The sequence below is a fragment of the Desmodus rotundus genome, chromosome 1 (genome assembly GCF_022682495.2).
Source record: "Desmodus rotundus isolate HL8 chromosome 1, HLdesRot8A.1, whole genome shotgun sequence".
Lineage (NCBI taxonomy): Eukaryota > Metazoa > Chordata > Mammalia > Chiroptera > Phyllostomidae > Desmodus > Desmodus rotundus.
This window is the reverse complement of record NC_071387.1, coordinates 16,389,904-16,461,992: the sequence shown is the minus strand read 5'-3', so window position 1 is coordinate 16,461,992 and position 72,089 is coordinate 16,389,904. Positions and strand designations below refer to the sequence as shown.

Here is a 72,089-nt window from a genome sequence, read left to right as displayed (position 1 = left end):
AGCAACGCTAATGATACTTTGATCTCAGAGTTCTAGCCTCCAAAATTATGAGAAAACAAATATCTAGCATCTTCTGACACCTCTTGAACTTTTTCTACTTGGATCTGCTGCTGTCAGGGCTGGGCATCCTTTCCTCTCTCACAGACCAGAAAACTCACACCACCCCTCCTGACTTCCCTGTTTACATTCTTGGCACCACCTACCTCCTCCCCCACATGCTTACACTGCCTTGGAATAAAGCTCCAAGTCACCTTGGCCTTCCACTCCCTCCCTCTGGACCAGAGAGTGGGTGTTAGTTGCAGCCTTAAGGATTGGTTAGCAAAAAGCACAGCTCCTCTAGCCACAGGATTTGAATACCCAGCAGGAGTGGCCTCTGTGAGTCATGACAGATGAAACCACAAGGCCCCCCACCTCTTGTATTTTTCTTGGAATCGGGTGTGTGGGTGTGAGCGCCCTCTCACTAAGGCCTCTGAAGTGTTGCATCCTGAAAGGAGCCTAACAGCTGACCTGTACAGAGAGCTCTAGAGTTCACACAGCGATTTTGCATACCTTTACTCATTTCCACCTTATGACAGTGGTGAGGTCGCGATGGTTATTCCCAGCCAAGAGCTGAAGAGACTGAGTGTCCTGAGAGTGGCTTGCCCAAGGTCATTACCAATAGGAGACTCAAATCCTGGTCTTGCTGCTCACAGATAGAGGAAAGAGCATGCACTGGACCCCTCTCACTGCCAGGGCCTTGTCAGGTGTTACCTTGATATACAAGGGAAGTTGAGGCTTAGCTAAGTGGGATGATTTGTTCAGGGTCTGCAGCTGCTGAGTGCAGCTTACTGTTGCCAAGTGCGTGGCACAGAGAGCCAGCTGTGGTGTGACAGGAGGACACATTTGTGAGCTCATTGGAAGCAGGCTACGTGTCCTATAGGATGAGAGAGAGAGAGTGTTCAGGTTCAGTTTCTCCAGCTGCCTCTTGCTAGATCAAGTCTTACCTGAGGACAGTTACTCAATACCTTGAATTTCACTTTCTTCATCAATAAAATGGGGGTAATAGCAGTGTTGCCTCCTTCAGGTGATACAAGGACAAAGGACGTGCTGCCTGCCTGTGTGTGCCTGGCCCAGAGAAGGTCCTCACAAATTCTAACCATTATTGTTTCCCTGTGTTTTTAAATCCCAAGCTCTGGGCTAGGTATTGGGCAGAATCCAAACCTGGTAAATGCATTTTAGTTGGAATGAGGCTTAAAAATTAGGCAGGTGGACATTCATGTCAAAATTACAGAGAGTTCAGTTGAGATGAGTATAAAGAAGAGAACCCTTGCATTAGGCTTTGCTAGGTTACTCTATGATGACAAGCAACATCAACATCTCAGAGGCTTGCAACAATAGAAGTTTGTTTTACTCAATTTGTAGGTCCTTGTGACCTAGCTGTGGCTCTGCTTCATGCGTTTTCTTCATTCTGGATTCCAGGCAGAGAAAAGAGGCAGGGGATGGACCACAAAACTCCTTGTCACATCCTGAGGCCACATCCATCATATGGTCAAGACTGATATGTGGGGTGGGGCAGGGGGAGGGACTGTACCTCCTCCAAGGATGCACTGCAGGTCACAGAGCAATGAATTGGGAATAATAATATACTGATCACCCTCTGGTCTGAGAGCTTTAGTGATTTGGGGGCATGGTCTGATGCATCCCTTCAGCTCGCTCACTTGGATTCTCCACCCACAAGCCAGAACCATCATCCAAGGAGATTGGGGGTGACCTGTGAGGATCTCTTGTCCTGCAGATTTGGTACACAGACTTCAACGTTTGAAACTCCCATCACGGTAATGTTATTTATGGTAGTGGGAAACTGGGACCAACCTAAATATCCAGTGGTAGGGGAATGGCAGATGATCAGTGTTCATGCAATGGGATTCCATACAAAAATAACTAAAACTATAGCTAAATATTAAATTGGAGGAATCTCTCAAACAAATGGTGAGTGGGAAAAGCAGATGTGGGATGATACCAACACAAAATATGCAGCCTTGGAATTACTCAAGATGTTTCATATAGTTGTGATCTAGCAATTCCATTCTCAGTATAACCCCAAGAGGAGAGAAAACATTTGTTCATACAAAAACATGTGAATATTCATAGCTTCATTTTCATAACCAAAAGGGAGGAGCATCCTAAGTGTCCATCAGCAGATGAATGGATAAACAAATGTGATACATTCATAAAATAGAACACCGTGTGGCCATACAAAGAATGAAGTACTGATACATGGTACAACAGCAACATGGAAAAACCGTGAAAGCATCATGCTAAATGGAAGAAATCAGACACAAAAAAATATGTATTGTATGATTCTGTTTATAGGAAATGTCCAGAATAGGCTAATCTGTAGAGGTATAAATAAGATTGGTGGTTGCGCGGGGCTGGGAGAGGTTTCCTTCGGAGGTGATGGAAATGCTCTGGAACTGGGTAGTGGGTGATGATGTGAGTGTACTGAATGACACTGAATTTTACACTCTAAACCGGTTAAATTTTTATTGTATGTAATGAAAAATCGTAAGAACAACATATTTATATATAGTATTTATAAAAACTTGCACAGAGTAGTATATATCAAAATCATGATAGTGATTATCTTGGGAAGGAGAAAGGGGAATAGAAATAGTGAAGGGGTTTTAATTATATGGTAACATCATTGTTTTAAAATGACCAAAGCGTATATGTTAGAATAAAATGTCAACATTTATTAAATCTGAGTTAGTGTGTGAATATTTATTGTATGGCCCTCTGTATTTTTCTGTGTGTTTGAAATATAATTAAAAGAAAAGAAAGCCCAGCAGCTTTGAAAACTGACTCTGGGCAGAAAAATGCCAGCGTATCTTCTATCCCATTGCACTCTGGGAGCAGGTGACTTAGGGAACAGGGAACATTAGATTTCATTGTATTTTTGCTTGGCTGCATCCCATTATTTTAGATTCTATTGAAATTAATGATGCAGGGACCTTATTTTTTTCCACCCAGACCTGGAACTTTGACTCTGATCAATGAATTCCATCTTCCAGAGGCACAGTGATGGGCTAGGGGTTTTATCTCAAATAATTGCTTTTTTCCCTTTTGTTTGGCAGCAGACAATTTTCCTTTCAGGCCGAAACTATTCACAGATAAGATAGTAAACTTGTTTTCTCAGTTTGCGAGTTTTTAAATGAATTATTCCATCATCATTATAAGCAATTCTTCAATCTACGGAACCTCTCAGAGATGATGAAGTGGGAGAGAGAAGCAGCTCCAGTGCTAATTTTAGATGTTACTGATTATGTCCTGGAGCAAACAAATTCAGAGAGCATCTCTGGGGATGAGGCAGGAGACGGGTCGGGGGTTGTTTTGCCTCAAAATATTTAATACCTCTCTGGGTCCTCTTCTTTTTTCTCTGTAACATGAAGTGATTGTTCTTGTCATTTCAGAAGCACCTATGCAATAAAGTTAATAATAACATAATAATCAGCTAAAGCCATGTGTTCAACAACAAACACCATGCCACTGGGGCTGCCATTGTTCAAAACTTGCTTGGAGGTCCCTTCGAGGTCATTTGTCCAACAAATTCATTTTACAGATGAGGACTCTGAAGTCCAGTTTGGCCACAAGCCTTGCCCTATACCACAAAGTCTGTTATTCTGATTGAAGGTCTAATTTCTATGTGGTCTTCTCACAAATCTACTTTACTTGCCAGTCTTTACTTCACATGTCTATTGTATATTTCTAAAAAACCAAACTTTTCCTCCCAAGGACAGATTTCCCAATAAAAAAGAGTTTTCTTAAGGACAGTTGTGCTGTCAAAAAAACCCACGACATGTTGGATGGAGTCAGAAAACCTGGTTTAAATCCCTGCTTTGCCTGAGAATCTGTGATTTTGGGCCAGTTAGCTTCCTACCCTACAAATTGGGCTAAGGGCCCCCATAATCCAAGGGTTGCTGCAACACAGCAGATGCTCCCTTTGTTTCAGAAACTTGAAATTAAAGAGTTCCAGTTGGTAGAGATTGGGTATAAGCATGACTTCAGATGGTAACACGGACTCCGTCTTCACCCACTGATACATTAGCAGTGAAAAGCTGGCTTCTCTGGGGCCCTTACATTGTGCTTGTCAGTTTGTGGGTTTTCTTCTTTGATCCTCATACTGATGGGAAAATAAAGCACAGGTAGGCTAAGCAACTTGCTAAAGGTCACACTGCCCTTGAGGAGGAGTCAGAATTCACAACCGGGCCTGCTGGCTTCAGTGTTTCTGCATGTAGCCACCGAGCTGCCTTTCCTCTCTGCTTGCCTTTGCAGATCAGTTAGATGTCTTCAGCAGGTGAACCCCAGAACCTTCTTGTCTCAATTATAAGTCTCTGGGACATCTTCATAGGTTATGAAGAAGCAATGGGGAAGGATGCAACAGGAAGTAGTACCTAGATGACGTCAGCCAAGCCCCAAAGTTTTCTTCCTTGACAGGGACAATCTTGCTGTGTAATTTCTGGCTGTTAGCAGGGTGATTTTAACAAAAGAGCATGTACTAGCACCACAGTTTGAAAAAATTTTTATTATTTTTAATTAAATTTATTGGGGTGACATTGGTTAATAAAATTATATAATTTTCAGGTATACAATTATATAATACATCATTTGTACATTGCACTGTATCTTTATCACCCCAAATCAAATCTGTACTGTTTTTTTTTTTTTAAGATTTTAATTATTTTTAGAGAGAGGGGAAGGGAAGGAGGAAGATGGAGAGAAACATCAGTGTGTGGTTGCCCCTTGCATGCCCCCACTCGCAACCTGGTCTGTAACCCAGGTATGTGTCCTGACTGGGAATCGAACCAGCAACCCTTTGGTTCACAGGTCCACGCTCAATCTACTGAGCTACACCAGCCAGGGCTCAAATCTATACTGTTTTAATCACTAGTTATATAATAGATTTTGAAATCAAGAAGTGTGATACCTATAGCTTTGATCTTCTTTTTCAAAATTGCTTTGGCTATTCAGAGTCTTTTTGGTCCTATATGAATTTCCTGATTATTTTTCTATCACTGCAAAAATGCCATGGGCATTTTGATGGGGATAGCATTGAATCTATAGATCACTTTGGGTAGTGTGGACAACTTAACAATATTAAGTCTTCCAACCCATGAATATGGGATATCATTCATTTACTTTTATTTATTTATTTATTTATTTTTAGAGAGAGGAGAAAGGAAGAAAGAGAGGGAGAGAAACATCAATGTGTGGTTGCCTCTTGTGTACCCACTACTGGGGACCTGGCCCCCACCCAGGCATGTGCCCTAGACTGGGAATTGAACCAGTGACCCTTTGGTTTGCAGGCCGGTGCTCAATCCACTGATGAGGCACATCAGCCAGAGCTTATTCATTTACTGCTGTACAGACCAATGGAACTGACTGATCTTTGAGGTATAAAAAACACAATGGGGAAATGATAATCTTTGCAACAAACAGTTTTGAGAAAACTGGATATTTTTCTGCAAAAGGATAAAATTGGACCCTTATTTTACCCATGTACAAAAATCAACTCTAAATGGATTAAAGACTTAGCTGTAAGACCTGGAACTGTAAAACTCCTAAAAGAAAACATAGTGGAAGATTTTCTTGACTTTGGTCTTTGACTTCTTGGATATGACATGAAAAGCACAGGCAACAAAAGCAAAAATAGACAAGCAGGACTACATCAAAACTAAAAAGCTGCACAGCAAACGAAACGGCAGCTTGAAAAGGCAGCCTATAGAAGGGGAGAAAATATTTGCAAACGTTATATCTGGTAAGGGATCAGTAACTAGAATATATAAAGAACTCATACAACTCAACAGCAAGAAACAAAGGACTTGAATAGACACTTCTCCAAAGAAGACACACAAATAACCAAAGTGGATGTGAAATAGTGCTCTATATCACTAAACATCAGGGAAATGCAAGTCAACCATTATGAGATATCACCTTACCCCTCTTGGAATGACTGTTACCCAAAAGCAAAAAATAGGTGTTGGCAAGGATGTGGAAAAATGGAACCCTTGTGCATTGCTGGTGGGAATGTAAAATGGTATAGCTGGTATGGAAAAGATTACAGAAGTTCTTCAAAAATTTAAACTAGAATTGTGGTGTATGACCCTTCAATCTCACTTCTGATTTATATCCGAAGTAATTGAAATGAGGATTTGAAAGAGCTACATGCACTTCTGTGTTCATTGCAATATTATTCACAATAGCCCAGTTAAGGGAAGCAATCTAAATGTCCATTAAGAGATGAATGGATAAAGAAAATGTGGTATGTATATACAGTGGAACATTACTCAGACTTACAAAAGTAGGAAATCCTGCTCTATGTGACAACATGGATGGAGGTCGTTATGCTAATTGAAATAAGCTAGATACAGAAGGAAAAATGCATGATTTTACTTATATGAAGTATCTAAAATAGTCAAACTCATTGCAAGAGAGTAGAGTGGTGGTTTCCAGGGGCTGTGGTAAGGATTAATTGGGGAGGTGTTCTTCAACAGGTACACAATTTTAATTTTGAAAGATGAGTGAGTTCTAGAATCTGCTGTACAACATTGTGCCTATAGTTGACAATACTGCATTGTGCACTTCAATTTTTGTTAAGAGAGTAGGTCTCAAGTTAGGAGTTCTTACCAAAATAATAGAAATAAAAGAGATTGTGGAATTTCACTTTCTTAAGATAAAGAGATACTGAAGAGGGACATGGACCATGTATGTTGAGAGGATGTTTTGAAAAGGTGACCCAGGATAAATACTCTTGCCTTTCAAATTCCAGGTCAGAGCAAGTTGCTCTGTGTCACCTACTTCCACCTGCTCCATCTGCACCAGAAAAAATATCAGTGATTTGTCCACCAGGATTTCTGATGTCGTCCCCTGTGGACAGAGTTCCCTGGGGGTGCCACTGAACCACTGAGAATAGATCTGGGCTCTGGTGAGAACATTTTTTGGTGTCCCCAGCAAGGTCCTCATTAATAATCTTTGCACAGGGTTTGCAATGCATGTTGCATAGTCATGACCTGGCCCCCTTCTCTACTGCTGAATAGCATCCTGGTACTATCCCTGTTTCCCCACCTTAGGTGGACCCTGGGTCAGGAGGACAGTAAAGAAGGAAGAAGTTTTGATGGCCCTACTGTCTTTTGCCCACCCTCTCGGGCAAGAGAGAGTGGGTTGTAGTCTTTATTGTAGTCTTGTCCATAAAAGTCTTTGTTGCAGTCTTCTTGATAGTTCAGGTCCTCATCTCTTGCGTGCAGTTCTGAAATCTATGATGCTCTGTAAACCAGAAGGTTCTCAGCTGGGAAAGTTCTGTTTCCTAATGTCACCCAAACTGATATGAGGGGTTTTATATGCTTGCTTTATTCCAGTTAGGATCACTATGCATCTGTTTTGTAGCAGATATTAGTATGTTTGAGTAGGGATGCTGCCCTGGACTCTGCTGGGAATGATATGCAATGGAATAGAATCAAGCTATAGCTTTTCTAATATTGGAAGTATTTTGACTTGCAAAATGTATCAGGCCCTGAGGGTTTTGGATAAGGCAGTGTGCACCTGTATAATGTACCGAATGTTATGTTTGGCTGTTTGCTAGTTGCTGTGTGTTTATGATGCTTTTAACTCTACAGTATCAGACAGTGCCACTCAAAACCAAACTCCTCCTCCCTTCAGGATTGTTTCTTTGGGAACACACCCCAGAGTGGAGTTATTTTATCAGGAGACAGAAGACGTTTTATAGCTCTTTGGCCTGGTGCCAGGTTGGGTTCGCTAAAGTGTTAGGTTTGTGACTTTTACCCATACATGGTCACCCTCTTCACACTCTGGGGTGGGGTGGGGGGACTTGCATGAAGATCCTGTCTTACTCAGATGAGGCTGTGAGGATGAGCAAGCAGAAGGACTTATACAAATAACCACTTACCTTGGCCTCTTGGATTTCCTGGAAGCAATATGGTCTCCTCACTTCTGTTGGTGGGGTGAGGTCCAAGCTATCGGCTGGCTTTCTAGGGGGCAGAAGGTGAGAGTGTAGGGGTGGAGGTTTTTACTGCTTTATAGGACTTCAAGCATGGCAGAGGCCTTTGACAATGTGGTTCTCTGAAGGAGAGGGAAAAATATTCACCCATCCATCCGTCCATCCACTCATCCATTCATCCATCATCTGTCCTTCATGGGATACTTACTGAGGATCTAGCCCTTGTCTAGGAACTGGGAATAAAGCAGTGAGCCAGACAAACAAGGTTCTTGTTCTCATGGAGCTCACAGTATAGTGAGGGTGGGAGTGGGAAATGGGCGATAAAGAACAACTCAGTAAACAAGATGATGTCAGATAGGGTGAAATAAAATAAAAAACATCAACAACAACTAGGCAACAGGGTTGGCAGAGGCTGCTAGTTTGGATAGGGCGGTCAAGGAAGATGATGTTTGATTTGCGGCCTGGGCAAGGAGGAAGCCATCGTGCAAAGTTCAACTGCGGGAGTAAAGGCTCTGAGACGGTAAGAGCTGGTGTTTTTCAGGAAGATGTGGGCCTGCTAGTTATTCTCAAAGGAAAGCAGAGCAAATGTGTGGAACTAATTCTATGAGGATGTCAAAAAAGAATATGAATGAAGAAAGGAAAGGAACAGATAAACCTGCCCAGAGGATTCTCACATTTCTCTAGGACACTGGACCCAATGCTCTTCCTTCCTGGTGCACAGGTCTCCTCTGTGCAGGGTGGGTGGGTTGCCTGGACAGTCTCTAAAAGGTTCTGTCCTGATGCTCTCGTGACTTCTCCAGCCTGTCGACATTCCCTTTGATGTGTGCCTCTCCGTACTCATGCTTGGCCTAATCCTGAAGTTGTCTGAAGTGGTAGCCACTAGCCACAGGTGACAAAGTTAATATTGATTAAAATTTATTAAAACAAAAAATTCAGTTTCTCAGTTACAATAGCCACATTTCAAGTGCCGAATAGCTACATATGGCTGCCTTTCTGGAGAGTGCAGATAGAGCGTATTTCCATTACTAGGCAAAGCTCTCTTGGACAGCACTGGCCGTATTTCATTGATCTTCAGAAAATCCATGGTGACTGTTACGGTTTGAACTGTGCCCTCCCTGATTCATATGTCAAAGTCTCACCTCTCCCTACCTCAGGATGTGATTGTACTTGGACACAGGGTTTTTTAAAGAGGCGATTAAGCTTAAAGGAGGTTATTGAAGCAGGCCCTATTCCAATGTGACTGGTTTCCTTTTAAGAAAGAGAGATTAGGACACAGACACTCAGAGGGAAGACCATGTGAGGACACATGGTGAGGTCACCTGGTGAAGATGGCCACCTGCAAACCAAGGAGACAGGCCTTCAGGAGAAACAACTCTGCCAGCATCTTGAATTTGGACTATTAGTCTCCAGAATTGTGAGAAAATAAATTTATTTTTTTTAAGCCTCCCTGTCTGTGGTATTTTTGTTTGTTTTTGATGGCAGCCCAAGCAAACTAACTCAATGATTTTGTCTGATCTGCTTATAACACATAAGAGTGCACCGAACTATTTGGGACTTCAATTCTGTGTAGTTTTGTCCTGTGTAAATTAACTAGTCGTGACATAGATTTTAACTCAAGCCTCCTGAGTATTGATACCTCCTGCCTGATGTGCAGCATCATTACCATCTCCACCCTCTGTCACTTGACCTTTAAGGCACGGATACAGAGTTGTTTGTGGATTGCTTTCTTCCTGTGATTAAGTTTATGGCCTTAATCTTAGGTCCTTAGTACACATATTTTTAAAGCGGTAGCTGGGTTGTACATTCTACTCACAGAGTACACAGAAGAAAAAAAATCTCTAGGATATTAACAGAGCAGGGTCAGGAGCAAGGAAATCAGATTTCTCATCCAACATTGAGTAGCATGGGTTTTCAAAGTATTGTTATGTAACATTATTATAGGTAATGCTATCTATATGCATGTGTGTATCTGTAAGTACAGCTCGAGGTACAATACATTATTAAAAATCATATTCGAATAGGTGAGCCTACCACCCGGTAGGGAAGTTATCCAATGCTGTTGAATTGACCCATGTGCTGCTCTCTGATACTGTTTCCCCATCTCTCTCCCAGCAGCTGCCACTACTCTGAAATTCAAAAAAATAATTTCTTAGTTTTTTAAAAATATAGCTTCACAACCTCTCTATGTACCCCTAAACCTGATCTAATTTTGGGTTGCTTGTCTTTGAATTTTATAAAAGTGGTATCACACTTAACATGTAGTATTCCATGAGTTGGTTCTTTTCAATGTTATGCTTCTAGCATTCATCCATGTCACTTACAGCTATAGTTTCATTTTTCTTCTATGTGGTATTCCATTGTATAAATACTCCATAATTTGTTTATCCTCTGTTGAATTCTTTACAGTTCTATTTTGTGTTAGAAACAATAGGTTTTGAACATTCATGTGTAAGTCTCCTATTGCATATTATAAGAGTTTCTCTTGAGTATGTACCCATGAAGCTTTTATAATTAAAAAAATTAGAGAATGTGTAGAAATGTAAACTATACTTAAAAATAATTCTACTCTACTTGATTAAAATTAAACAAATGGATTTTTTTCTGTTCAAAACAATCTAGAAATCTTAACTATTGTACCTCCAGTCTTAGGACACCTGAGAAGGCTGATATTTTATTATATTATTGGCATTTCCTATAATGATCTCATTTCTTAACACAACTAAACATAGTTCAGAATCTAACTCAGTAACTTAGATCATTGAAGTATCTAAAAATTCTGGAGATGCTCTAATCTTCCTTTTATTTATGTCCATGTCCTGGTTTCGTAACTGGATAGTAAGTGACATGAATGTATATAATGTGTAATGAAGATATATGTCCTCTGTTTATGGGGAAGGAAACTGAGACTCAGCAAAATTAAGCAATTTACCCCAAATAACACAACTGGGAATCTGTCCAAAGCCCATGCACATCTCATTAAATGATGCTGAAGGTCACAGGCATTTGTTCCTTCCTCCCCTGATGTCCACTGTTATCTTTTGCTCTGGAGCTTGGTATAGAAGGAAAGTCTCTGCTTTGGCAGGTTATTGTCCACTAATTGCTACTTTTTCTTGAATGCTGACTGTAAGCCTGCCTGACACTGCTAGATACTCCTAGACGGGTCTGAATAAATTCTTACAATAACAGCACAATGCTGATATTTTCCACATTTGCCAAAATGGGGAGAATGAGTCCCAGAGCGAATAAATATCCAAGGTCAAACAGGTAGCAGATATGGCAGAGTTGGGTCTCAAATTCAGGTCTTCTTCCAAGGCCTTTATTCTTTCTTAAAATAGCCCACTGTATTCACAAGGAGGAAACACCAAATGTGCTCCAGTGCGGTGTCACTTTCTGACTGATGACGCATGTACACACCTATGGTGCTAGAAGGAAGCAGAGTGACTACAAAAATGCTTAAAATGAGCATGGAAATTCGATTTAGAGGGGACTTTGGGGGGACACAGGGTTCAAATCAAAACAGGCCCTTTTGTGATTTTGACCTTCAGTCCCTGATTGACGCCCCCCTCCCTGCTGGGATTTAGTTAAGGGATGCTAAAGAAGTTGGTCTGCATCCGCACAGATCATCTTCAGACTGGAGCACATTTAAGGGTATGGACTCTGAAATCGGGTGGACTTGCCTTCAAATGTGATTTTTCTACTTCCGAGCTGTTTGATCTTGGGTGGATTACTTAACTTCTCTGATCCGGCTTTTTCCTCTGTAAAATGATTAATAGCACTTTCTTCATAGAATTCTGGTCAGGATTAAGTTAACTCATGCAAACCTCTTAGAATATTGCTACTGTAAACACTCAATCTCAAATATTATTATTGTAGAGTAATTATAATAAAAAATAGAGAACTTAATCAGGTTAAGCTTTAAGGTTTTGTCAGAAAATGAGAGGAAAACCCAGGTTATTTCATGATGGGTGATTAAAATTCTGCCCATTTGCAATGTTTGTGATCCTGAGATGAGATCCACTAGATCCTCTCAGGAACACTGCAAAGCCAGCAGGACCTGCTGGATGGCTCCCTGCTACCCATGAGCTGGGGTGGGGGGACGAAAGTGATTCCCTCAGGGTCCCACCTGCTCTGAGGACAGAACATAGGTGGCTTTTTTGAGCTCTACTTTGGTAAAGTCTTCCCTGTGCCTTTTCAGGTTTCAAAGGGATTTAAAGACTAAAAGATTTCTAAGAATTTCCTTGAACAGGACATTTCCTCTCCATGGCAAAGACACAACACAACCTATTTCTTTTGGCTTTTATTAAGATGGCTAATTGGGTACCATTAGCATATTGGATTTTATGCAAGTCATGCTAGGTTGGCAGTTGTGTTGGTGTGAAGGTGATTTGCTTTTAATCCTTGGGACTGGACCATCTTTATAGATAGCCACCTGTGGGAGAGATTGGTGTCTGATAAAGGGTTTCTCTAGTTCATGGAGAAATCAGGCATTCCATTGTTGCTTTAGAATTACCCAGTTGTGACTGAGAGTGTTTTCTTTCTAAGCTTCCAAGAAGTTGCTATAGTTATAGCTGTTTGTTTCTATTAAAATCAGCATATTAACATGGTAGATTTTAAGAGAGAAGTAACATAGCTTTTTGACACTGTAACTGGGTGGGGAAATTACCTAGTCTTGAGCAGAGTTAGCTGGAGTGCTACTTGTTGACAGCATGCTCAGCTGTGCTGAGAGTTTAGGGACATGGGAACAGTGACCACAAACGATGGAGGCGTCTGTGTTCCATGTCAGAGAGAATGACCTGGGATGTGCATGGGCATTAGGGACTGGGGTCTGGCCAGGTGCTAACATTTGTTCTTGGTATGACCTCAGGCAAGTCACTCTCCCTCTTGGCCTTTTGTCATTATCCCATCTATAAATGAGGATGTTAGAGTACATGGTCTCAAAATCCCTTTCACTTCTGGAATTCCTGGATTCTGTGAGTAGCTTTGTAGCCCATTTGAAAACCACACCCTTTCCATCTAAATCCACCAGAGGGCGATATGACCCATGATTTGGCCCTTCCCCTGGCAAGAGAGACCTCTGTCACTTTAGTAACTGCCCTGAAAGAGGAAAGGGGAAAGACATGACCCAGTCCCTGCCTTCCACCGGAGGTACAAGAAAAAAGACACTTTCAAGTTGTCCCTTAGGTCTAGCATAGACTAGGGGTCTTCAGGTCTATTGTTTTTGGTCTCACATCAGAGCTCTGGGCCAGATCCTATCTTCCCATTTCACAGTCCAGGGAACTGAGGCCCAGGGTACTGAAAGGACTCGCTTGGGGCTGTGTGGGTTTCCAGTGGGGGGCTCAGGACCTCATCTCCTCATCCCCACTCATTCCTCTGGCCATTTCCCACTGGACTTCAACAGGTTGCCTCTGTTTCTAAGGGGCTTCTGTTGAGCTGAAAAGAAGACAATTTACACACCAGTTGGTTAGGAGCAAGTTTGAACCCATGTTAGATAGAGTCAAGGGCAGGAACTGAGCTGCCTGCCCTTAGCAAGCCTCTAGGAACTGGGCTTGCTAGAACTTCTTTCCAATGTAAAGAAGTTCTTTTCCTTGGGGGTTTTGACTAAATGATCAAAACAATGTGGCTGACAGGAGGTGTCATGGTTCGGGTTCTAAGTTGCAGAACACAGAACCCACTCTAGTTTATTTAAGGAGCAAAGGAATTTTTGAAAGTGTGTTAGGAAACTCTCAGAATCTCCGGGAGGGTCAGAGAGTGAGACTCTAAAAATGTGTCCGGAAACTACTTCCAATCTCACTGCAGGGGATTTTCTAGGAAAAAACCCACTGTCACAGCAGCTGGACGCTCAGGGTGTTTGGGACTGGGTACCACCATTGAACTATTGGTTGAGCCTCTTTTTTGTGCTGGGCATATATCTCACCTCAGTCGATCCTGTGGGACAGGTATCATTACCCTTCATTCACTGATCCCTGCTCAGTTAAGCCGAGGCCTCTCTGACTTCAAAGTCTGGACGCCACCGGAACACAATGATACGGTTGTTGGGCTGGAGGTGGGGTCTCACCCCTGTCCTCAGAGAGCAGTTTCAGGAGATGAGGGGCTTTTCTTTGTGTTTCTTTCTGTTGTTGTAACCCTTTTGATTTTTAGTAACGAGGGAAGGGAGGAACAAAAAGGATTAGACGTAGCTGTGTATAACAGAAAACCGAACATAAAAGTGATTTAAATGTATGAGTTCATTTTTCTTGACCTGAAGGAAACTTGGAGGTAGGCAGTTCTGGAATGGCATAGAGGAAGACAAAGATATTGGAAGCCCAGGTTTTTTTCTGTCTTTTATCACAGCCATTCTTAGTGCACAGTCAAAGGTGGTTGCTGGAGCTCCAGCCATTATGTTCACATCCCATGTGTAAGAGAGGAATGGCAGAAGTGAGCCAGAACTGAGATATATGTTTCTGCAAAGAGGCTTGGAAGAGTAGATGTGCAGCTGGGCACGTTGCCTGCAGTCCTGGTGTAAAGAATGAAAGTGTGTTGGTTAGGCCTGTCATCGTCAAACATTTCCACTCAGATATCCTTAGAAGAACTGTGAAAAATTAGCAACTACCTTGTACATTTTTATATTATCCCTGACAAAACATATATTTTAATACAGATGTATATGGATGTGAAGTACACAGTTTCTGGCCCATTGTAAATATAGATACAAAAGATATAAAACTATTATATCATCTTTTAAAATATATCCAATGGTGTATAAATGCTGTTGTGATATGACAGCACCATCCTCTGTCTAAAAAATAAACAAACAAGCTCTTAAACAGTTGGAAATTTGCTGTCATTCCTTTTATTCTCATTCTACTTCCTCTACAGATTTTTTGTAATACATATTTTTCTATTTTTTAGTTTATTATATTATTATTTTCATCATATGAACAGGTTTAATGTAGCATGAATGCAAAAGATTAGAGCCATTAATAACATCTAATATGTGCTCCACTTAAAAAAATAAATAAAAACAAGATAGTGACCAGAATAATTATACCATTATAATCACATTAAATAGAAAAGCTTCCATCAACATTTAAAAAATGTAACAAATACAGTATGATACACTTAAAAAAATATTCCTCTCAATTTCGTAATCTATTTTTTTCTTAAAAATGTTTCTTAGAAAAGAGGCTTCAGACACCCATGAAAAGGTGAGAATATAGGTTAGAAATATATAATACAGGTGGGGCAAAAGTAGGTTTATAGTTGTGAGTATGCAAAACACAGCTTATGCTTGTATTGCTATTTATTAATTATTGTATTATTTTCCATAGTAATAAGTGTAAACCTACTCTTGCCCTACCCTGTTTGCCAGGATTTGCTAATTTACTATTAAAAAGTACCTTTTACTTGCTCTTAGATATTTTAAACAAATGATTAATTATTATATTTCATACATAACAAAGGTTGTACTTCACATGCATTAGAATTACATAAACCTTTAGATGTACAGTACTTTTAAATTGTCTTACTTTGAATCTTGTCTGTTTTATAGGTAAATTTTCATTTCTACTTTAAAAGAGTTACCAAGTTATTTGCAAATACACTATTAGGATCAACATGGATGGTACTACGTTTAGTTATAATATATCTAATTTACCCTATTTCAAGTAGCATATTGGAAATGATACACCCTTAATTTGTATTTAGATGTTTCTTTGAAACAAAACATTAATTTTATGAATGTGATAAGAAACAGCCTTCTTCATATACTTTTTAAAAAATGAGCAGAACAGAGAGCAAACACGTAAGTCCTATACTCTGCCTACCAGGAAATGAAGCCAAACTTTCGAAAAATAGAATGCAAAAAAGATTCTAGTTAAAAAGGTAGTGTTTTGGCTAAAAATCATGCTCTTTATAATATTCATTGGTAATCTTAAACTCACAGCACGTCCCACCAGCCCAAAGTAATCTTCTACATGTCATTTTATTGTATCACAGTGCTTTCTAATCCAGTGTTTGTGGAGGCTGCTGGGTTGCAGCAAACTATTCCAACTCCAGGATGGGTACATAGCCTCATTGCATTAGCTCTTTTGACAAATGTCTTTCTTAAAAGATTTTTACTTTAGAAAACTCCGACATGTAGTTTCTTCAGATCCTGTATATCCAAACTTTTTACAGAAACCAACAGTTTGTGATAGACATTTAAGGGTAATCTTACAACAGTTCAGTTTCTTGGTTAGCAAAGTAAGGGTTAATAATAACCTTAGCTCAGGAATGGATGAAATTATGTTCTATTATCAGAGTTGCCGTAGCAACATTCTGTCCTAAAGTCACATCTTTCACTACTGTAACATAATAATCCCCAGATTTCTTCATGTGCTCAAAAGGTTTCATAAACTGTTCCGATTGACAACGCCAGTCTCTGTCCGTTGACCTAGTACCTTAAAAAAGCCTCTATTTAAATCAACAGTACAAAGAGGCCTTGAAAGCAAACCTATTCCAGGATGTCTTGGGGAAATGGCTGGAGAAAACGTAGCTGTATTTTGGCTCCAGTCCCCATCCTGGAGTGGACTTGGGTCAAACGTAGGCACAGGTTTTGTCTTCGCAGCAAGGTCTTGCAGAAGCTGTTCAGGGGGGCATTCCTCTCTGGACTGGGGACTCCTCACCTGTCGCCTATACAGTGAGTGGGTCTTGAGCTTTTTACATCCGGCACTTTATTTATCATGCCTCTCAGCCACAACAGTATGTATAGAAATGGAAATTTTAATTTCATGTGGCTATAAATCCACAAAATTTTTGGATTATCATTACAATTATTGCTACTATATAGTTGATAAAAATAACCTATGAAACATAAAATGAATCTCTTAATGAGAGGAATTAAGCTTTAAAAAAGCTAATTTACATGCCAGTGGATTAGTTATTAGTGCTGGGAAGCGTAGGCATAACCACCAATTACATTTCTAATTATACTTTTACAGATTGGAGTGTTGACAAACCTTGTTCCACAAAGAAATACGTGGAAATGGAAGGAATTATTTTAGAGCAATGCCACTCAATTCCCTGAGCTCTTTTGAGGTGCAGTGTGAAAATCACACTGTGGGCTACATCAAATATTATTTTTAATCAGTTATCAGTTGACAACTCACTTCCTCAGTTTTGTTGAAAACAAGGATTGGAAACCACCTGACTTGCAAAGGAATTTGTTCACCTGTCCTTCACTTCACTGATTATCTCAACATCGATACCAATGTTTGAATCATCCCTTTTGACAAGCTGCATAATAATACTAATAACAATATTCAGGCTGGATGAAGTCTGTCTTTCTGTTAGAATGGGGAAAAAGTGGCTTTGAAAGGGAAAGTGGGAATCCAGGAGGTGAGCCCAAAGCTTGGCCTTGACTGAAGGTGAATTCTCAGGCAGGCAGATCAGCTTACAAAAAGTATCAAAATGGATGTAGATGATCTAGTCATTGATTTTCTTAAGACTCTTTCTGCCCAAGCACTCCTTGGGATCATCCCTAGTGAGGCAGCTAGCAGTTTCTGCCATGTCTGTACCAGGTTATAAGATACCATTGGAGTGCGCAAGGCTGTGGTGTCCCACAGGTACGATGTTGTTGAGGGGAACCCTGTTGGTTTAGAAAATGACTACAGTATGAGCGGTATTATCCTGCTTCTGTTAGGTATGTATCTGGAAGGTTAAAACAAGTGATTTCTCTAAGTGAAGGAATTAGACACAATTTTAATCTTTCTTGTAATCCAAATCTCCTAGGCTCCAAAAACATCTTTTCTTCCTCTCTCCCTCCTTCGGACCCCTCTCCCTTGATTCCTTCCTTCCACAATTTAATATATATTTTGAGTGGATTTTCATATTTTTAAGAATTATTTATCTATATTTTAAATTTATTTATAACAGATCTTTGATTTATATATTTAATTCAGATCTTAAGTGTACCATTCAATCAATTTTAATGAATGTACATCAAGACAGCAGACATTCCCCTCATCCCAGAAAATTCCCTCATGTCCCTTCACAGTCCATTCTACTCTTATTGGTATTCCCCCAATAACCACTGATTTGACATCTATTGCCATAGGTTATTTTTGTCTATTCTAGAATGCCATGTAAACGGAATTGTGTAGTCTGTACTTTTTTTGTCTTCAGCTTCCTTCACTCAGTACAGGATCCTTAAGATACATCCATATTGTGGCATCCATTAGCAGTTGGTTCCTTTTTGTTATTGAATAGTATTCCTTCACAGGATAGCTTGTTCCTAATCCTGTTCATGGACTTAAATGCAATTTAAAAAAGATAAACTATTTGTTTCCAAATAGTTTTAGCTTTACAGAAAAGTTGCAAAGATAGTACAGTTTCCCCTGTTGTTAACCTTTTACATTGCTATGGGACATTTGTCACAACTAATGAATTGATATTGATACACTATTAAGTAAAGTCCATAATGTATTCAAATTTCTTAGCTTTTCCCTAATTTTCAATTTTTTTGTTGTACCAGGATCCCACATTACATTTAATGTTTTTTCTTTGTTCTTTTTGTTTTGATGTTAGGCTGCCCTGGGCTGTGACAGTTTTTAGACTTTCCTCGTTTTTGATGACCTAGATAGTTCAAGTATTTTGTAGAATGTCTTTCAGTCAGGGTTGGTCTGATGCTTTTCTCATGATTAGACTGGGGTTACGGATTTTAGGGAGGAAGACGATATTTTCATCACTTCTATTAAGGGTACATGCTATGAACTGGCTTATCACTGGTGATGTTAAGCTTGCTCACTTGGCTGAGATGCTGTTTGTCAGATTTCTCTACTCTGTATAACTATCCACCCCCAGTTCTGTACTCTGCTTTCTGGAAGGAAGTCACCGTGCAGCCCACACTTGAAGGGTGACGAAGTTATGCTTCACTTCCTTGAGAGCAGAATATCTACATATATTATTCAGACTTCTTTGTCTTGGGAGATTTATTTGCCTGCTTCCCCCATTTGCTTCTTTTTACTCATTTATTGATATCATATGGACCCATAAATATTTTATACTTTTCAGGTAAAATCCAATATTTATTTTGGTGCTCAAATTGTTCTGACTTTAGACATTGGGAGCTCTTTTAGTTGGCCTCTATATTCCTCTGTCCTTTTGTTTTTTGAGCATTTTCTCACTTTTGAGCACTGTAAGAAGCTCCAGGCTCATCTTCTACATTTTCTGTCCCAGCCCTAGAATTAGCCCTTTCCCCAAGGAGTCCTGGTTCTTTTTCATGGACAGTAGTGTTGCAAACCAATATCTGGGCGCTGGGTCATGCGTTTTGTTTTTATACATAACTTTTTGTCTTTCCCAGCTCAGCTCTGAGAGGCCATTTCTGAACAACCAACTTAAAATAGCACCTCATTCCCAGCCAAATATTTAAAAAATACTTTTATAGGACTAACCATGCCTTAGTAGACAGGGTGGAACAAAAGTAGGTTTACAGTTGTTTGTGTGGAAAATAATACAAAAATTAATATATAATAATACAAGAATAAACTGTGTTTCATGTACTCACACTGTAAACCTACTTTTGTACCTCCCCCCCATTTATCATGATATACTTACGAATGCCCCCCACCCCCACGAAATTGAACTATGCGGTGTGTCCTGCAAATTGCTCTCCACAATTTCACAGTTTCGTAATGTTGTTACAGATAGTTTTCCAGATCAATATATATGATGCTGACTTAATTTAAAAAATAACTATTTGGTGCTCCTCCTCCTTCTCTGACTCTCTGCACACATGTGTAGTCATTTTTACATTGTTGGAACATTAGAGAATTTCAAATTTTCTACTTATTGCAGTGTTATAAAGAATGTGTATATCTTTGTGAATTGAGTGTTTAGCAGCAGTGAATATTTTAAAAAGAATGTATTAAGAACTTTTACATGTGTTAAATCATATAATGCTTGAACAGATTTATGAGATAGCTGCTACTATAGTTCTCATTTTATAGATGAGAAAGGCTAAAATAGGATAGACAACTTATTTAATATCACACCCATGGTGGGCGGCAGGGTCTGGAATTCAGTTTCAGATATGTCTGAATCCAGCACCAAAGAGTTAACTATTAAGAGATTTTCGTATGTAAAAGGAATTTGAGGGGAAAATGGTGCGTGCATTCCTAACATTCCCAATATGTATCCAGACTGCCTTTCCCAAAGCTCCATGTAAGTCCTTCAGGCTATCACTCTGCTCTGTCTCTGCCAGAAATAAGAATTTCTGCTTTTGGCAAGTGTTAGATGGTTAATCATCTAATTAAAATGTTTTCCAAAGGAACATATATTTTTATACTTTGATATCCAGGACCCTCTCATTTTGACTGTATAGTAGCCACCAGTGCTGCTTATCAAATATTTCCAGATCGTTCCTTTCTGGGTAGATGGTAGACTTGTATTTCCTCCAACTTTGGGTTTAAAAATGTAGTGATGTTATTTTCTTTGACCCAGCAAGTACGACCAGAGGTGACATGTGTCAAACCCCTGGGAGCCCTCACTGGAATGCAGTATGAGCCAGAAACACACTCTGTGCTAAGCCACTGAGAGTAGGTTTCTGTTGGTCACCACAACGTGACTCGTCCCACAAGTTACAATTTACAGTTCTGATTTCCTCTCCTGTAGTTCTTCAGCATAGAATTTTTGCTTCATTCAGATTCCTTAAGAATATGTCCTCCTTTCTCTGCCCCTTTTTCTGTCTTTTTAAATCTTCCTTATTTGCTATAGCCATAATAAAGTTATACCTCATCAGGAACCCTCCCTAAACCTAAATTCAAATCTGTTCTCTGCCATTAACCAGTTGGTTGACTTTGTGCAAGTAATTTAATGTCTTTGAAGCCTGTTGTATTCATGAATGAATGTTAGCTACAGCAATGTATAAACTCCTAAATGTCGGTGGCTTATTACAGTAGAATTTTATTTCTCAAAGTCCAGTGAAGGGGCACTCTGCTCTCTGTAATGATTCAGGTAATTAGACCAAAACATATCTGTCATCTTCAACATAGGACTTCTAGGATGCTCCTGGGTGTGACTTAGCGAAGATGGAAAGTGAAGGATCACACAGAGCTTTTATGGGCCAGGTCTGGAAGTGGCACATGTAGCTTCTATTGGTCAGGACTCATATCCATAGCCATACCTGCAAGGGAGTTTGAATTTATTCAAGGTTTTGCCAGTCTTTGCCACATTGGGCTTCTTTTCCCCCTGTGTATTTCCCAATGTGGAAAATAATTTTCAACTCATGTTTATTGTGAAGATTGAATGAAATACCATATGGAAAGCATCAATATAGAACTGGCATATAGTAGGAACTCAAAAATGTTTAGTTTCTCCATCTTTTGAACTTATGGCTTTAGTTTGACTCTTAGACATAAAACTGCCCTGGCTTATAATGAATCTTCTTCATCACTGAGCTTTCCATTATGCCAAGTGGAGTAGGTATTTGATGCAAATCTGGTGGTTGATTATTTGCACGTATTGAGAAGGGGAGAAGGTTGAGGCCTGCATACTCCAAAAGTTCAGAAGTTACAGACGTCAGATAGCCTGGCTTGAATTAGGCCCAGCTCTGAGTGTGGAGAAGTGGTTTAATAATTGTGGTGACATGTTACTTCCTTTTGCATGATTGTTTAAAGCAAGTGGAGTGGACATTGATATGACTCCAGACCACAGTGGCAAAGGAACCATGGATGTGCAAGGTGAAGCTACGGAGTAGGTGGGGACGCTTCTTCCACAGGAGGAAATGCTACCCTTTGCGTCCCTACATACAGGGACCATTTTAACCATGGGTGAAAAGCTTGCAAATTGTGTGGTGGGGATAAAGGAAGTCCAGGCCCCAACTCTGTCTAGTGGGGAATTTGAGATGGACAGAAATGACTGTGGGTGATAGCTCTTGAATTTTCTCCCTTTGTTCCCCTAAAAAGGAAATGTGAGCTTCCAGGGTGAGGTTAATGATGAGCAACTCCAACTTGTTCTTTGGAATTTGGCTTTGGGCTTCCCTTGTCCCTAGGGACCCATGTACTATCCCAGCTCCATTTCTTCCTGACTTTATGACCTTTCACCTCAGAGACTGACAGTGTCTCCATTTATGAGATGCTAAGAGTGTTATTTATTTTACAGGGTAGTTGCAAGTGGTATATAAACACCTTCCTATCCCTGAGCCAAAACTATTTCCCTCCTAGGACCATCTGGCTTTGAGAATGACATTATTATGCACTCAGTTGCTCAAGCCAGAAACCTGGGCATCCCACTTACACTTCCTTCTCTTTCCATCATTACATTCTATCAGTTGTCAAAGGGTGTTGAATATGCCTTCTCAATATCTCTGTTGTTCATTCACTGACATCCCCATCTCTCTGACAATACTTTAGTCCAGGCCACAGCCACCTCTTTCCTGGATGACAAGCGACAGCTTCCCAATGGATCTTCTGACGTCAGTCTTGCTCCTGACCAATTCTTTCTACTGAGTGCAGCCAGAATAATCTTTCCAAATTGGAAATCATATCAAGTTCTTCCCCTGTCTCAAGTCCATTCACGGATCGCCAGGACCCTCTGGAGAAAGTCCACAACCATTAACATGGCTTACAGTGCATCTCGTTCCTGCCTCTATCCACCTCTTCAGTCTCATCTCAATTTGTGCTGCTTGATCTCCCCTTTCACCCCCCAGTGCTCTTCTCTCAGATTGAATCCCCTCCAGTTTCCTAAACACACCAGCACATCAGCCTTCCTGGTACCTCCAGGGCTTTGCCTGGGCTCTCTGCTCTACTTAAAACTCTCTTCACCAGGCTAACACTTTTTCAGCCTGGGAGGAATAGTTCTTTGTCCCATCTGCTGGGAAATTTGCCTGTGATGTCCTCTTTACTCTTTCCTGTAATCATCTGGTTCCTTGTTACCCCTAGCACTGGACATAAGCTCCTTGAGCTAATGGCCAGCTATGTATCTAGGGCTCATAACATAATTGTTAGATTGAATTGAAGTGAATTTAACAATATATAATCTCTTTTCTGAAAGAGTCCCCAGTTAAGACAAAGACTGGTGTTAACTACCACACACTAACACAATGCAACATTCTGGTTTTCTCTGAATGAAACAAATTGGTCCAAAATAGCATATTTTCATGTTATTAGAGGTTACCAGGTAGTATTGGGTTTGTAGTATAGATAGCACTCTGTTGAGCTACTATATTCTTCCAAATCTAGCTTAAAGGTCTAGTTCCTGGTGAAAGACTTCCCATGTGCCTCCAGGTGCCAAAGGTTGAGCAGGTTTAATGGCCTTTATCAGTGAGAGTGAAGAAGTGGGGCAAGAGAGCCAGGAGAAGTATTAAGAAGGAGGTAGGTGAGTGTCGAGGGGGCGGAATACTGATTTTGTAGACTGTCAACTCTTCTTCCTCTTTGTCTCTTCATGGAGGGGTATTTGACTTGTCCCCTTCCCAACCTCTGTTCCCTCACTCTACCCCAAAACCTGGGGAAGGTTGATTATTTCACTTCCGAAGTGTTTTGAACAACTGGACCTGCAGAGATTTTAATACTCTAAGGCTGATGGTGCTGGCTGTGGAGAAAGGGGTAAGTGAGAGCCAGTGGATCTGAGAGAGGAAGTGTGGGCGACTGCATTTCCACTGAAATGATAGGGGAGTCTCCCTGGGTGGAGTGGACCCATGAGGGTGCCTGGGGCTTAAACCTTCTTGCTGATTCTTCTAAGTGGACCCCAGTGGGGAATGGGGCCTTTCTAGTCAAGGGTTGTAGGATGAACTACCCGGTGATGAGAAGGCTGAGAGAAGAGGATGTCAAGCTTCAGCTGGACCTGCCATATCAGGGGGTTGGGAAGGGTAGTCCCCAGAAAGCCCTCCAAAGATACACAAAAGATCATGTATTTGAACACTGGCTCCCCAGAGAGAAACAACAAGCCCTCCATCAGGTAGACTGAGAATCAGAGACACCCGACATGAAGGGGACACACTTTCATCTGGACAGATCTCCCTGGGTTTGCTCACATAGTTAATGAGCAGTGAAGAAGAGATAGGGGTAAAACCAGGAGAGTGGGAGGTCATAGAAGTCGAGGGAAAAGAGCATTCAAGAAGGGATGGTACTGGGTGGTCACACAAGGTGAGACCCAAGAAATGACCACTGGATTTGATGACCTGAAGATCACTGGTATCCTTGATAAGCAGTGTTGCAATGTTGTGGCAGGGATCTGTTTCAGTTATTTGTCACTGAGTAACAAATCCCCAAGTACTTAATACTTGAACAATTTACTCTCTCTCATGACTCTGGATTGACTGGCAGGCAGCTCCTCTGCTCTGTGTGGTGTCAGATGGTGAGCATGATGTTTACAGTCATACGGAATCAAACAGGCTGGAACGTCCACTCTACAGCTGGAATTTAATGTTCACTGTCAGTGGGTAGTTTAGTAGCTTCCTTAGGTGACTGCATTCAGCCTCATGGCTTTAAAAATATCCCTGTGCAGATGGCTCCCAAACATTGCCTAGTGTTGACTTGTCCCTGGGGCTGTAGATTCACACTGCATATTGCTTGTCTGACCTCCCCACCTGCCTGTTTAGTAGACATTCCAAAAGTTACATAGTGAAAGTATAACTCTAGATTCTCCCCAGGTCCAAGACCATTCTTCCATCTGTTTACTTCACTTTAGTAAATGGCAACAATAGCCATGAAGATGCAAAATTCCAGAAAACTAGGTGTTAACTATGACTTCTCTCTTCTCTGTTACCCCACATCCAATCCAGTATTAAGTCATGTGGGATCTTTTTGAAAAACATAATCCAAAATAATCCACTCTCTTGAATCTGCATCTATAGCTGTAGCCTCATTTTCTTTTGCCTTAGATTATCTCATCTCCTAACTGGTGTCTTTTCCCCCCACTTTCGTACCTATATAGTCTATTCTCTAAACTGCAGACAAATTGCTCTTTGAAAGTATCACTTAGATTATGTCACTATCTTGCTTATTTGTAATGAATTCTGATTGCCTGTAGATTAAAGCTCAACTCTTTTTCATTATTCAGAGCCCTACATGCTCTGGTTCCTGTATTCCTCTCTGACCTCATCTTCCACCACATTGCCTCCCCATCCCACCTCTTCCTGGGTACGCTGGCTTTCTGTCGGTTCCTTGGACACTTCAAGCTCATCACACTTTGAATCCTTTGTACTGGTTATTCTCTGTGCCTGGAATTGTCTCTCTTTTGATCAACTGCAGTTGATTGCTTTCTGTTTCCCCAATCACTCCTGATTTTACACCATGTTTTAGTTCTCCATGCAGTGGTTGATTTGTTGCCGGTTTCATCCACTAGAATATTGTCTCCATGTGGCCACAGATCTTGTCTTTTCTGCTCACTATGTAATATCCAGCAATAATGTCCAGACATTATTATTTAATTATTTAATATTCAGACATTATTCTATTATTAGACATTCCAATAATGCTAGCATATAGTAGACACTGAACAAATATTAATTAAAATGAATATTCTTTAAGTCTTTTATTTCCTCATTCTTTTTTTCTTCCTTTGAACTATGGAGAAATATCATATTTTTGGACTATAAGACACACCCCCCCAAATTTGGGAGGAAAAAGGGTGTACGTCTTATAGTCCGAATGTAGCTTACTTTTATATTGGTGAAATATTATGTTATTTATGTTACTAAATATTTTACCACATCTTTTGCTTCAAAAGTTTTTTCCTATTTTCCTCCTCTAAAACCTAGGTGCTTCTTATGGTCTGAAAAATATGGTAAAATGCTCTTGAAAATGGAAACCACCAGTAAACCACCAGTGCAGGCTAGAAGAAAGGAGTCTCCCAGAAGTACCGTCTTGCCCAGTAGCATCAGTGACTCTTATAACTCTTACAATAAAGCCCAATTGAGGAGGCCCATCCCAACTCCACCTGCCTCTTTGGTCTTATCCACCATCGCTGCTCTGTGTCACTCACTCTCCCCCAGTAAATTCATCTTGTTCCCTAAATATCCAGCTCCATTCCCTGTTCCTGTATTTTTTTATGTTACTCCCACAACCAAAATGCCTGTACTTTTTGTCTCAACCTGTTCTTCAAAATCTACCCTCAGCCCCACCTCAACAGGTTGATACACCTTTATGGAGCTCTTACTACAGGGCATGCCTGTTTAGTCATGTGACCTTAGGGAGCTGTCACAATGGCAGCCACCACAGCTTATATGCATTTCACTGATGGCCTGTGGACTCAGTCACTGGACAGGTGGAGAGAGGGGAGGCTGTCTCGGGAAGGGGAAGCTCTTAGAATTTCTTTCATGTTCCTTTATCAGAACAGCTCTGCTGTATTTGTTTTTATACGGTGAATTACCATCCTAGCAAGGGTAACACTTAAAAGCCAGACTGTGAAAACCCTTCAAGAGGCATGGCTCTGGAAAGCGACTCTCAGCATGTTCAGCACAGCCAGCTTTGTCGCTAGCAGGGCTGTGGTACCTCAAGTTGAGCATGTTGTATGGACAACACATATGAATACCTTTAAATGATGGAGCCACCTTTAGCTCACACTCTTAAAGAGGCGTAGTGGAGACCCTCCCAGGGTCTAGCAGTATCATACCTCTTCATGTGGTGGAATGCCCAGCAGGATCCCACTCGATCTAATTTGCTGATTTTGTGTTTGCAGATAGTAGTAACCATGGTGGTTTGGGGTTTTGCCCACTGACTGCCTCATTTTTAAAGCCTCTTACATTTTATTTTAATAAAGAGCAGGCTGTGCAGAGGGGGGCAAAGAGGGAAAAATTGGGACAACTGTAACAGCATAAACAATAACAAAAAATAAATTCTTAATCTTAAAAAAAAGCACTGTTATTAATATGTTGAAACCACAGCTCTCTACACGTTGTCTTCTGTACTTCAGCAAATTGATGAATTTTCATGATGCAGTATGCATACATAGTATGTCTTGGAGAGGATCTGAGGTCTACAGTGTAATTAACTATGGCTTTGAAGTTTTAGGAGCAGGAAGTTCTTTTTTTTTTTTTTTAGCAAAGTAAGTCCTCTTTATTTTATTTATTTTTTAATTATTGTTGTTCAATTACAGTTGTCTGCATATTCTCCTCCCCACTCCCTCCCACCCCAGCCAAACCCACCTCCCTCCTTTGCTTAGGGCAGGAAATTCTTTACCTGTGCCATAAAATACAACCATGAGTGATGTGGATCCTTATGATTAAATCAAGCTGTTTTGGCTCAAAAGAATGCTATTGAGGTGCTTTTTTTCCCCCTTTTTGTTCTAACCTTTAAGAGTTTAAGGCTATTCAATCAGCAAGGTTGAGAGAATAAAACTGAAAGCAGCTTCATTAAGCATTGTGTGAACTGAGTAATTAGGATTTCTGATCCCTTGTTAAAATACCCCAGTGAGTTTCAAGAGGAGAACTTGTCTTCGATTCACAACATATCAACAGAGAGGACCTGTGGGCTTGATGTCATTTTAGGAGGCCAATGCACTTAATTCATCCATTTAGTCAGTATTTGTTGAATGCTTACCTTGTGGCAGGCAATGTCCCAAATGCATTGAGCTGTAACCATGAACACCATAGGCAGGGTGTCTGCTCCTAAGGAGCTTACATTCTAGTGGAAGTGGAGACAGACAATAAGAAAAACATGATTTTGGATAGCACTCTGTGACAGTAGGAGCAATGGAAAGAGTGATGGGGACAGGGGTTGGGGATCAGTCTTACTAGGGTTGGGAAAGGCCTTTCCAAGAAGATGACATTTGAGCTGAGATGAACTGATGGGAAGGAGGGAACCACACAAAATTTTGGGAAGAACATTATGAACAGAAGACCGACCAGAGCGAAGTGTTGTGAATTCCTGGAGGAGGATGGTAGGAATAGTGGTCATGGCAGGTAGGGTCCTGTTATGTAGGACCCGGTAGGCTGATTTGATTCTAATTCCAATGGGAAGCCATTGGAGGGTTTTATGCACTATTTATACCTTTTAAGAAGTGTGTGAGAGAGCAGATGAAGTCCAAGGTGGTAAGGCCAGAAAACGTTTGGCTGAGCTGCCAGGTGAAAAGAGGATTGTTACAGAAATGGGACATCAGGCAGGACTGGATGCTTACTCTTGCATGGAGGGTCCATTATTTTCCCATTACCTCTTGGATTTAAGATCTATCTCATGCATTTCTTAGCAATAGTCAAATAGAAAAAGAGCCTTTCTTTTGTTTTTCAGATGGTCTGAATTGATATTGGTGCAATTTTAGAATTTCCAAGCCCTATGCCTTATAGATTTCATTTCCAGGGCTGAAATGCCTTTATCGCCTCTAAGGGAAATTAGTGTATTCACCCAAAAGTCCTTTAAAAGTTTTAGCTTCTCTAATGCCCTTGGTCATGTCTTTAACCTTTTCAATAGGGCAAGTATAGTGACTGAGCTCCAAAGCTACACCAAGACACAAAATAAAGGTTGATTCTTCCTCCTGAGTCTGCCCCAGGTAAAGAGCATCTTCTCCTTGGTTCTTAAAGCTATCATTGCTAACTGTGAGAATCTTCTCCTGTGAGCTAAATAAAAGTTTTAAAACCATTTGTTAAAGCTTACTTCCCTTGATTTTTAAATTTTTCCCCATTTTAGAGCCTCAGTTTTATTCCAGTTTACATGGAAAATTCTCACCTATTCCAACAGGCTGGACTTCTTACTCATTTAAGGTCTTTCAAAGATCTGACCCATCAGGTTCATCTACTCCAAACTCTTTGCCGTGGCCTGTAAGGCCCCTGCCTGCTTCTTCCTCCTTCTCCACTGTTCTTTCCTCCTCACCCACTTCCAGCTTCAGGTTCAACTACACTGTCCTCACTGTTCCTGGAAGATGTTAAGCATCTTTCCTTCTTAGAGCATTTACACCTTTTGTTCCTCCTGCTTGGAAGGCTCTTCTCCCAGATCTTTACATGACTGACTTTTTCCCTTCATTTGGGTCCCAGCTCAAATGTCACCTCAAAAAGATCTTTCCTAACCATCCAATCCGAATGATATCCTCACTGAAGGTGACTGAACAGTGATAAAACATTGCCTCTATCACATTATTTTAATTTTTTCCCTTTTATTTCATGGACATACCATTATCTGAGAATTATTTTGGTCATTTCTTAATTGTATATCTTCCTACCCAAGAACAAAAACTTAATGAGGGCTGCGATTTTGTCCTGTTCGTCTCCCCAGTGCCTAGAGCAGTGCTGGGCTCAGTAAATGTTTACTGAATGAAAGAATATAATGTAATCATTTTCAAGATACTCCCCACTTCCTTGCCCACCCATGCAGGAGTATAACCTTGGTCTGCATCAAATATTGGGATGTCAAAATATAAAGCAAGTCAAAGTGAGGTGTCCCAACTGAGGCAGTGGCAGGGTACCACATGTCCAGTTAGTCCCTTGTCTCCTCCTGTTCCACAGAGGCTAGGAAAGTGCTCTGTGGCTAGCCAGGGCTCCATGGAACTCAGTTTGAGAATCAATATTCTAGTCCAACCCTTTAATTGTGTGGAAAGGAAGGCTAAGACAGGTAGGGGTTGACACTTGCTCAGATTCAAGCAGTGAATCCATGACTCAGAGAAAACCAGAACCTCAAATTCCTAAATTCTATAGGTCAGGACTTTCTTTAGTGTTTGTCACTTCCTGGCAGTGTTGTTCACTTAATTCATTTATTGGATCATTAGACAACTATTTATTAAATGCATTTTATATAGTAGACATCAAACAATGGGTTTAATTATTTATGATTTAACCCAAAAGGATGTCTTTGGATAATGCCACTTAGTGTTTGTAAGTCCTGAGATCTTCATGTTTTTCAGTCCAAAAGACATCAGAACAGAATTTGCTAGAAAGTGGCCATGCATCTCCAACTTCTGTTTACCTCTATGAATAACAAGATTCACTTTCCAAAATATGCAGTGGGTTCCTGCCTGTGACATACACTGGGACACAGAGATGAAGCAAGCACCGTCCCTGTCCTCAGCTCATGGTCCAGCGAAATAGGCCACTCCAAATAACAGCAGAGTGGGTAAGTGTTGCAAGTAGAGTCAGGGAAGGCTTCCTGGAAGAGGAGATATTTCATCTGAGTCCCAAACAATGAGTAGGAGTGAGCCAGAGGAGACTGTGGGAGGGATGGGGTTGAAGATGGAAAAAGACTTTCCAGCTCTTTGGAGCATCCCAGGCAAAGCCACTGAGTTGTTGAAGAGCTTTTGCGGGAGCTCCAAGTGGCTCAGAGTGATCAGCATGTTCTGGGGATGGAATACAAAGGACTCTGTGGGAAAAAGGATGGTTTACTTCCATTTCAACTCTTGGCTCTATTTTATCAGAATTAGAGGACAAAGATCCTTAAATCCAACTTTCAAATTAGTTTTTTTCTTCCACTTGATTGGCACCACCCCATAGTATCCTTATGAACCCCTAGAGCAAGGGCAAAAGCAGCAAGAATGGCAGGGTAGAATCTTTCCGCTCCTTCTGCAAATGTATTGGACAGTGAGGACTCTAGTTTGTGGACTGGCCCCTGTGAAGAAGAGCAAAATGAATATCCTCAGTCTGTGTGTGTTTGTGTTATGTGTCTGAAGTTGGAATGCAGCTGGGGGAGGGCTGGGAGCCAACACAATAAAACAATCATGAATACCTTTTCTGAGGTCTTACTTGGTTACAGAAGCTGAAGGGTTAACACTGATTTCATAAAACTAGTATTTTTGGCTGGAGAAGTACCTGGCAGCTTATCTCACTCTCTCCAGGATTCTTGTTTCACCCTTGTACTAACATTTAAATTAATTTGCTTTAATGGTCTTGAGTCCACACGGTAGGCTACACAAGATAGAAATGTGCTCACATTAGCAGAAAAGAAAAAAAAAATACTCAGGCTTGCCTATAAAAGCTGACTCAAACCATTTGTGAGCTGATATATTCCCCCAAGAGAATTTTGACTTTCCTTCTTGAGTATTTTGCTCAAATGAGAAGGGCATGAAAACAATAGACAGTGTTCAGCTCATGGAAATAGAATTCTGACACAAAGGTAACAGTAATAGATAACAGTCCCAGAGAAAGTAGGGAGGCTGCTAAGCAGTTTATACATGGGGCCTCATTTAATGCTCATGGTAATTGAATGAAGAGGTATAACTGTTCTCATCCTTGTTTTGCTAATGCAGAGGTGTGGCTCTGAGCCCTAGGTCATGGGCCTTCTGGAACTAAGTGATGCTGAGTTGCTTGTCCACACTAACTCAGCAGGTGAGGAGTAGAGTGGAGAACAGAACGCCAGCAGTGTAACCTCAGACCCCCAGACTGTAAACACTTAACCATGGTGAACACGACCTCCCAAGGTTTTTTCCTTGTCAGACTTTTTTTAAAAATATATTTATTGATTATGCTATTACAGTGGTCCCATTTCCCCCCCCCCACTCCACTCCATCCTGCCCACCCCCTCCCTCCCACATTCCCCCCCTATAGTTCATGTCCATAGGTCATACTTATAAGTTCTTTGGCTTCTACATTTCCTACACTATTCTTACCCTCCCCCTGTTTATTTTCCACCCATCATTTATGCTACTTATTCTCTGTACCTTTCCCCCCCCTCTCCCCCTCCCACTCCCCTGTTGATAACCCTCCATGTGATCTCCATTTCTGTGGTTCTGTTCCTGTTCTAGTTGTTTGCCTAGTTTACTCTTGTTTTTGTTTTAGGTGTGGTCGTTAATAACTGTGAGTTTGCTGTCATTTTACTGTTCATATTTTTTATCTTCTTTTTCTTAGGTAAGTCCCTTTAACATTTTATATAATAAGGGCTTGGTGATGATGAACTTCTTTAACTTGACCTTATCTGAGAAGCACTTGATCTTCCCTTCCATTCTAAATGATAGCTTTGCTGGATACAGTAATCTGGGATGTAGGTCCTTGCGTTTAATCTTGGGTAATGTAATTATGATGTGCCTTGGTGTGTTCTTCCTTGGGTCCAGTTCCTTTGGGACTCTTTGAGCTTCCTGGACTTCCTGGAAGTCTATTTCCTTTGCCAGATTAGGGAAGTTCTCCTTCATTATTTGTTCAAATAAGTTTTCAATTTTTTGTTCTTCCTCTTCTCCTTCTGGCACCCCTATAATTCGGATGTTGGAACGTTTCAAGGTGTCCGGGAGGTTCCTAAGCCTCTCCTCATTTTTCTGAATTCTTGTTTCTTCATTCTTTTCTGGTTGGATGTTTGTTTCTTCCTTCTGGTCCACACTGTTGATTTGAGTCCCAGTTTCCTTCTCATCACTATTGGTTCCCTGTACATTTTCCTTTGTTTCTCTTAGCATAGGCTTCATTTTTTCATCTGGTTTTCGAACAGATTCAACCAATTCTGTGAGCATCTTGATAACCAGTGTTTTGAACTGTGCATCCGGTAGGTTGGCTATCTCTTCCTCACTTAGTTGTATTTTTTCTGGAGCTTTGAAGTGTTCTGTCATTTGGGCCATTTTTTTTCTTTTTTTTTCCCCGTCTTGGCACGTCTGTTACTTTAAGGGGCGGAGCCTTAGGTGTTCCCTCCGGGGCGGGGTAACGCTGGTCGCTGGTGGCTGTGCTGTGACCACGTTCGTGGGGGAGGGGCTGAGAGGGAGCTATGGTGCCCACTTCACTCTCCTCCGGACCTCAATCTTTCACTCTGCTACCCACAATCAAACTGGGCCCCTCTAGTGCTGGTTCCCAAGTGGGTGGGCTTGTGCACACTCTAGGCCCCTGTGGGTCTCTCCAACGACCTCACCTATGAGGCTGGGAGTCTCTCCTGCTGCTGCCCCAACCACCACGGGTGTTTTCAATCAGAGGTTTGAGGCTTTATTCCCTGCCCCCCCCCCCCCCCCCCCGCCTGGAGCCCTGGGTTGCGTGGTCTGCTTCGCTCCCCGCCGTTTGTCCAGTTTATCTGTGTGTGAATGTGGGGCCTCAGGGTACTACCCACCGCTCTGCCTGCCCTGCTCTCCGCCACTCTGAGTCCGGCCCTCTCTGTTTATCTGCGCAAATGTGGGGCCGCAGGGTCTGCTAGTGTTCGGACTGCCTGCCCAGTTCGTCCCACACTCCGCCAGTCTCGATCCCATCATGGCCACGCGAGTCCTCTCTGCCCCGGTGCCCGTCTTCGCCCCTCCTACCGGTCTGGATGAATGTCTATTTTTTATTTCCTTGGTGTCGGACTTCCTTGCCGTTCGATTTTCTGTCAGTTCTGGTTGTGCGAGGAGGCGCAGTGTGTCTACCTACGCCATCATCTTGGTTCTCATCAGACTTTTTTAAAGATTTAAAATCACAGTGGGGCTTCATTTGGAAAGACGCTCACTTCTCCATTTTTTAAATGGATTGGAAAAAGAAAAATTTTACAGAAAATTCCTTAAGGAGCCACATTTTCTGGAGACCTTGGTTTTGGAATGGTGTTTGAAATCAGGTACTGAGAATGGTTCTGAAATTCAGCTGATGCTGATCTATGGATGAGCTGGAGACCATTAAGACATTAAAAGCAGAAAGAGCAATGTGCAAAAAGAGATAAGTAACTCAGGTGGACTCTGAGACAGTTTGCGATGGGAGAGTGGTGGGAGGTGAGGCACAGGTATGCATGAGCTAGATCACAGAAGACCATGCCTAGGAGGAGATGGAATTTATCCTAAGGTCAATGGAGAATTAAACTGGAATATTTCACTCCAGACTGGAGTGCGGTGCCAGGACTCATTGGAGAGATCAGACTATGGACTGAGTGTCTAGTTAGAAGGCGATTGCAGGGTGGAGCCTCAGCTAGTGTGGAGAAATGAGATTGTAGTTGAAGCAGATGGAATGGAGAGGTGACAGGGAAGGATTCCATTCATGTCCTGAAAGAACTTGCAGTATAGAGTGTGAACCTCTTAAGACAATGTCAAGCCAGGTCTTTTTTTTCAATTCAAGTGTAATTTACATAGAGTGAAATGCATAGTTCTTAAGTATACATTTTCATGAATTTTGACAAATACATAAAGCTGTAGCCCACATCCCTATCAAGATACAGAATATTTACATCATTCCAGAAAGTTCCTTATTATCTCCTTTTAGTCAATTCATGGTTGTCCCCTGCCTAGAGGAAACCATTTTTCTGATTTCTATCACTGTAGATTAGTTAGGCCTGTTCTACAACTTCATATGAATGAAATCATATAGTATGGACTCTCTTGCGTCTTACTTTTTCACATGACATAATGTTCTCGAGATTCATGCACGATGTCGCGTGCTGAGTAGTGTCCTATTGTATGACTACACTGCAGCTTGTTCACCCATTCTCCTGTTGACAGACATTTGGGTTGTTTCCAGGTTTGGGCTATTATGACTGTTTTCAGTACATTTTTTGGAATATTTTAATTGCTCTTGAAAATACATAAGAGTGAAATTACTGGGTCATATGTAGGTAGATATATGAGGTAACTACATATGAAAATGCTATCAGGTCTCCAGTGTGGCTGTACATTTTCCACCCCCTCCCCCGGTGTGTGAGGCTTACAGTTAGTCCATATCTTCAGCAACATTTGGTGGTGTCAGTGTTCTTAATATTTACCAGTCTAGTAAGTGTGCTGTGGCTTCTCATTGTGCTTCTGTTGGTATAATTTAGTCACTAATACTCTTAGGCGCTTTTTCACACAACATGTTTATTGGTCACCCTTAGTGACATGTATGTTCAAGTCTTAGCCTACATTTGTATTCGATTGTCTGACTTATTTTTTTTTAATCTTCACCCAAGGACATATTTTTATTGATTTTAGAGAGAGAGGAAGAGTGGGGAAAGTAGGCAGTGGGGGGAGAGAGAGAGAAGAGAGGAGAGAGGAGAGAGAGAGCATTGATGTGTGAGAGAAACACCCATCATTTACCTCCCATACTTGCCCTGACTGGGAATTGAACCTGCAACTTAGGTATGTGCTCTAATCAGAAATTGAACCTGTAGCCTTGTGATGTCCCACCAACCGAGCCACCTGGCCAGGGCCTTATTTTTATTGAGTTGTAGGAGTTCTTTACATACTCTGAAGCCTAACGTTATTCTTTCTTTCATGGTTAGTGTTTCCTGTGTGCTGCCTAAAAATTCTTTGCCTGCCCACAGCTGGGAAGATATGTCTTTGTACTTTCAGTGTTTATATTTAGACCTATGATTCACCTCAAATAATTTTTTGATGTGTGAAGTGAATTACTATTTTTCACATACATATCTAGTTGTTCTTACATAATTCATAGAAAAGACCTCCCTTTTCCCTTTGAATTATTTGGCCCTTTATAAAAAATCAATAGCAGGTATAAATGTGGGTATATTTAAAAATTTTATTTCATGGATCTATTTATTTACCCATAGATTTATTCTGTCTTTTTTTTTCCTTTAATTTTATTGTTGTTCAAGTACAGTTCTCTGCCTTTCTCCCCCCAACCCCAGCCTAACCTCCAGCCCTCCCCCCACCTCCCTCCCATTTCCACCCCCACCCCATTTATCCTAAGTCTTGAAGTCAGGCAGAGTAAATCCTCCATCTGTGTTCTTCCACAAGATTACTTTGGATACTCTAAATCCCTTGTAATTCCTCATGCATTAGACTTAATCTAGTGATTTCTATGAAAAATTATAATATTTTGATTGGAATTACATTGGATTTATCAATCAATAAATAGGGAGAAATGATATCTTAACAATATCTAGTTTTTTGATATGAAAAGTGGTCAATTTCTCCATTTTTTAAGGTCTTCAAGTTCCCTAAATATTGTTTAGCACTTTTCAGTGTAGAGCAAGAACTGGCAAACTTTTTCATAAAAAAACATATCATGAATACTTTATACTTTGTGGGCCAAGAGGCAAAATCAGGTATTTTGGTTCCCATACAATGAGAGAAAACAAATTTCCACAACTTTTTATTACAAAATTCAATATTGAGTATGTGTATGTGTGTGTGTGTGTGTGTATTTGTAGTACAGATCTACTAATGAGAAGAATAGAATTCTTTTCTCAAGGGATAACATTTTGCTTAAATGGAGTTCAGAGTTAGTTTTCCTTGTCATAAAATTCAGTTGCAAATGTTCATCTGTGAATGGTGATCTGTAATAAGATTTTCTGTGTTTTATTTTTGAAAAAAAAGTACCCCCCGCCCCCCGAATAGGTAGTTGGAATCCTGATACCAAACCATGCACATATGTCTGTAATTGAGCATATTCAACACTCAGACAGCATTTAAAAATCTCTTAGATTCTTCTCTTGGTATTTTCCTTTTAGCATATTATTACAATGCAGATACACTGCTTACAACTGAAAATGAAGTGGAAGCTCATCAGCTGCCCAATTGAATGGCTTTTGAAATATGGACATTTCCTTTGCATTTACATCGAGGTTTGGAAAACACTTCTGGAAACTGGAGTTTGAGGTAAGAAAACACATACGCTGCAAATTTGTGTGGGAATGGAGATTTTGCTTCTTGCGTTAACTTTTGACAGCATGGTTAGTGCATAAAGCAGCTTGATGTTATTTGTGATCCAGACAATGTTGGTTATAGTCAGATGCACTATATGTTTCACAAAGACAGGCTGGGTTGCCTTGTACTTTCCGATTGAATCTGCAGCAAAAGCTAATTTTTAAAGCCATTTAGTGCTTGATAGTACTGGCAAGTTCTTCAGAAAAATTTCAATCTCATCGTTGAGCTTATTTGCAAGAAATGTTTACCACTGCTAAACCATCCAACTGCTATATGGTAGGGCAAGTCAAGATATTTACTTTTATTTCTGACAAAAATTCATGGACTGGCATAAAACTTCTTTCCCATAGGAGTGAATAAATTTCATCATTGATGCTATTAATTTAATAACATATGATAAATTTAAATATTTTCTGCAAACTACCTACTGATGAATAATTTAATGACTAAACCATTGGCCTCAAACACATTACATTTTCACAGACTTTGTAAGTTTGTCCAGCTAAGAGTTCTGCTCCACACACATTTTTACCGCCATCAGTTGTCACACATCTTCGCAGATTCTGCTTCAAATTGTACTAAACTAGTGTTTTCTCAGCCTCCTTGATAATATTCTTACCTGTTGTTGTTCCACAAAATCTATTCATGGAGGCCAACTGTTCAGGCATTTCAAATTTGGCAGTGACTTCGTTAATAAACAACCGAACAGTATTGCTAACATCTGTCAAGTCATCAATAGCCAAGAAAAATCATTTGCCTTGTTTTCTAATTGACTACTGATGTCATCAACTTTTCAAGCAACTGTTCTTGCCAAAAGGTAAATAGCCTCAAGCAAGTTTGTTTTCTGAGCTGTGAACACATTTCTTTAGCTGTTGCAAACATAATTTGATTAACTCATCATTGGTAAGTGGTTTTCCTTCCTTGGCTAACAGATGAGCCACTTGGAATCTTATTTTGATTCCAGCTTCATTTCTGTTATTTACATACTTTTGCAAAGAAACTATGCTGTGAGGAGTTACTTTCTTTTCAATTTCTAGATTTTCTGGCCACTGCTGTCCCATGAAATCGACATTTTGTGACTAATGCTTACTCTGGTACTGTTGATACATATTGCATTCTTCTAGCCCAGCTGTAGTGCCACGGCGTAATAAACACTCTGCGTTGCCATCTACTTGATAACAAAATAATTCACACACCACTTGGCCTTAATGTGAGACATTTTCTCTTTTGTGAAAAGGTTCACTTTTCTTTTTCTTTGTTTTAACGTTAAGGATTTGTACTGGTGGTAATAAAAAATTCTGAGACTGAAAGCGCTGCTACGTTACAACTGCAGCGTTGTGATCTGTAGTCCCCTCACAGCCGCGGCGGTTATGGTTTCTGTTGCAGCCACTCAGCTTTGCTGTTACTGTGGAAAAGCAGCCATAGGTGCTACCAAGGCAGATGAGCATGTGTTCTAATAAACAAGTTTTATAGACACCAAAATCTAAATTCCATATAGTGTCCTACATGTTGTGGAAAATTCTTATTATATTATTATATTATTTTCCCTTTGATTGATTTCCAGTCATTCAGCACTCAAAAACGTGAAAGCCATTTGTACCTTGTGGACTATACAAATACAGGCGGCAAGCCAGACTTGGCCTGCTGGCAGGAGCCTGCTAACCTCTACTTTAAGTAGTCAGTTTTTTCTTTTAAAAGATTAACACATTAGGTAAGATTTCTTTTCTAGGCCCTCTTATATTTGCCATTTCTGGTGTTTACATTCCTTTGTGGTATCATTAGATCCTTGGCTGTGGCATCATTTCTCTTAAATCTGAAGAAATTCCTTTAAGATTTCTCTCAGTGCAGCTCTACTGTTGATAAATTCTCTTAGCTTTTGTACATTTTAAATGGTTTATTTTGCCTTCATGATTCCCTTTCAAGTACTTTAATGTTTACAAACACAAAAGAATAAAAGCCATATGCCAGATAAAGGCATTATTAATAATATTCTAAGAAAATTAGAAGTACTGACAGGCATTATGTAATTACCTGTTTATATCCTGCCTTGCCCATCAAAATGTCCAGTGCTATTAATTTCCAGTTAGCATTGAGATTGCTTAAGAGAAACCTTTCCAAACTCCCTCCCTCAATTCCCAGATGATGCTTGTGAATTTGTTTATGTAATAATGACATTTCAAGAGGCACCCATGTGAGTGTACTTGTGTTTGTGTGTGTGCTAAGCGAGTGCATGTTTTGGTCCTCTGTTCAGACTGTTACAAATGTCAAGAAAATCTGGAGTTCCTCTTTCCTGGAGTTTCTTCTCTGTCACACCCTCTCAGTTCTCTGCACGTTCACCAAGGCTTTGTCCAAGTTAAGGTTTACTTTCGTTCCTAAACATTACATTCTCTTCTCAATTTGACTATTTTTTAAATAACTATTACTCAGCTGTAGTTATTCGGTTAGATAAAAATTAGAATTCTTAAGGTTACCAAGATAAAATTCATGTGTGCTTAAAATTCAACATCCAGGGAGCGCTATTAAGAAGGAGAAAGTATAAATATATTCTGTTTTTTAAAGACTTTTTTTGTGTTGAAGTTTAAACTGCAGTATTTTTATGTTTCTTAGTTTTAGTGTATCTGTCTCAGGAATAGAATTAGCATCCTTTGTAGAATGTTTATATTTTTATACTTCAATTTCAACTTAAAATTTAGTCTTATAGACTCACTACAAATAAATACTATAAAGCTACTCAACACATATTTAAACATTATCTAAATTTCTTCCTTTCAGTAAGCTGTTTTTCCAGTTGAGTATTCCCTCATTCAACACATTTTTATTATGTACCTCACTGTATTCAAGGCACTGTGCTAGGTGCTAGGAGTCAGCAGGGAAAAGACAGATGTTTTGCCTTGTAAACCTATGAAAATAAACTAACTATGCAAGGTGCTATGAAGGAAACAGAAGAGATTCAGGGCTGTAGGTAGATTGATAAGGGAAAGCTCCATTAAGAGGGGAATCAATGAATTGAACTATGAAAAATTACTGGTAAAATTTTTCTCACTCTAACAAGCCCCTAGAACTCTGTTTCCCACACTCACAATTGTAAGGATGAGAGGATGGTCTTGCTAGGATGGTCTCAGTGGGCCATCTAAGGTAACGATGGACTCATGTCAGGTGCTTGTGGCAATGGGAGTTAGTCTTCCGTTTGGTCTTAGAAGAGGTTCGATATGTGTCTGCTGAACTGGAGTCACTGCATGTTGCTGCAGCTGAGCTGCATTAACTGATGAATTGTTAGAGCATTTGTCCCGAGAAAGAGCTGCTTCTGAGAATTGTGGTCAAAGGCTTATGGTAGCTTCTGAAGCATCTACTGGTACCTGAATGCCAAGACTGTAAAACTCTGAGGAACCCATGCCAACTTGTTTTAGACATCCAGATTCTGAGTTTCCAGATTGTAAAATTCTTTAACTAGTGGTCTGTTAGCTGTAGAATCAGGAAGAGGCCCCAATCCATCTGGGGGATTAGTACTGGGCCTTAGATGCTCAACTACCTCATTTGGGGGTATTGGATGACTTCTAGCAGTACAATTAAAATCTTTGCAGTCAATATCTATTCCACTTAATATAGTTTTTAAAGTTTGTTTTAGAATCATCATTGTCATCTCCCTGTTTAAGATCTCTGTCCCCAACTCCTCACTCTCTCCATTGCTCCTATTTTTCATACACAGCATATGCACTACCCAAAATCATATTTTTAAAAAAGTCTCCATCCACACCCGCTAGCATTTAAGCTTCTTGAGAGCAGAGTCTCTGCCTATGTTGTTAATGATACACAGGGTGGGCATAAGCAGGTTTACAATTGCGAGTATGGGAAACAGTATTAGGGACTTGTTAGGTGAGACTAATGTCTACCGATGTTTAGCCTGTTCCTTAACACGGTCTTTCTAGCAGGGGTGTCCAACTTTTTGGCATCTCTGGGCCACACCGGAAGAAGAAGAGTTGTCTTGGGCCACACATTAAATACATTGCAACACGTAATCACACACAAAAAAATCTCATAATATTTTAAGTAAATTTATAGTTTTGTGTTGGGCCACATTCACAGCCATCCTGGACTGCATGCGGCCAGTGGGCCACAGGTTGGACACCCCTGTGAGGATCTCAGCTGAATGCCTGGGCTTACGTCATCTGTCTCTACTCTGGCTCATCAGGATTCCATCTTTTCCTAGTAGTGTGTGACCTCTGTAATCTCCATTCAGCTCTTAGGCCCCCTGTAGTTGTTTTCTGTGATGCCACTGAATTTGCACAGTTTAATATTCAGCCGAAGGGGCTTGCATGAAGATTTCTTCAGCTTCTCTGCACAGCATCCTTCATTCCTGCATTCTTCCTTACAAGTTCTTGTGGCCTCAGAAGTCCCCAGATCTGATACATGTCTCTTCTACTTCATAAGATTGTTGCTTTCCCTTTGGGCTCCATTTTTCAGGGCCACTGTTTGGAAACTGCAATGACAAAATGCTGAGATTGTTGTGAGGTGAATGTGGAGGCTATCTCATCTATTTCCCTTCTCTCAAAGATCGCAGACCTATGTTGTCTGTTGTCCACTGCCTCAGAGCACTTGCTTCATATATTTTGTCCTGTTTTATAGCTGTTAGGACAGGAAGTCCTTTAGTCATTACTCTGCACAGCTGGAAGTGGAAGTCCCAATGTCCTCTTTATCTTTGTTTTCTCAGAGCTTAGATAGTGCTTAGAACGAGATGCTGATGTTAGTTGACTGAGTGCAGAATAACTTTGTCATGTGACCTGGCTAGGGGCACATGGTAGAGCAATACATAGATCCCATGTCTCTGGTCTCTTGGTCTGGGCCTTTGTATGCTGTAATTCATGGGCTTCATTTTCTTCTGTCTGTGGTCCTGAATGGGGACACAGAGGTCACTCAACATACCTTTGAGGAAAGGCTTAAGTTCTCCCGTTAATGACTTCTTCTTCCCTCCTCTACAAAAGTGACACCCACACTTGTGATGAAACCACATTTAACCTTTTGGGATTCACTTTGGGGGACTATGGGGGAAGCACAGAGAAATGTCCAGCATTTTTCAGTACTCTGTTCTTAGCTTCCTTCTTCATTTACCAAAGCCACAGATCATTGCTTAGCGCATCTGTCTGATGCAATCAGGCGCTGCTCTCCTGTCTTCTTGAATAACCCTAATGATTAGCCTGGTCCTTCTGGAACAACTGTTTATTGATTTACATTCTTTCAACTTATGCTGAGATATTGATTTCTATTTAAGCTATTTCCTAGGAGTGGCTGGAGGGGGAAGTGGGGTTAGAAGATCGTGTCAGGTCAGAAATGTTAACCATGGAAGGAAGAAGGTCTCTAAAAGTTGAATTCTATTGCATCGATGGTCAGTTTTTTTAAAGCTCTCTAAGCTTCAGTTTCTTCACATACCTATCTGTTAGGTCAGGTTAAATGAGTTAACAAGTGTAAATATTTTTCCCCTCCCCTCCCTCCTCTTCTGTCTTCCTGTCTGACTTCTTTTCCTTCCTTTACGTCTTTCTTCTTTTTTTCCAGAGGAGAAAGGAGCAGTATATTTTATTTATAGTGGTTAAGAGCACTTAAGAAAAAGACTGCTTTATTGAGGTATGACTGACTTACAAAAAACTGTAGTGGGGCATGGTTTTTACAATCAGCCAGACCTTAGTTCAAATCTTGGCTCCCTCGCTCAAGACCTTTGGGACTTGGAAGAGTCACAGCATCCTTTTAAGCCTCAGTGTATTTAGCTGTGAAGTGGAGGTAACAAGTCCTGATTGATAAGATTATTGTCAGAATTGAATAAAATTTGAGAAAATTAGAAGTGGCTGCCTGAATCTGTTTTGTGGCAGGGGGTTGGTTCTCTCTTCCAGTTAGTTCTGGATCAATCCCAAAACAAGCTCTGGGATTAGTTGTTTCATTGGTCAGGCTTCTTCCCACATTCTGAATTCTCTCCTTCTCACTAGGGAGAGTTGATTTGCAGTGGGAATGTGGATGGCATCTGAACTTATATTTCTACAAAAACATTAATGTTATAAATGTATTTTGTAGATTTTGGTTGGAACCTTCCCCTTTCACTTTCTTCAACCTGCTTCCAGCCGCTACTAAATCCTGTTTTAGCTCTAGTCAGGACCCTTGGGGATAGATTGAATAAATCCCATAATAATTAATTTCCCACCAGAAATTATTAACAAACATAATCTTCAATTGAAATTTGGGAGGCAGATGCTAACAGGAGGGGACTCTACATTTGGAATTATATTTAATAGTTTGGTCCACAAACACGTATTAGCAGCTACTTGATTCTAGTTCCCAAAAGTGAATAAGGCATCATCTAATAAAGGAAAGACAGCCAACCAGACAATGAACCTGGGGTGGGGGCAGAGGTGGTGGTGTCTGTGGGGGTCCCTGGATGGGTCATTCAGGGAGGGCTCCACAGAGGAAATGGCATTTAAACTGAATCTTGACAAACAAATAGGAATTCACCATGAAGTAGGGGGAGGGCAGATATTCTCCCTAGAGTGAAAAGTAAACCAAAAAAAAAAAGAGAGAGAGAAAAAAAACAGTGCCCTGGCCAGTGGTGCAGAGGCCAGTGTCTACTAACAGGAGCTGAATGTTAACTTTTCAGGAATTTTGTGAGCCAGTCATAAAACATGACCATGATTAAACATTAAATTATATACACTTAATTTTAATTAATTGTATTAAAACAAAGGTAATAAATACTCAAAATTTACGACTTTGTAATTATCACTACATTTTACTTATATCTGTTCTTTTGGGGTTATTTCTTTCTATTGCATCTGTGTTGTACTACTAGATACCTCCCCCCAACTCCCCATTCAGTGGCAATACATTGGCTCTTGAAATTGGTCATGGTGGAAATATTTACGCCACAGATACAGGCAAATGGTATAAATCAGAACTTTATTTGAGAGCTGGTTGTTAAACATTTACCTGCACATCCCTGCCTGTAACAAAGTGGAAGAGACACCTGTTGAAGCAGAGAGACTGACAGGGGCTGAATAAGGAAGGGCCTTGGATGCCAAGGGCAGGAGCTTGGACTTCCCCTTGAAGGGGATTGGAAGCTACAAGAATATTTTAAAGCAGAACTACAGGGTGTAGCAGAAGTAGGTTTATAGTTGTTCATATGGAAAATAATACAATAATTAATAAGTAATGATACAAGAATAAACTCTGTTTTGCATACTCACAACTATAAACCTACTTTTCCCCCACCCTGTATAGCACCCAGTTTGTTATATAAGACCACTCAGAGTGCTGTGCAGTGGATGGGCTGGAGTGAGCTTCACTTGGGGCAGGGAGACCATTGAGGAGGCTGTTGTAATAAAAAGATGGGACCAGCCTTAGTGAGTGATTCAATGTTGGGGATAATGGAGAGAGACCAGTTTAAGATGGCCTCGGGTTCTGCCTTTGGACCCTTGGTGGAAGATGGTGATGCCTCCGAAGTGCTAGTGCTCATGAATACATGAACAGGGAGAGTGTCCTAAAGACATGAGAAGGCCCCAGTGCATTTGGGCCTTGCTCCCCTGTTCCTGCTTGCCTCAAATCCATAAGCACTTCAAATTTATTTTTGCTGTGTAGACTCCCAGTGGGGCATCTCTGATCCTTTTGCCCATGGACTATACCCTCTAGGGAGGAATCATGGTTATGAGAACATAGTACTGGGGTTGATCAGACACGGCTCTCTTTATTCATATGAATCCTTAGGCATGATGATTTTCTCTCTGAACCTCAGTTTACTTCTCTGTAAAATGGGCATTGTCCTCCAGATCCTGTTCTCCTCCTCATGGAACTCTTAGGAGAAGGGATACAGGCCAGTAATTTTTCTATGGTGTCAGACTGTGTTTCCTAGTGAAAGGGCATAATAGGGAGAGTTCGCTGGCACAGATGGAAACAAAGTCTAGTAGGGTGTCATTCCTGAAAAACAGTGGGGAGCGACAAGAGGGCTTCTGGACCCCCATGCAGTGTCCACAGGGAAAATGCTTCCTATCAGAGTGTGGAGTGGAAATCTAGGGATTGGTGAGGTAGTTGCCACCAGCTATGCCAGAAGAGTCCAAGGTGCAACTCATTTGATTTGGCTCAGGGACGGCTGGCAGCTGGCCAGCGCTCAGCCATCTTGTTCTTTGTCCCTGAAGGTCCTAGTGTTGAGCAGTACCCACTGGGTGAGTCACACTTGCTATCAGTCAGTAACTGTGTTGTGGTGTCATTGGGTCCAAATGCTAATGAAATCAAAACACTGAATCACCCACATAACGTAAGAGTCCCCCTTGATATTCTTACCTTTACACCGTTTGTTTCCTTGAAGTTACTTATTACAATGTATCTTTATTTATTAATGTCTTTATTGTACCCCCCTCACTATTTCAACTCAATAGTGCAGAAGCTTGGTGAGCCCAGTAGCCATATCTGTTTCACTCACAGCACCCAGCAGGAGCCCAACACATTGAGGGTGCTTATTAAACATCAGTTGAGTGAGTGCTGCCCTGGTTACATGGAATGGTGAGTGAACTGCCAAGCCCAGGGAAAGTCGCAGTGGCTGGGTGAGCAGTAGAGAAGAGGGCTGTCAAAAGGGAACAGGATTCACCAACCCTGGAGTTTACATCCCGATTCCAGTTACCTTTCTATTTCCTACACCGTTGAGGTGAAAAGTCCCTGTGTGCCAACTGGAGAGCTTTGCAGCATAAGATACATGGGGAATTTTGCTGTCTCTTGGAGATACCCTCTTCTGTCCCCCCACCCTGCCCCCTACATACCTGAAAAAGGGAAGCTCATTTGAGAGTCAAGCATGAATTATTGATACCTCTTTCTAAACTGAAAATGGAAGGACCTCTCTTTACCTCTCACTTCACTCACCTCTGCTCCTGATTCTCAGAGGAGGAAATCGAGATCTACAGATTTGAGGTGGTTGGCCCACGGCACAGCATTTGCGAGCTGGCAGCCCTGGACCTGGGACACAGGTCCACTGACTCCAGATCCACTGTGTTTTCACAGTTCTATACTGGAGCATTATTATTATTATTAGAGATGATGATAATGAGGATTATTTGTGTGTGTGTGTGTGTATGTTTGAGTGGAATCAATGTAAACAGGATGGCAGTCAAAATATCTAACTAACAATCAGTGTGCCTTAAGCATCAGCCAACCAGGGTCATGTCTAACAAACGAGGAGACACTACTCCTGGACATCCTGATTGAATGTTGGCCAGGCTCTGATTGGACGCTGAATATCCACTGCAGACAACTTGACAACCATCAGGAGAGGCAATTGGTAAGTTTTGTTTCCTTGCTCCAGAGTTCCTAGGGATAGAGAGTGTCCCTTTGAGAACTGATTGAAAGGGTTGTTTTTGGTGAGCTAGTTAGACGAAGAACAGTTTTCACATGGAGAACTGGCACTGTGACTTTTGTCTATAATGGGCTTTTATTAAATTTAGGGCAAATAATTCATTTCTCTCCGTAAATTTAAAAAATGTTTTGTTTGTATCACTCCTAGGGATGCATACAAGCTAAATATGAAATCTGCATTAGGAAGGACATCAATACATTCTCAGGTTTCCCATTGGGAGAGAAATTTTTGAGACCGATCTTTGGGAGGAGAGCCCCTTTTCTCTTCATCTATGTGTGATTTTTATCTACAGCATTAGATGGAAACAGATGATATTCTTTGTGACCATTTTTGACCCACAGAAATGGCAATTTAATATGGTCCCAATCTGAATATTTGCTGAGCATCAATAGTGACTCCAGCCACTGTTCTGGAACATGGAAAAAGATGGGTTGAACCCCTTTGAGTCCTGCTGACTACTGCTTTCATGAGAGGCAGTGAGAGTTGGGTCCAAATTCTGGCTCCATCAAGTACTAACTTGGCTCTCTCTGGCCTCTCTCTTTTTGCTAAGTATGAGTTTACGCCACTTAACTGCAGAGTCTCCCAATTTATAAAAGGAACTCAGGAGATTCCCTTTCCTTCATCTGACCAGTGGCACAGTCTGTGGGGTTTCACAGTCAATTTGTTATAAGATTTATTATAATCTGTGAAAATTAGTTGTAGTCAAGTATGTGGAGAACTTGATGCATTTTTAAAACCCCAAAAAGTTCCCTAGAAATCTTAACTTAGAAAAATATATAAATGAAGAGATTAACAAAAGATTGACTCAATTATTAAAATTCTGTGGCTTTTAATGCAAATTTATTAAATTACATCTATTAAATACATCAATACATACAACATTTCATTCACAGAGATTGGAATTGACACAGTAGTGCCCAAAGACATGGGCTGCATACCAGTGAAGTACGTACATAACAACATACAATATGCAGTTTACTTTGGGATTATGATGTTTTAACATAAAACATAAAATCAATAAAAGTCCGTGGGCTTAACACTAAAACCACATAAACACCTACATTTGTTTAATTCCGACACCTCTGAAACAAAAGAGGGGAAAGTTACATATTTTAATGACTTTAAGAATAAAATCATTTTATTAAGTTAAGCTACTTTATTTACTTGAAACTCTGTGTCTCCTTCCTCCTGAATATATGCACCACAAGAGTGAGACTGGCCTGTTGTGGTCCCTCTTGTCTGGGCTCTCCACCTCTAGGTAAGTGCGATCGTGTGACTGATGTTTAAAAAAACTGATTCATGGATGAAATGGAAAGACTGCTGGACTTGCTGTCAGGAGATACGAATTCTAGTCTCAACACTGCTACTAGCTACTGTCTGGCATTGGGCTATTTGTATCATCTTTCTTTCTTTCTTCTTTTTCTTTTTTAGTTTTTTATATCATCTTTCTCAGCCTGGGTTTCTTCATCCTTAAAATGATGTAACTTGGAGCAGACAAATTCTACAGATTGCATCAGTTCTAAAATGCCACGACATTGTCTACTGGCCAAGATCTCAGAGTTACTTTGTATTGGATACTCTCTGAACAAGTGGGAAATGGCATCCACTTCTAGACTGGAAGCCACTGAACTCTTGGCAAGGCCTCCCAGGTTCTTAACGATCAAAAAGAACACACAGAAGTTAATGAAACAATGGCATAATTATAGATTTAGAAAGAACGTAGACATCATTTGATTCCATCCCTCCTCCTACCTCAATGAAGAAATGGCTTCTACAAACCCCCTGAGATAAACCCTTTGCTTGAATATCTCCAGGGACTGAGAAATCAATATCTGGGGATATTCTGGTTTAAGGTAGAAAATTCCTTTGGTTATCAAGCCAGAAATGGAGACTTTGTAACTGCAACTCATTAGCCTTAATTCCTTCCTCCAGGGACACATGGAAGAAGTCTCCTCTTTCCTTTTATATTATCCCATGGGTATTTGATAAAACTTTTTATATCTCCTTCCAGTTCCTCCTCCAGTTATTAAAATGAATACCATTTGCTAAGAAGAGGGTAATTGGATGTGCCTAGTATTATGATTCAAGAAGATAGTATCTTAGCTCTAGATCTGCCATTAACTCCTTGTGTGGCCCTGACAAGTAACTTCTGTCTGGGCTGATATGGTATTTTCTTCCTTAAATGGGATGATGTAAGGGGTTAGGGGGCAAAAGTATCTCAGAGCTTGGGAAGTTGCAAATATGGTTGTTGATGTGGGGCAGGACATTCTTCTTGGGCCCAGCTGCCAATATGATGTAATAGCTGTTAATATCCAGGATAGTGATACACATTAAAAAAAATTCCACTAAAATGGCAAAACATTTCCAGGACTCTGGGCCCTAAGAGAGCAAGAAATCTTAGGGCAAGTGAGTCCTGCATGTGTGTTGCAAGCCCTGAAGAATTAATCCCCAATGTCACAATCATGGAAACGCGACTGGGAAAGGACTGGAAAATACCTTGCAAGAGAATGTTGTCAATGGGCATGCTTTGTGCACAGTTACCCAGTTGAACTTTTATAACCCAGAGGAGTTATTGACTCCTCTTGGGTGGAATTTCCTTTTGGGTGATGTAGCTTAGACTGAAATGGAGCCAAGGGCTTTGGCAAGCCCTGTTAGTGAATTGAACCAAACATTTTTCAGGATGTGAAAAGTGTACCTTTTCACATTCTACTGTAGCTTAGTAAAAAAAATTTAGAAATTTTAGTAGCTTAAGCAATTCTATTCTATCAAATAGACCCAAACCATGCTAGGGTCAAAATGCTAGTGACCCCATGCATTTTGATCATGGTTCCTGTATTTGCTGAGGGACACTGGCTCTTCAATGCACCTCTGGGTCATCCACAAAGTTCTGATATTTTCAAGGGTGTTGCTGGCCAAACTTGAGCCCAGCAGGTAATAACCTCTCTCCACACTTGGCTTAATAATGGATTCTATCATAGAAAACAGTATCTTTATTTTCTTCTATTTATGGAAAACTGTCCTTAGGTAGCTATTTAAAAAAATCACATGCTAAACACAAATCATGTTGTTAATGATCATCCTTCATCAAATGGCACCCATTTTCATGAGAAAATATCCATGTGTCTAAAGTAAGCTAAGCTAATTAACTAGCTAATACAACCAAAATAAATTAAAGGATCTGTAGCAATGGCGGTGCTGAACAGTTAGAATTAACACATCTGAGACTAAAATAATTTATCTTTGTGTCTCCAGGATGAGTAGGTACTCAGTAAATGTTTGTGGAATTGATTTGAATTCAGCCTTTTGAAAGACATTGAACCAGCAAAGCACTTTCCACCTAAATTAACTATTTCCAAAGCATGTAAGCATGCCCCTTCTTCCCTTCTGAACCTTTGAATGCATTCCCATTACTCCTTTTAGGGGACCACCACATAGCCTTAAAAACCATTCTTCCACTTCATTTTAAAAACTAGGGCATAAATATTTACCCTGGAAATAATGCCTGGAACTTGAGTCCTAAAGGACAGGTTTGACTGGGCCTTTCTGAGCAGTAAAAGATAAACCATAGAGCATTTAACCAATTCAGCCAGGAAACCTTGAGCACAATACACTCTTCAGTAAACAAGCTTATGATGGAAACAGAATAACTATATGGTAGGATATTTTCCAGGCCTCGAGTCTTTTAGGATAGTGGAAATTCCAGCTTCTTGAATAAACTTCCCAGTCCACCAGATGGAATTCCAAACAGTGGGCAGGTTTGAAGAGCCTGGACACAAAGGTCCTTTTTAGTGGAGAAGATGAGCAGGCCACTCTGGCCTCTTTCATTGCAAATCCTTCCCCGCCCCCAAGCTGCTTGGTGCTCTCATGCTGATGCAGATGGAGCATTTTATTTTCTTAGTGGGGGTGTTAATTTTTATCATGGAGCCAGTTTAGAGTCATTGATGAAACATTTGTGATCTACCAATAAATACTGTTCTAGGAGTCGGTCAAGGAAACATTTTTTTATCAAGCTGGTTTTATAGTTACTGAGAAACCTTTCCTTTCTGCTTTGAGAAAAGGGTAATTCCTCCATCCGAGATGCCCTTTCCCTGAGTCCATCTGTTGTCCTCCCACCTTCTTTCAGAACTCACTTCCTCTGTGAAGACTCTTCGGAACCAGGTGGAGGTGACCACACCCTTCTCTGTGCATTCACTGAGTCCCGTGATGACTGTTTTGAGAAGCTGAAGGCTTTAGAGTCTTAACCTCCCAACTGAGAAACTGGAAATTAATTTTTATTTAATTGTAATCCAACAAACATAAATCAAGTACTGCTATACCAATCAGCATGCTCAGGAACCCCATCACACACTTCTGTGCCTCTGTAATGTCCTGACAACAAGGAGAAGAGTGATTTCGGTGCCAGGTTTGCCTTCAGACCCATCATGAGGTCTCCCACAGTAGGGAGCGTTTATAATAGAGTCTGAAGCGCTAAAGGTCACTCCCATGTCACACTGATGTGCTCTCAGACTTCACAAATGCTTAAAGTTAACATGTTTCATTCCCATGAACCCATTTGATCATGGGAAACAAATTGGTGGATTCTTGCTTTACAGATAAGTCAACAGAGGCTAAAAGAGCAGAAATGCCCCTTCTACCCTTGACATATCGATGCAGGAAAATGACATAGATTGGAGGATATAAACCCATTGATGTGCAGGAGGGACCACCTCAATGTCCAGCCTCTCCTGATTTGCTAATCCAATATTTAAATCCCTTTGAATATTTTAAGAGAAAAATACCCACATAACACTCTGCATATAAAGTTGTGAATTAAAATCTGAAACTGATCTAGGTTAACTTCTCCAGATTTGGTGATTGACTTTTTTTCCCCTGGGAGAGTAAGTCCATCATCTCTGGGCATAAGTCACATTTGTTGTACAGTTGGTCTAGTTAGGTAGAAATCTGTGTTCAATTTTCTTGAGTGACCTAAATCAGTTGGATATCTTACGTAGTCAGGAGTGCTCCAGATATCTTATGTAACATTGTCAGATAGCATTTTTTTTTTTATGACTTGGAGTTAGTCTTTGGAGCATGTTGAGACACGTTTAACCAGGAGCCATCTAGTGATAAATTCACATAAGTTTTGAGTAGAGTCTGTTTTGTTCTTCATAGTGTCTTCTGAGTAAAGGTAATACCCAGAACATAATAGGTGCTCAAGCAAACTGTGGTGAATAAATGCTATTGTTGTATTTTTGATATGCATGTGGAACTTATACTTGCTTGTTTTTATGCCTATGTGCACAATAAAGAGAAAGGTAGGTTTTGTTATTTGCCACAGAGAGCATCGTGAAAAACAATTTTTCTTTGAGAACATCCATGAAAAATACCAGCTTTTTTCACTTTTTTTAGGCAAGGCATGAAAGTATGTATTTAGGGAATCTGATTAAGGATTTTTCCTTTGAAAGTATTACAGTTTCCTAGGGCTTTGGATTTTATTCAAGGCTCCTGAACTGAAGCAAATGCTTCATAATCAAATTGAACAACAGCTGAGCCTACTGGTGACAGATGTGTAGTAGGAAAGTGTGGAAATGCTTCAAGTAGAGCATCCATTCATTTGGTGTGCAGTGTTCTAATGTTTAGAAACTCACCACTCTTCCAAGCAACCATGATAATATATTTGCTTTCTTCTGCCTTTTTCCAATTAGTATTCTCATCAGGAAGGCATATAAAGTGTGAACTTTTGGGCCCTAAGTTTCATAGCTAAAATACTGTCATAGGTAAAATACTTGGAGAATGCTCCAAGAAAACCTGAGGCTATAATTACACATGAATGAAGAAAATTAGGAACTAGGAGGAGAGGACCTTTACACAATGTCGTCTGCCTTGCCCCTATAGCAAGAAGGCTCCGAAGAAGGTTTTATCTTCTTTTGTGTAATCCACCAAAGAGATGTCACTGACATTCACCATCAGCTTGTCCCCTTCTTGCAAGGAGAACATTGCCCCTAGATAAATGGGTTGGAACCAGTTGCTGCTTATTTCACACACTGTCTTGGTCCCCATGAGGAGTTGGGTGGGCTCGGGGTAGCTGTCTGTTACCTTGGTGATGACCACGATGATGACATCTGGCTTGTTCAGTCGGCTCCCTTGGCTGATTTCACCACACTTGGATGTGGTACCTCGAAATGTGATCTGGGAGTAAACAAAGTAGTCTCCTGACTCTGGGATCACCAGGAATTTGTTGGTGTAGTTCATCCGGTTTTTGATGAAGGCCAAGCCAAGTTTGTGTTCCCAGTCCAGGGCTGGGAACTGATTTTTTAAGGGCTTTGTGGGTGTTTGTCTCACAACTGCAAAGACAAGAGAGAGGATTAATTTGCTTGTGTTAGAACCCGTGAACTTTGCAAAAAGTGTCTCATTTTATTTTTAAAGAGTAAAGTGATTGACTAAAACCAATAGCTAACAAGCTGCTTGAGGAGGATTGAGTGGAAGGTGTGTGAGTAACATTCGTTCAGAGAGTAGCATCTTAGGCCGATGACTCAGGGCAAATTACTTTGCTTCTCTGAGCCTCAGTTTTCTTATCTGACAATTTTAACTTTTACCTGAGTCCTGTGATCCTGGAAAGGAGTGAAGGTTAGGAAATCTCAATCACTCTTTTGGTTTGGGAAATCAGTTTATTGCAAAAACTCACTCCTCCTTCTGTAAATGACATAAGATTGACACATGCCCCCTTGTTTACGTATGACATGGCCAACAAAAGACCTTCCAATTTCCTATTTTTTGCCTCACAAATAATTAGGTGAACTGTTTTATTCCCCACTGATTCATTGGAACAGAATACTTGTTAACTGAACTTTGATTAAGCTTCTCTCCTTTCTCCAGGTCCCCAAACTTGGGCCCACCCTTAGCCTGAGTCAGTGTAAGGTTCTGCTCCTGTCATGCCAACCTTTCTTCCCCTTTCTCTCCACCTATTGTTTTTTTCTAGCTTTGTTTACTCCTGTCTATGAAAGAAAAATCCCTTTAGCCTAACTCTGGAGACACCCGGAGACTTTATGGTCAGAGGATCTCCCTATTGTAATAGTCCTTTCCCTCTGCCACCTTCCTAACCTGCAGTAATCCTTTTGCATAAAGTCTGTTTCCTTACAAAGTCAGGATTTGTTTTTTATATGATATCCCTTTCATTAAAAAAAGGGGGGAGATAATAATACCTGTGGAAAGGATGAAGAGAGATGGTGTGTATAATGCCCTAGTTATTAGGAATATTCTCTAAGTGACATTCACCTTTATTAATCTTTTTGTTTCAGACATGCTCTGCCACAAAGAGAAGACATTTTAGAGAGAGTCAAATGTTTTCTGTCACCCCCCTTTTAACACTGTGGTCCCAAGCCACATGAAACACAGGCAGAAATTAATTTAAAAAATCCACATACAGAGATCCAGAACATTTTGGAAATTCTTCTCTGACATCAACAGGGCCAAAGTAAATAAGCCGATGTAATTGACTTGTGGAGTGGAAGGGACCGGGGCTCTGGGTCGGCTGGACTCCATTCCAATCCTGAGACTCTACAACTCTAGGTTATTAATCAACCATGTAGATTCCTTCTCCTCTCTGAGTCTCAATTTCCTGTCTGTGAACTGGAGATAAAGCTCCCTCCTAGTCATGTTCTGAAGATCTAGTGAATAAAAGAGGCATGGACATTTTCATCACAATGTAAGGCTGGATACAGCATTACTCAATACATACTTATTATTTTTTTTGCCTAAATAAACTAACATCTTTCATTTTTACAGATTAAAAAATAAGCCTATTTCATTTTAGATATTTTTATGTTTCTACATTAACATTATTTACATGTAGAAGTTAAGTAGAACATATGAACTAATGCTTTCATGCAGTATATCTGTTAGCTAAAAACTAATAGAATCGAACTATATTTCAAATAAAATAATCTGCAATAAGCTAGTACTTCTCAGAGAAAATAAAAACATTTTAATCTCCTACAACTAATTTCAAAATCCATAGTAGTCATCATTATGTACTGCCAGCCACAGTTTGGGGACTGGTTATGTTTAAAGAAGCATTTAGCAATCTTTACACCTGGTGGTTGACTGGAATACTGGTTCCTGGATTTTTGTAAAGCATCTTTCCCATTGCTGACTATATTATAGATTTTTTTGCAACTATGATACATGTTCAGAATGTGTGTGGTCTCTCCTGACCCCTGCACTAAGTGATCTCTGGAGAGCTCTGTTGGTTCTTTGCAAAATATGTGAAAGGCATTTTTATTAGTCTTCCATGACAGTCTTTATTCCTTCTTTGTTGGTGATGCAGTAGATTAAAAAAATTTCCTCCCAGATGATACAAAAGCAAGAATTATTTAGCCTGTGGATAAAGCAAGTTCTGTTAAATTACTATGCAATTAGCTGTGTCAACATAGCAGCAAGTCGGAGTTTGGGTAGGAAGTATGTTGTAATGGAAACAGCACAGTTTTGAGAGTTAAGCTCAACTCTCAGCTCTTCTTAGTCATGCCACTTGGGATAAGTGAATTTAGTTGCCCCAGTCTCAGTTTCCCTATCTCACTGGGCTAATAGGCAGATTAAATGAATCATATATGTAAAATGCCTACCATTTTACCAATCCAGAACCTGGATTCCCTCACCAATTTCAACTCCTCCCATTCAATGGGAAGAGAGGTGGACCTCCATACTCAGTTTTTAGGAGTTTTCTGCCCAGCCTGTTCACTGTCACCCATTCTTACAGGTGAGTGTGATGGCATATTGGCATCTCCCTGGTCCTAGTCCTCATGCAGGACTCCCCATGAACAGCTTCCTCTTGAACACATACTAAGACAAATGTGTTGGGCCCAAGGATATTCCCCTGTGGGTTGCAATTTTTTTTACATGTCAGGAGGGTATGCTTGCTTTTTAACTCTAGTTTTTCAATGGGTTTTTAACATCTTTCTGCACTGTTTGGCCTTTTTGTTTGGAGTCTTAGAGGTATATACAACTCCTAAGTGTGAGATGCCAGGCATTTTGACACAACTTGGGGAGCTAGCCAACTGGTGATATTATGAGATTGCTCTTAGTCTCTTCACATCAATGCATATTCTTTGGAAATACCTACCTGAATGTAAATGTCCAACAACTTCATTTTGAATAGGGGACAGATGGACTCAATAAATTGGCAACTCAAGGGATCATTCATCTTTGACGAGATTCAGAATTACGTTTATCTTAGAGTGTGAGGAAAGCCATTTCTGAATGACTGAGTCTGTGAGTGAAAGTGAGAAACAGTAGAGAAAGGAAGAGGGCTGATGGCATCTGTAAGATAATGCCCAAGAGACCTGGGCCTTTGGATCCCTCAAGGAAGAAAGACATCTGAAAGCTGTTGACTGAGAGGAGGAGTCTGTTATCAAGGGGTGTGATTTCCTGTTTGAAGCTACTAGAATGAGTTTTTGCAAACATGCTGAAATAAATATCAGGCCCATGGCCCATTGTCTCCTGGAAAGCACACCAGGGAGAATTACCTGTCAGGTGTGCCCTTGGCTTATCTTCACCAGCTTCAGGAGGTAAGTCTGTAAGGAAAGGAGAAAAATGCTTCATATGAGTCAGGGGGTGACTAAAGTGAATACAACATTTGGAGAGTTGCATGATGCCTGAGAGAAATACGCCTTTTCTCCAGCTTGGTCCAGTTCCCTGTTTAGTGTTTTTGTTTGTTTGTTTCTTTTTCTTTCTTTCTTTCTTTTATTTTTCAGGAACAGGGGAGACTCAGGAGAAAGTCTTAAACACAAATGAATCTTGGCTCTGTGACTTTGGGCAAGTTATCTAACCTATCTCAGACTTCGTTTATTCATTTCTAGATGAGTACATTAATTCCTACCATGGATGGAGAGTGTTCAGAATCATTCCTGGCATACGGTAGGTGCTCAATAAAGCTCACCTTGCCTCTCCTTTCCTCCTACTGCTTCTGTGGGAGCAAATTGGCCTTTTGCCTTCTTCGTGGTCCCCTTAACCATATCCAGTGAGGTATCTGGATGGCTTAACAGAATAGTGTGGGAAGCACTCTGTAGCTTTATGACCTTGACAGGTCCCTTTCCCTTTCTGGTCCTCTGTTTCACTATCAGTTCTCCAGAAGGCCTAAACATTTCCTTTTGGTTTTTAGAGATGATTATATTGGACTAGTGTGTTCTAACTACATTGATAAAGATATCGTTGATGACTAAAAGAAAAAAGTCTTTGTATTCTTTTGATGTGGTAGGCATTGTTCTAATACCTTTATACAAACCCTGGGAGGCAGGTACTATCATAACCATTTTTATAAGTGAGTAAAACGAGACAGAGACAGGTGAAATATTTGCGCAAAGACCATCAATCCACAGGCTCTGCACTTGGTCGTGGCATCAGTTAGCCTTCTTAGTGGCTGGAGAGGCCCCTCACTTCTCCTCTTGGTTTGCATTCCTCTGAATCTCCTACATACCAGAACTATTAGATATGTTTTTGTTTCCCACAAGAAAAGGCATCAAATATAAACATACTTACAAACTCGCTGATGTGAAGGTTCTAATTCCTGTCCTTTTGGAGTCTGTTGGGAAAGAAAGATATGGTTCAGACCATCTGTGCTCCTTTTGACACCAGTATCCACACAGTTGCCCAAAGCATTGATATGATGCTGCCGCTATCCCACCTGGGTACTTGGAGCTGAAGGAAATGGAAATGAGGATATTTGTTGATGGGAATCTTGCTTCCCTTTCCTCCTCCGGCACCCTAATGACCTTTCTCTCTCTTATCCTTGTCTCTGAAACTCAATTTACAGGTTCTGTCCTGAGAGCTTTTCCTGTTCTATTCTAGGGCACTCTAACATCTTGTCAATGGTTCTATTATTATTTGAACAAATCATGGTACTTGCTTCATTTTTTTCCACCACAATTTAAAAATTATAACTACTTAAAAAGTGATACAGAAAAAGAAGTAATTACTGTGATCTCCTTCTCCTCAGTGTATTCAATTCTTGCTTCCTTGTAATGCATGATAACTTTTTCTTCATTGTAATCCTAGTTTGTGAGCCATTTCAGATACCACGTGGTAATGGGAGACTAACTGCTTTGGAGGCAGGCAGACCTGGACTTGAATCCTAATTCCACCATTTATTAACAATATAATCTTGAGCACTGGCTAATGAAGCTCAGTGGATTGAGCATGGGCCTGCTATCCAAAGGGTCACCAGTTCGATTCCTAGTCAGGTCACATGCCTGGGTTGTGGGCCAGGTCCCCAGTAGGGGGCATGCAAGAGGCAACCACACATTGATGTTTCTCTCCCTCTCTTCCTCCCTCCCTTTCCCTCTCTAAAACTAAATAAATAAAATCTTTAAAAAAATGAAACAAAACAAAACAATATAATCTTGAACAAGACACTTCTGTCCTCTGAGCTTTGGTGTCCTCATTTGTAAAATGGGAATAATAACATCCATTGTCCTAGAGCAGGGGTGTCAGACTCATTTTCACTGGGGACCACATCAGCCTCATGGTTGCCTTCAAAGGGATGAATATAATTTTAAGACTGTATAAATGTAAGTATTCCTTAGCAGTTAAGCGAGAGCTCAGCACTGCCGCCGGGTAGAAACAAGGTGCCAGGCCAGATAAAACAAGTTGGAGAGCCGGATTTAGCCTGCAGGCCTTGTGTTTGCCACCTGTGCCCTAGATAACTCCGTGGTTTGAAATGAGGATCAACTCAGATGAACAAAATAAACTTAACAAAATAGAAACCGACTCATAGATACAGAGACTAGAGTGAGAGCTGTCAGAGGGGAGGGCAGTTGGAAGGCTGGGTGAAAAAGGTGAAGGAATTAAGCAAAAAAACCCAAAACCCAAACCAAACTCAGGGATACAAACAACAGTATCGTGATTTACCACAGAGAAAGAGAGGTGGTGGGAAGTAGGAGAGGGTATAGGAGAGATAACTGGTGATGGAAGGAGACTTGACATTGGATGGTAAACACACAATACAACATACAGATGGTGTATTATAGAATTGTACACTCAAGTGTCATCCCAATAAATTCAATTAAAAAAAAAGAAAATGTATAAGTTCAAAGAAGGCATGGAAACTGAGGGAATCACCACTTACATGCCAGAATAGAAAGCTTAGGAGCAAAACTAAGCCCTTAGCTTAGGAATACAATCACCATCTTATATTTTATAATGTTTCCAAAGAAACTTCTCTGATACGATTTTGACTCAACCCAGAGTCTTCTCATTTGGTTTTCATAATTGCGCAGTGACACGAGAGTTACCATTGGTAATTACCATTTGACTCAGATCCCGGCCTGCAGGATCCGGTGTTGTGGCTGCAATATACAAATATACATGGACTACAGAAATCCTGTGGAGAAAAAGGGATGGCATGGCCACTCTCTAAATGAGAGAGGGTGAGAGGTCTAGAGAGGAGAGCCCAAGAGAGACGGCCGACCCCCACCTGGACAGGCTTTTATTGCTTTTCTGGGCACATTACATGGAGGATGGTCCTCATTTACTATGCACAGGTTCACCACAGGTGATTACCTTTTAAGGACAACAAAGGACAGAATACTGCTAATTACTTCAAAGAGAAGGATGTTACAGCTTGAGGGGGAAACAGCTCACACTCCATACTTGGGTGGTTTAGCACAGATTTTAGGAAGATGAAGATACTCAGTAAACACTTGCTGCCTCAATTCAGGGTGAGGGAGTTTTAGCTAGAGCAAGTCTCATAGTGGTCTAGGTACAATGCAGGCCTGATTTCCCACAGGAGAACCTATCCATGGACGTTGGTCCTGCCCGCCAACCTCGCTCCCCACTGGCTTTTCCAAGTGGGGGCTGAGCCACATTTCCCATGTGTGGAACAGTTCCCCATAACCATTGGCAATTCTCATGTCACTGTGGACACTTGATCAGTTTTACATTTTAAAACCTGAGTGTATGTGTGAGTGTGTACCTGTGAATTAAGAATTGTGTCTGTGTGAGTATAAGAGAAGGCAGCTCCATTGGTGGGAAAGAGTGTTTTTGCACCTCTGTATCTACATGTCTGTAGTGTGGTGTCCTGTGCATTTCTGAGCCTAGGTCTGTGAACAGTTCTGTGATAATAGTGATTCTGTTAGAACCCAGATGGTCAGGCTCTTTTTACTCCTAAGCCATGTGACCTAACCTCTACTGGAAGCCCTCCTGAGGACAAAGATCTTGTCTTTGATTGACAAGCTGACCTCATGGTCTCTCCAGCTCCCTCTTCTCTGCTGTTGCTGATACCTCCTCTTCTTCCCCTAAGTTACCAGCCCTAAAATTTGCTTATTTCTTCCTCCACAAACCCAAACTGTCATTTCTATTTTGCAGTTTTTCTCTGTCTTAAATTCACTCCAGACCTCAGCATGGTGCTTGCCTGCATTCTTCCAGGAAGCTCCTAACAGGTCTGTCCTGCATCTGGTTTCTTCTTTTCTCTAATCCATCTCCTAGCCTGCTTTCACAGGGCTTTTTCTAAAGCATCACTTTATCAAGACAATTATCTTGACATTCAAAATCCCAATTTATCATCCTAGTCCCTGAGGTGGGGGCATCAGGGGAAATTACCCCTGACCTGAATCTTACAGGCCCCACAGGTCTTAGCCAGGTGATAAAAGGCAATAACCATTTCCAACAAGGCCAGCAGCTTGTGCACGAGTAAGGAGGCCCAATAGCGCATGGGAGCAGTTGGGAAACCGCAGGGCTTTCTGCTTCCAGGTGAATACACTACTATACATTTAGCATAGGGTCATGAGTACAGTGGTCTTTGAAAACCAAAACCAAATGATATGACTACTTGTCCAGCATCAGTAACTTTGATGGGCTCAGGAGGTGGAGAAGCACCCTAAAAATGAGCTTATTTTGTAACCTGTTTCCTTACTTGCTATTGACAGAGCTGATGAAGAATCAGTCCTTTGGCAAGGCAGAAAACTGAAGGTGGGGTTCTCAGAACTGGGGAGAGCTTGGTTGCATCCCCTTGTGTAGGGAATGGTACTCACCCTGATTAGTCTTCTCTGACTCATTTATTCTGCTAAGAAATCTTCTTGAATATCCTGCTTATTTTTGGCTAAGCAGACATTCAGCTAAGAGTTTGGAGCATTCCTTTTGGCTCATAATCCCCTTGTCATTAGCATGAATTTGGGATGTGAGCACATTTCCCTTTTGCTCTGCTGGATTTCTCTAACTTGGGCCTTGAATGCCACTAAATATCTGGAAGCTGTGATAGTGCCAGTTGGCAGATGGTGAAGAACACAGTATTCCCAGTCTCCAAGAAGAACATCAGCTGGGACTCTTTTTCCAAGAACAATATCTAAAGCTTTCCATTGCTGTTTCTCTTAGTAATGACTTTATCACGAGAGGAAGATTATTGCAACAGGAAGCAAGAGTGAATGAAGAGAAGATTAGATAGGAGGAAATAGTACTATAGTTTATTTGGGGAAAGGTTCATGCATTTGAGTTGGCTCAATGTCTGCTCTCCGGTTGGTTGCTGGCAACACCAGGACAATAAAACGTCTATTCTGAGATCTTCCTGCCAATGTTTTCCTCTAGGACTTTTATGGTGTTACGACTTATATTTAAGTCTTTCATCCATCTTGAATTTATTTTTGTGTATGGCGTAAGTTGGTGATCGAGTTTCATTTTTTTTCACATAGCTGTCCAGATCTCCCAACACCATTTGTTGGAGAGGCTGTTTTTGCTCCATTTTATGCTCCTGCCTCCTTTGTCAAATATTAATTGACCGTAAAGACTTGAGTTTATTTCTGGGCTCTCTGTTCTGTTCCATTGGTCTATGTGCCTGTTTTTATGCCAGTACCAGGCTGTTTTGATTACAGTGGCCTTGTAATACAGTTTGATATCCAGTATTGTGATCCCTCCTGCTTTGTTCTTCTTTCTCAAAATTGCTGCAGCTATTCGGGTCATTTATGGTTCCATATAAATTTCTGAAGTGTTTGTTCTATGTCTGTGAAATATGTCATAGGTACTTTAATAGGAATTGCATTGAATCTATAAATTGCTTTGGGTAGTATGGCCATTTTGATGATGTTAATTCTTCCAATCCGTGAGCATGTACTGGAAGCAACCTAAGTGCCCATCAGCAAATGAGTGGATCAAAAAACTGGTATGTTTACACAATGGAATTCTATGCAGCAGAGAGAAAGAAGGAGCTTATAACCCTTTGCAACGGCATGGATGGAACTGGAGAGTATTATGCTAAGTGAAATAAGCCAGACGGTGAGGGACAAATACCATATGATCTCATCTTTAACTGGAACATAATCAACAAAAGAAAAAAGCAAACAAAATATAACCAGAGACACTGAAGTTAAGAACAGTGTAACAATAGCCAGAGGGGAGTGGGGAGGGGATAGTGGGGAGAGGGGTCTACAGGAGCTACTATAAAGGACACAAGGACAAAATCAAGGGGGAGGGTAGAGGTGGGGGAGGGAGGTGGGATTGGCTGTGGTGGGGTGGAGGGATGGGGAGAAAAGGCAGACAATTGTAACTGAGTAAAAATAAAAAATAAATTAAAAAATATAAAACGTCTATTGTTGTCTAACCCTGACTCATCTCCATTGCTTCTGGGTTACTCTGGGGCACCCAGGAGATGGTGGCTCCTGAAGGTCAGTGCAACATTGGCTTCCAAATCCAAATAGACACAATATTCAAGAGCACGCCAGAAGAATCTGATTTATTTCCCCCTGAGAATGCCTTCTCAAACCCCTGGCTGAGAACCAGGATCCTATTTTATTTTCCCTCCTAAGCATTTATCACTTCCTGAAGTGATATTACTTATATGTGTATTTATTGCTTTTCTCTCTCGAGTAGAATTCAAGCTGTATGCAGGCAAGGACCTGGTCTGTCTTGCTCATCACTATATTCCCAGTGCCTCAGTCAGTGCCTGCCACCTCTGCAGGATTATCCAATCAGCAAAATACACTGATGCTTGGGCATCAGAAAGACAAGCAGAAAAGAGAACAGAGGATGGAGTAAGGTTAAATTTCAGTGACTTTAGCCAGAGTTTTGCAATTCAAAAAACTAGGAAAGAGAATTTTTTATTTTACAATGCATATAAAGTTTTGAGTTTTTGTTTAGATAAAAAGAATTTAATTATGTAGAGGTGGGTAGCCAAAATCTTTTAGGCCTGGAGCCTCTAGAGATATTCATCAGGCTCTGCTTGGAGCAGTCATGGCTCTAGAAATGTTTCTTGAAATTTGGGAGCTTTGATCAGAAGTCAGAGCCAGAAAAGGCCATAGTGTATGCCCACAGGCATACATGTTCATGGGATGGTGGAAGCCTGCTACCACCAGCATGTATTAGCCTGAGCAAAACAAGTGGGGCTTACCCCTTAGTTCCTATAGATCATGGAATCTTCATTCTCATTTCCATTCCTTTCTTTGTTTATTCTCAATTTTTAGGGGGTGGGATATGTTGATTGGTAATCCCTGACTGAAACTATCCATGACCTATTTCCTGTAGGCATTTTTTGGGATTACTCTAATCCTTCATATAGGAAAGGAGGAGGATGGAGTAAAGGAGGAGACTACCATCTGGTTGAGTGCTTGCTGGGTGCCAGGTCCTGTGTTGGGGGTTTATGTGTGTTCCTCATCTGATACTCCAGTTACTCTCAAGGGAACATATTACCTTTTCATAGTCTTTGTAAGCCAAAGGCCAAACAGTAAATGGAGGGTCTGGGATCTGGACATTTAGGCCAAGTGTAGACCCTGGCACATAGCGAGAGCCCCATGTACATTAGCTGAGTACATACAGTGGAAGATAGAACCTGAAGCAAGATGGTCTTTGAGATGATCTTCTTGGTATATTCCTCCAAAAATCCCTTCAGTGTGTTTTAACTAATGACCCATTTAGTCTTTCTCCCATATTCTATAGTGTCTCTCTAGTATATTTATAAACAGGAAGAGAGATCCATTGCTTGCCCACAGTTGCAAACGCTAAAGTGTTTTATGACCCATAATATCCTTCCAGCACCTGTAGGAGAAAGACACAGACATTTGCCTCTTTGTCTTTTCCTCTTACTTACCTCAGTTTGTACTTGCACAAGGATAAATCCACCTAGAAATGTTTTATTCCAAAGCCATTCCATTTCATCATCTGCTAAGGTGTGGTAGACAGGCTTTAATTTCCAGGCAACATTCAGAGTGGTGCAAAGCAAAGACTATGGTGTTTCCAGAAGAGCAAATGTGGAAATCCCAGCTGCCTTATTTCCTGGTGGTCTGACTTTTGCGTGTTACCTGATCTCAGTGAGACTGTTTCCTCATCAATCAAAGCAGACAATGATTCTTTCTCCCTGGACTATTGTGATGGCTAAGAAAGACCATCCAATTTGTTGGTAGATATCCAATGCATTTTCCTCCTTTCTTCTGGGCTCAATAAATGCTTGTGGCGTATGTTGTTGGTTCTATAGAGCTTCCCATTGGTTTCATCGTTTAGTGATAAACAGAAGCCACTCCGTGTCTCTTTGTGGCAGATTGGGATCCTTTAGGAGCTCTGGAAGGCTTCCTCAGTACCCAGTTTGCTTTTGAACTTCTGCCCTTTCAGAATGCAAAGGGGTTGAGGGAATGGAATATACACTCCACACATTTCAAAACCTAAGCTAGTTGCTGCTGTCAGCTGTGAGGATGACCTCTTGCGGCCTTTGCCCTGCTGCAGCCGGGCATCGTGTGGTCTGTCAGGTGAGACTGCTGGGCACTGACTGATGCATGTGTGGACTAACCGGTGAACAAAGGGATCCTGGAATCCCAAGCTAGAAGCTGCAACAGATATTTGGGATTCACACCCACAGCTCACTTTCCCTCCCTTCCTTTGTACTTGCACAGCTCACCTACACAACCTTTGCCCTTTGCCCACAGCCTGACCTTTGGAGTAAATTGGGCTTCTCTTCCAGCATGCCAGGACTTCCTGAGGCTACAGTAGGGGCAACTGAGCACTCCAAGTTTTGCAATTTACAAAGCACTTTTATCTCAGCTGTTTGTTTCCTCTAGACAACTCTGAAGGGGATTATTATGATTGCCCTCAGAGGAAACAGCTTGAATGATATAAAAGGGCTCATCCAAGGTGGAGTGGGTAGAGGAATAATGTCTTTTGAACATCTACTTAACAGCAATCACTTTTTGGACATCTCCTTGCAGAACTCTCAGCACAGTGCTATGAAGACAGCATGTTAACCTTCCCATTTTATAGACAGGGAGTGTGTAAGGCTTAGGGAGGTCAGCTACTTGTGCCTCCTTCCATCCCTCTCTCCATTCAGCAACATTTAATGAGTGCCTTCTGTGTGCCAGGTACAGCTAGGTGCTCTCAGGGGAGGAAGGAGACTAGCATTTATTGAGCACTTAACTATGTGACAGGCACATTTCAGGTGTCATTGCTAAATCCTCCCGACCACCCCGGGGGACAAATAATTTGTTGGCATATACCCAGCAGCAGACTCCCATAGTGTTTAGGAGGAATGTGTATGGTAGATTTGAACCCCAGTGTCCCACTCTAACTGTAGGACTGGGCACATGGCTTAGTTTTACTAAGCCTCAGTTTCATCATCTCTAAAGTGGAGATTACAGTAGAACTCTTCTCATTGTGAGATTTCAAGGATTGACAGAGAAGACACATGTGGTAGTAACAGCAAATATGTGTCACATGTGTTTGTACTGGACACCACACTAAGGACTTTATAGATGCGATCTCATTGTTCTTCTCAAAACCCTAAATATGAAAAAGCTTAGAATGGAGTCTGGTATATAATAAATTATTAATAGGGTCACAAATGTGATGTGGTGGAGCCATGACTTTCCCTCAGTCTGTGTCACTCTGAAGCCTGAGTGGGCATCACTATGGGGTCCTCTTCTGGGAGGAGATGAAGGGGCCTCAGGGAAATGTGTGTGTGGGAAGGAATAGGGTTACAGGGAACAAGGGCTCTGCAGGGATTTTCAAGAAGGGGTGGCAGTGAGGTTGGAGGGAACTGAAGAGAACTTGGGGAGAGTGTATACAGATGTTTCTAGAAGTAGGACCTGGGAGGGAAGGCCAGGAGGAGGACACTGGTACAGCTCTGGGAAACGGTGCCTCATATGGTGACCCTGACTATTCATTGCAGAGTACTGGTACCCAGTCTGCGGCAGGCTTGGGGCTGAGCCAGTGTGGTGCATTCTGTTATGCCTGGGGCACAGTGTCAGGAGATGGAGGTCTGGCCTATAGACCCCTCCTGAGGACAGAGGAAGCCAAGGACCTAAAGAAGGCCCAGGCCACGGTCAAGTGCAGGTGGGTCAAGAATGGATTAGAGTATGGGTGGAGGGGGCAGGACAGGGTAGAGAAGGAGGCATGGAGATAGCTCGCAAATACCAGGCACCAAGAAAAGCCCTCCAACGTCCAAACCTGCTCTCTGGCCTGGCAATGGCAAATTCCAGAACAGGTGGAGAAGTTATTTCCTATGATGTAATTTCCACGAACAGGGAAATTCCCTAATTACCATTTAATAACCTGCTACCTTCTGCCAGACACTATAAGTAGTATTTTGTTTTTAATTATCCCTATTTCATACATAAAGAAGCTGAGGCCCAGAAAAGTTAGGTAACATGGCTAAGAAGTGGCTAGGTCAGAATTCAAACTGGGTTTGAACTTCTAACCCATTATTTTTCTAAGATGCAAATCTACTTAACATTCTCTAGGAGTTTAAATACCCTAAGATATTTTACCGCATCTTTTTTTTTTTTTTTGTATAGGTAACATATACATTTTGTACACAAGAGTATATGTTTAAAAATGTCTCTGCCTTTCCCTTGTCGCCCAGCCACCTGGTTTCCCCACCTGGACAGAGCAGAGTCATCAGCCTCTTTTGTCCTCTTCCTGAGATAGTCTGTGCCTTTATAAACACATTCATATATGTGAACATGTATTATGTTTTCAGAAAACTAAATGTTCCATATTCTATCTGCTATTATGTCCTTTGCTTTTTTCCCCTTAATAATATATCTTAGAGAAATTCTCCCTCCTTATATATAGAGATGCCTCATTAAAAACAAACAAACAGACAAAGGAAAAATCAGTGGCAGTTGCAGCTTTCCATTGCATGGAAGGACCACGATGTATTTAATTAATGCCATATTTATGGACATGTCACCTAAAGGCATTTATCTCAAAACTTTTCACATGTAATTTTGGTTTCTGCTCTGCAACTTAACTGGGTAATGAGTTTGTCACATCAAATCTTTCCTTACATAACCAACCCCTGAAGGAAGAATCCAGTTAAAAAAAAAAATATATATATACACACACACACATTTTACACATCCTGGTAACTGTTTCATTGCTGTTCATAAAAACCTGCAACATGCCTCCAGTTGCTGTTCCTTTTCCAATCTCTGATTTGGGGGCCTAGCCAGAATGGAGTCAGTCCTGTTTGCTTGTACAATGAAGGCCAAGTAACTGTAGAAATAGAATCTAGGTTTGGTTCTGTCCCCCCCCCCCCCCCCCCGCCCCGATCTGTTCTATGACCCTGAACTTTTTCTTCCCATCTCTGGTCCTCTGTTTCTTCAATTGTAAAACAAGGAGATAGGACTAGATCAAGGGTCAGCAAGGGCCCTCTAGAGGGCTACACAGTAAACATTAACTTGAAAGACAATATAGTCACTGTCACAATTACCCAAGTCTGCTTTTGTAGCATGAAAACAGCCACAGACTGTGTGTAAGTGAATGAGCATGGCTGTGTTCCAGTAAAACTTTATATACAAAAACGGGAAGTGGGTAAAATTTGGCTGACCCCGGGACTAAGAGCATATCCATTTCTTAGTTTCTATAAATCTGTGAAGAGCTCTCCTCTTCTACTTAGGGGAAGGAAAGGGGCAAACACCCACGTAGTGCCTGCATTGCCAGGCACTCACTGGGGGCCGTGCAGCACTTGGAATCCTCATAGCACTTCAGTCGGGTAGGCAATATGGGAAAACTGAAACTCAGAGAGGTTGTGAACTTTGCTCACTCTTTTCCTCTTGAGCCCCTTTGAGCCCTTTTTCTTAAGTCTTGATGCTTTTTTATGTGGGATTAGAAAAGATTCTTAACAATGCCAACCTCCTGTGGTCGTTCTAAAGATGGAAAGAAGTCCCTTAGAGCAGTCCTGGCAGAGGGAACAGACATTTGGAGCTCTGGGGAACAGAGGGAAGGTAGGGTGGCTGGAGGCCAGTGATGGGGGCAGGGCAGGGGAGGGAGAGTGGTACAAGATGAGGCCACAGAGGCAGGGCCATGGCGCAATCCAATGAAAGTGTTCAAAGAATCATTTTGACTCCTGAGTGGAGAATTAAGCCCAGGCTTTGTCTTTACAGAATTTCGTGTTTTACATGAGGGTGATCCATTCATTCATCTATAAAAAGGGTGGATGGAAAGAGCTTTCCATGATCATAAAGCTTGATTGTGAGTGGACATAGACAGGTGAGGAGGCAACATGGAAATCAAAAGAGGCCTGGATTTGCCCACATAGAGACTTGGCTTTGTGACCTTGAGCATTCACACAGATTCTCGCTTCAAGTTCCTCATCTGCCAAATGGGACTGCTCACCCTCCTCACTGCAGTTCTGGGGTGCTGTAAAAGTCTGGTTGGATCATCTTTGTGGGAGTTAATATCGTGTTGTTATTATTGTTATTATCATCATTGGCTTATCTCCTGCTGCTGGGCTTGCTCCTCAAGGCCTTGAATATATTGGAAGAGCAGGATGACCCTGCTTTACTTCTCCTTGTGTTAGAATGGATTGCTTTGGGCCTGGGGCATTATAGATCCTTTGAAGACAAGATAGGCCATTTTTTTCTTCAGTGACCTGGGAGCTGTCTCCCTGAGATGTGAGGGGCAGTCTGACACAATGGAGGGAGCACTGAGCAGGAGGTCAGATGGTCTGGTTTGCAGCTGTAAGCTTAAGAGCCTTAAACGGCCTTGTTATCTCCAACAGAGTCTGTGGCCTGGACCTCAGACCATACTGACTTCCTTCCCTCCTCCAGAAGCCTTCCCCTGAACCCCCTCCACCCCCAAGGCTGGGCTAGGAGAACATCTGGAGTTACACACCACATAACCTATTTTCTTGTCACACATCAGACTTGGAGCTCCCTAAGACCAAGATCTCTTGGTAGTTGTCTGGTGTGAGGCATAGAGTGACAATTGCATCACAATACGTGTGTGAGCGTAGTTCTTCCCGTTGGCAAAGTATGAACTGCCCCTGCACATGACGTATTGGTGCTGTTGAAGTATTGATAGTAATATCTGCTTTTGGTAGAAAAGAAACAGGCTCAAAAAAAAAAAATGAAGCCACGTGTCTATTTTCACAAGGCCAGAGTTGTCTGAGCAGAGAATCAAACTTAGGTTTCTAAGAGCCACGACATTTCACTGTTATGTCCACACCCACCCAAGCTCTACTCTGTGACCTGGTTTTTCCCTCCTTGAATCCCATTTTCTTTAGTCTCCTCGAAGCTGCTTATTGTCTGTTGGCCGCTCTGATCCACTGTTCTTTGCCCTTCCTGTACCCTTCCAGGGTGACCTCTGGGCACACTTGCCCCCTGGGAGCAGAGTGGCCTCAGTAGCCCCTCCCCCTACCTCCTTCTTCCCTGCTGTTTTGGCAGACTACTGGCTTTCCTTTACTCAGACAGCAGCTCCTCGAGGCACGCCCTTTCCTTCATGTGTTAGGTCCTTTGGGTTTCTCTAAATCTCTCCCCTCCTTTTGCTCCTTAATGCCAAGGTTGGTGACTTGTCTCTCTCTGTTGCTCTTCCTCAGGATGCTTCCAGCCCTGGAGGTTTTCTTTAATCTGTCTGAATCTCAGCAAATAGACTCTTCTTTGAACCCATTTTCAGTTCTTTACACATTCTTCTTTAAACTCTCTTCTTTGAATGGGCCAGCTGTTTCTTTTCAGGACCCCAATTGCTGCATGTGCCCCAGCCTCACCCCCATTTCCCTTTGTGTTGTTTCTGATGCACCAAGAAAGTACATCTACTGGCCAAACCATAGCTCCAAATGTCCTCACATGTCCACTCTTCAGGGAGACTGGTTTAACTAAAACAAAATGCTGTTTTAGACTTTTCATCCCTTGTGCACCTCCAGTGGGGCAGGCACCCAGCTTGGTCCTCATGGGCTTCTTGTCTAGAGACAGCTCCCATCTCAAACTCCTTTCCTGACTGGGTAAGTCACTGGGCTCCTCTGCAGTGGGCGTGGTATTCCATCTAATTGCCTTCTAGATCAACATAAGTGTTCTCTGGCTTCTGACAACATAGGGCATCTCAGACATGGTTTTGAGCAGAGGGAGTGTTTCCTTTCAGAAGGCGGGAGAGCATGGATTACTGGAGTCACTCAACTCCTCATTGAGAACAACTGACTCTTTCTGGCTAAAGATGTCAGAGTCCCAGAGCATCAACTGGATGCTGTAGTTTGGCTTCCCAGGAAGCAGCACCATGCTGATCTTGGGGTCACAGCCTGAGCTCTCATGCCCTGCAGTGCTCCTCTAACATAAACAGCATTTCCGGTGGCCTGCGTCGTTCTACATTTTGTGAACCGTGGCATGTGGCCTGGGAGGCAGCTGCCTGAATCACACACAGTCTGTTTGCTGACCCTGATGGGGTGGTGAGAGTTACACGTTGGCTTCAACTTGCTCTCTGTGTCTCCGCTCTGAAGTTGGCCAGCACTGCTTGGAAGCCAGGTTTCCAATTAAACCAACTGAAAAGCCTGTTTACGCCTATGGAATGTAATACTTTGGACTGAAATTAAATCAGTCATCAACAGGTTATGCAAGAGCATTTTTAAAAAGGGGTATTACTTGAAAGGCACATTCTTTAGGCTTTAAGGTTTTTGATGTTCCTATTTCAGAATTGTAAGTTTTGACACCCGTAACCCCTCATCATTTTCCTTAGATCATATATATGTGTATATATATACACATACATTTATATATGTATAATATATAAATATACATACAGTTGTATATGTATATACATACACATATATGCATATAAATGTGTGTGTGTGTGTTTATTTACTTATTTGACTAAGGTCCTCCCGACCCCACTTACCCCCACCTCCAGCAAGACATGAATGATAGATAATCTGGCAGGCAATTCTTTCTGGATCATTGAAAAAGAACTGTTCTAAACCCAAGTAAGGGGGTTGATTAAATAAATTATTGCACATAGATATATAGGAATATAATACAACCATCTCTATCTTTATGCTGCTGTAAATTTAGTAAGACTAAATTCAATGATAACATATTAAGACACTTAAAATAATCCCATCTTATTAAAAAACATGAAATGATGTACCCCCAAATGTTAACATTTTAGAGTGGTTACCTCTCTGGGGTTATGGGTAATGATAATTATCTTCTTTTCTTAATCTGTGCTTCCCAAATTTTTCAATGGTCATTTGTTAGTTATGTAATTTAAAGAGGTTTATTTATTTATTTATTTACTTACTTACTTATTTAAAGGAAAGGCACTTTCCCAACTTATCAGTGTACTGTGATTATAATTATCTATAAATATGGTTTGGTTGCCATATAAACATAAAAAGGGACAATTCATTCCCTGGAAATATTGAGAACAAACATCACATTGGGCCTCCCCACCCTCACAGTCTGCATTTCCTTTGTATGTTTGAAGCCGGGAAGAAAAGGAGGGTGATGGATTGGGGAGCTCTGTCCAGGGTTGCATTAGCTTGCAGATGCCCACAGAGGGTCCACTGATCCCCCAGGGCAGCTCAAAGTCCTGCTTACCTGGAACACACAGGCCTCTCCTTGGGCTCTGAGCTGGCCAACGAGCAGGTAGGTGGTGAGTCCTGCCAGGATGGGGAGTGACACCAGGCAACAGGTGAGAGCCCAACGGGTGCTGCTGCTCCTGGCTCTGGCCTTGGGCCTGCAGCTGTCGTCCTCGGGCAGCATTTCCACGCTGGCTGTTTCCCCAAAACCCAGCCCCAGATCCTCTGCCATGTTCCTGCTGGTCTGGAGACAGATCTGACTCTGGGTAGAGAGACCCCCCCATTAAATAGAAGACCAGCTCTCACAGTGGGTGAATTAATCACTGCCTACTCCTCCCCCTGGCCTCTCCTCCTCACCCCTCCACAACACACTGCACCCCGCCCTGCTAGGGAATGCACCGCCTACAACAGAAACCAAGTTTGGTTTAAGAAAAAAAAAAAAAAAGAAGAAGAAGAAAGCTTCCCAAACAGATTTATGTACAGTGTGCTCATGTGCTCCTTCCTTCGTTTACAGAAGGAAGTCAGGAAAGTCCCTGGAGGAGGAGAAAAGTAATTCATCAAGTCAGTGGGTGGGGCAAATTAAAATATACCTGTTTCTGTGGTTCAGCTGTGTCAGTCTGGAAAGTGTGCTTCTGCTGGAAGTGAAAGTGAGGGATGGGGAGGTGTGTGGTGTGGCTTGCAGACTGGGAAATGGAAATCAGGTTTCCATCACCACTGTGCAAAGTGCTGCCAAGCCCTCCATCTTATTTGAGCCTCATAGACGCCCATTCCCATTGCACAGATGAGAATACTGAAGTGAAATTCTGGAAGGTAAAGGCACGTGGCCTAGGTCATCCAGGGATTAAGGCAGAGGATCTAGGAAGATAATCTCGTTCTTCTAAGGCATGTTTTGGGTTCTGGCCTCTACCACACATGTGAAGGGAAAGTGTATTTCTAGCCTGTGTTGACCCGTTGTCTAAGCAAAGAGTATGAGATCATAGAAGTGACTGTCTGTGAGGAGAGGACATTGACTTCTACTCTCTGATCAGTCGGAAGCTGACTGAGTGCCAGTAATAGGTCTTGCCCACAGCTGGGTGTGTATGGGGGACACAACATGTAATAAAGGCCAACATTTTATTAAACACTTGCTTTGTGCTAGTCACTGTTCTAAGTGGGTTCAATGTATTGATGAAATTACCCAAGCTTGAGATGACCTTGTGATGCGTTAATGTTGTTATTCCCATTTGGCAGTTAAGGAAACTGAAGCACGGAGGGTAAGCAGCAAGGCCTGGATTGGGATTCGAGCAGGCTGACTCCACGGCTTCTCACCATTACACTACACTGCACCTGCTGCTGTATGGTACATGTACAGGGACACCTGCACCTGGGTCATCTCTTCTAGGTGGGATATGGGGAGGCTTCCTGGAGAAAGAGGTGATGCTAGAATTAGACCTTGAAGCTTAGAGAGGGCGATATCAGAGAAGAGTAGGAGATCACTGCAAAAGATGGGTTACAGAGAGAGAGTGAAGCTTAAGGATGTCCTGTGGCAACCAGTCTGACTAGCGCCTCCATTCAGTTGCTTCTTTTCTTTATATCACAGCTTAACCCCTTTAAGCTGTGTGGAAAGGCCTTTATATCCGGTCCCTGCC

General features: G+C 41.3%; 1 protein-coding gene and 1 pseudogene across 1 annotated transcript; both read right to left on the bottom strand.

The window, feature by feature from the left end:
* Positions 1-16,083: 16,083 nt before the first annotated feature.
* Positions 16,084-26,637, bottom strand: LOC112306504 (glucosamine 6-phosphate N-acetyltransferase pseudogene; annotated as a pseudogene).
* Positions 26,638-46,565: 19,928 nt separating this feature from the next.
* Positions 46,566-70,805, bottom strand: TNFSF15 (TNF superfamily member 15). The gene is made up of 4 exons (XM_024562469.3): positions 70,481-70,805; positions 56,250-56,292; positions 55,238-55,285; positions 46,566-52,060 (listed from the first exon to the last, which is right to left on the bottom strand). Exons 1-4 carry the CDS (start codon positions 70,691-70,693, stop codon positions 51,606-51,608), a joined length of 759 nt encoding a protein of 252 aa, XP_024418237.1. The 5' UTR covers positions 70,694-70,805; the 3' UTR covers positions 46,566-51,605.
* Positions 70,806-72,089: the final 1,284 nt, after the last annotated feature.

Excerpts from the sequence above, each read along its gene's own strand:
- TNFSF15 (XM_024562469.3), bottom strand. The coding sequence starts at position 70,693 with ATGGCAGAGGATCTGGGGCTGGGTTTTGGGGAAACAGCCAGCGTGGAA. Across the intron at positions 55,286-56,249 it reads ACCTTCACATCAGCGAGTTT|ACTTACCTCCTGAAGCTGGT; the intron begins GTAAGTATGTTT and ends CTTTCCTTACAG. Across the intron at positions 52,061-55,237 it reads GCCAAGGGCACACCTGACAG|TTGTGAGACAAACACCCACA; the intron begins GTAATTCTCCCT and ends TTGTCTTTGCAG.